General features: G+C 20.4%; 2 protein-coding genes across 2 annotated transcripts; one reads left to right on the top strand and one right to left on the bottom strand.

The window, feature by feature from the left end:
• Positions 1-25630: 25630 nt before the first annotated feature.
• Positions 25631-26966, bottom strand: BCIN_11g03790 (hypothetical protein). Its single transcript, XM_024695985.1, has 2 exons — positions 26307-26966; positions 25631-26252 (listed from the first exon to the last, which is right to left on the bottom strand). The coding sequence occupies exons 1-2, from the start codon at positions 26888-26890 to the stop codon at positions 26072-26074; spliced, it is 765 nt and encodes a 254-aa protein (XP_024551787.1). The 5' UTR covers positions 26891-26966; the 3' UTR covers positions 25631-26071.
• A 1494-nt stretch (positions 26967-28460) lies between these two features.
• BCIN_11g03800 (hypothetical protein) lies at positions 28461-29734 on the top strand. Its single transcript, XM_024695986.1, has 2 exons — positions 28461-28781; positions 28836-29734. The coding sequence occupies exons 1-2, from the start codon at positions 28551-28553 to the stop codon at positions 29586-29588; spliced, it is 984 nt and encodes a 327-aa protein (XP_024551788.1). The 5' UTR covers positions 28461-28550; the 3' UTR covers positions 29589-29734.
• Positions 29735-50503: the final 20769 nt, after the last annotated feature.

Genomic DNA, 50503 nt, shown 5'->3' on the forward strand with positions numbered 1-50503 from the left:
CTATCCCTCCTGTGCCTATCGTAGGGTAGGTGCCAACAAAAGATAGGTATCTATCTTTTAATCATTGCTTATTGATTCGGTTACTGCTATCTTTAGTTACCCTTTAATTCAACTGTTCCTATAGTGCTGATTTCGTAGGTTCCAACACCAAGGCCTTAGGTTTATCTTATAATCCATGTTGCGGTGCGGGTACCTCCGTAACACTATCCCCTTCCTAGACTAGCGCTTGCCCCAAGCGTTTATATAGCGGGGTTCCCCTATATCGATTTCTCACTGATTGACTAATTGCTTCTTTCTTTCAATATGCTAGTTGAGCGTATCAAAAAACGAACAGAACAAATATCCCTTGGTCAGCGGATTGAGAGGTTAGGAATCGAAATGGTTGTATGCTCTTGTTGTGAAAAATCCAACAAACATTATATTGAAATGAAAATTGGTTCTAATGTTGGCTGCTGTGTTGAGTGTTGTAGGCAGGGCAAAATCTGTGATGTGAGAGAGCGAAATCAAATGCTTTCCGTATCCGATTGGGAGTCTATTGATTGTTAGCGCCAGTGTTTTCGCGATGAAGAGGAAGAGGCTATGGCTAAAATTCTTTGTTTGCGCAAACAACAACGATTTCTGGATGAACGGGAAAAGAAAATGATAGCTGTTGGTCTCAGTTTTATGGATGAGTTCGATGCTTTGGAAGAAAAGGAAAAGCTGGAAAAAGAGTGTATGGATAAAGAAACCGCAGATGTCGTTGCGTCCGTTCCTAGTGGTTCCCTCTCCTTCGACTTCTTCGATTCTTCGTTATTTCTGTTGTCTGATGCCAAGCTTGAGACTTTGCTAGCAGATGTGGGTACTTCAGGTGGAATGCCTGTAGTTTCTCAGGGCAGTTGAGATCCTTTTTGAGTTCCTATGTGTTTTCCGAATGTGGATAGTCTAATCATTTGATCAAATACTTGATTTTGCCCCTGACATATTTACAATCTAGTATTGTTTCAACGTTGTATATAGTGTTTGGGTTGACTGGTTCGATTTCTGTAAATGGTGTATTTGGCGCTCCTGGTGATGCTGGTTCGAACAAGAATATATAAAATATTGGGTGGATATTCATTGTGTCTAATAATTTCAATCGATAATTAATCGTTCCTATTATTTTATCAATCTTGAATGGTCCTAGTTTCCTATAATCGAGTTTATTGCTTGGTTTCTTGGTTTCGATGTTTCGTTGTAGCAAATAAACTTTATCTCTTTCTTTAAGTGTAGGTTCTATATTACGTTTCGTATTATAGTACACTGCTGTTCTGGAAGATATAAATCTTAGATCAAGAGCTAGTTGCTTTTGGAGGTCTTTTAGCTGTTCGACTTGTATTATTGCTGATTCGGTATTAACTTTTTGTGGTATCGGGATTTTATATGCTTGTGGATTAAACTCAAAATTAGCTTGTGCTGGTGTGATTTTCGTGGTTTCCGTTTCCGATGTGTTGTATGCGAATTGTGCCATGGGTAATAGTTCTATCCAATTGTCTTGTCGATAATTTATATAGTATCTAAGATATGCTTCCATTGTCTGATTGGTCCTCTCTGTTTGACTATTTGTTTGTGGGTGGAAAGATGTCGATAGCTTTCTCTTGATATCTATAAGTGCTAATAAGGTAGTTCAGAATTTTGAGGTAAGGAGTTTGTCTCGATTTGAGATTATCTCATCTGGTATTCCGTGTATGCTTATTATGATTCTTAGGAATATATATGCTAGTTGTTCAGCATCCTATGTTTTCTTGAATGGTATTATATATGCAAATTTCGTTAGCCTGTTTATTATATTGAGTATTGTGTCGTATTCAATTCCTATAGTAGGTTCTTTTGAGAGTGGTAGTTTGATTACAAAGTCTTATGTGATGGACTTCCATGGCTGAGAAGGCATGTTTGGGGTTTGGAGCTGATTATATGGAGTATGTTGTGATGATTTGTTTTGTATACAGGTGTTACAATTTCCAACAATTTCTTCAATTATTGTTTTTATTCGTGGAAAGTAATTGATTTCCTGTATTCTTGCAAATGTCCTTGCAATTCTTTGGTATCTATGTGCCGGCAATTTGTATTGTTCTGTTATAAATTCCTTGGTCATTTGATTCGGAATGTATACTTTCCTATGAAAGTATATGGTATCATTTTCTATAGTGAATTTTAATTCTATTGTCTTGTGTATGCATTTGGCAGTAGTATTCTTGTTGTAGTGTGATTGGATTTGTTTCCTAAGGTAGTTGTTTTTTAGTAGGTGTGTTGCTGTAAGTTGTGGTGCATTGTAAATCAGTGATTCGCTGTCTTTTTTGAATATAGTGTATAACTCGTATGTTTTGTTTTTTTGATATTCTGGTTTTCGGCTAAGAGTATCGGTTTTAGCGTTTTCTGATCCTTTGATATATGAAATTCTAAAATTGTAGTTGGCTATGGTCTTTGACCATCTGATCTGTCGTTTGTTTAACTGTTTCGTTGTGGTGAAGTAAACCAAGTTCTTATGATCTGTATATATCTGTATTGTGTATTTCGATCCTTTCAAATATACTCGCTATTCTCTAAATGTATCAACTATTGCTAGTAGTTTTTTGTTATATATTTTGTAATTTAATTTAGCTGGTGATAGTTTTCGGGAGTAGAATGCGATTGGCTGGTATTTTCTATTCTGCCCTGGTTGGCTTAGAATTGCTTCTATAGCGAAATCCGAGGAGTCCGTTTCTATTATGATTTCTTTCTCTGGATCAAAAGTCAACAGTATTGGTTCTTCTGCTATTGCTTTCTTGAGTGTATCAAATGATTCCTATGCTTTGGCAGTTCATTCGAAGCTTCTTTAATCTTTTCTGGTTAATGTGGTCAAGGGTGTAGTAATCCCTGAATAACCCTTAATAAATCTTCTATAGAAGTTGACAAATCCTAGAAAGGATTGTACTTCCTTGATTGTAATTGGCTGCTTTTATTCGAGTACTGCCTTAACCTTGTTCTTGCTTATCTTGAGCCTTTGGTTTGATACGGTGAATCCTAAGAATTCTGTTTTTGTGACATAGAATTCGCATTTGCTTGGCTTGTATAGTAGGTCTACTTTGGATAGACTTTCGAGGATATTGCTAACATCCTTAATGTATTGAATCTTATTGTTTGAATATACTAGGATGTCATCCAAATAGCATATACAACAAGTATCCAAGTATTGTGATAACACATTATTCATAAGCCTCATGAAAGTAGCTGGTGCATTGGTTAGCCCGAACAGCATAACTTGATACTCGTATAACCCGTATCTTGTTTTGAAAGCAGTCTTCCATTCTTCGCCTTCCTTCATTCTGATCAAGTGGTAACCATTACATAGATCCATCTTGGTAAATATCGTAGCTCCGCCTAATCGATCTCTTAATTCCGTAGCTAATGGAAGTGGATATCGATCCTTCTTAGTGAGTGCGTTAAGCTTTCTATAGTCTACAACTAGTCTATCGGGTCCATCCTTCTTAGATACCCACATAGTTGGACTGGCCACTTGGGACACGGATTCCCTGATCCATCTCTTAGCTAAATTGTCGTCGATGTATTCTCTGAGCCTCTTTAGCTTATCGGCTGATATTGAATAAATTGGGGTGTACACAGGCATCTTGCCTTCCTTCAATATTATCTTATGATCCTATAGCTTGTGTTTCGGTAAGGCTTTATGGATCCCTGGTTCTTTGAAAACATATTCATATTTCTTGTACTGTTCTGGTATCGTAGGCCTCTCTTTTGCTTCGATTGCGATTTCGTGCTGTATCGTTGGCTTCTGCATTTGTAGAGGAGGTGTATTGGCCTTTGCTTTTAATGGAGGACCCCGGACTGGGTGTCCTACGTCGCTGGTGTTGTTCGCGTTCAATTCTCCTTGGCGTGTGTTACATCTCGCGGATGCCTTTAGCGTGTCCCTGTGATTGTTTTTGCATTGATCAAATGTCACAACTCTTTGTGTCCAATCTATTTTCGGATTATGTGCCTTTAACCATAGCATTCCTAAGATGATCTGTTGTTGGCCCAATAGTACAACGTCAAGCTGTATAACCTTTGTATGTTGGGTTATGTTTATTCGTATTGGGATTGTCTCTTGCGAAATCTTTCTGTCAGACCCTACTAGCTGTTTATCAACTAATTGCAATCGATAGGGGTGTTGTTTTGTTTGGAGTGGTATTTCCAAGTACTTTGTAGCTTCTGGTGTAATAAAATTTCCTGTAGCCTCTGAATCTATTATGGCTGATTGTATGTGTCCATTTATCTAAACCTTGTAGTATATCTGTTTTGTCTGTTCTGTAGCATTCAATTGTTGGGTAACTTTGCGAACTTTTTGCAAAGTTATATTTGGAGTTAAATCCTTGCATGTTATATTATTCTGATGGTTCTTTGCCTTCCTTTTTTTGGGGAATCATCCGGTTGCTTTTTTATCTGATTGATGGATTCCGTAGAATTCATTATAGTAGGCTGTCCAGTTCATTGTGGTGTGGTTTGTTTCTGCCTCGTTCTGGTGACTTTCTTCTGTTATAGAGGGTGTTGGGGTTTTGTAATACTCTTGTTTCTATAAGTCTATTGTATTTATGCCCTTTTGATTTCGTAGTAATTCCTTTAGTAATTGCTGGAATTCTTTAATGGTGAAAGTCTTAGTATTTTCGGATTTAGTTGGGTTTTCTGAGATTGCAAAGGTGGTGTTAAGTTGGCCTTTGCTGAACTTAGGTTTGAAGTTGCCCTTTTTTCCTTCTGTCTTTTTGCTTCGGCAGTCTGTTGCTCGGTGCTTTGCTTTTCCATATTCAAAGTATAAGTTGTTTTTTTGTCTTCGTCTCTTTTCTAAATCATCGTTTCCGTTTGTGTAGTGTGTAGTGTTTAGTTCTATGGGGTCTTTGTATCTTTGTGAATTGTAACATGGTCTACCCTCATTCTTGCGGTAACGCCCTTGTTTCTGATTTCCTTGGGGTTTGTATAATCTCTGGCTTTGTTGATATCTGTAGAGACGATCATCTGATTCGATGGAGTTCTGAATTAGATTGTTCAGATCTATACTCTCGGCAGATCTTTCTAATTCCAGTTTGACTTTTGGTTTGAGTCCCTTGTGGTAGTAACTTATGATAGCGATTTCGTTCCACTTAATTATTCCAGTATATCTTCGAAATTCTGTAACATATTTCAATGCTGATTCTGTCTGCTTAAGGTTGAAGATCTTATCTTCCGCTATTTCTAACTCATTGGAATTTCCGAAGATTCTATGAATCTCTGTTTTAAATCCTTCAAAACTATTGAAGATTGTTTGGGTGGGTTGTATACGATCCTTATTGTTATACTCGAAATAGTTGTGCAAATATGGTTGGATCCATTTGGTTGCTTCACCTCGAAGATATAATGCGGCCTATATATTCTTGGATTCTTTGATAATGAATTTGTCTTTATTGAATCGGAAGTAGATCTCAAGTTGTAAGAGGAAAGTATCGAGTTCTTGTCGATTACTTTGGTATTTGTTTGGTAAGGCGATCTTAAGTGTTTCGTTGATAGTGATCTCCTTTGGGGCATCGGTCATCTCGATATCGTTGGTGTCTTCGGTAGACTGACCTGTGGTGATATCTTTGGATGCTATATTAGCGGTTGATTTATCGAATCGGTATTTGAAGTAGAAATGGTACTCAAAGTGTTACAGGAGCTGCTTCTAGGGTTACATGGAAGTGTTTAGAGATCTCTCGAGGTGGTTTAGATTAGATTTCAAGTAGGAATTCGATAAGGTTGTAACTGGTTGCAATTCTCGTAACTATAGTAATAAAACTAATGATTGTTCTTGAGCACGAAGCTCTACATTGTAATGAAACCCATTCCCTTATATAGACCTTCGTTCTCGTCTGGATAGCTTGGGTAGACTGTCTATCCTGTCTATCCACGGATAGCCTGGATAGCTTGCCTATCCTGTCTATCCATCACGTGACACTTGCCCCGTGACCTACATGATACTACTGCTTATCTAACCTGTGCTTACTAGATAACCTATAACCGCTATCCCTCCTGTGCCTACCGTAGGGTAGGTGCCAACAAAAGATAGGTACCTATCTTTTAATCATTGCTTATTGATTCGGTTACTGCTATCTTTAGTTACCCTTTAATTCAACTGTCCCTACAGTGCTGATTTCGTAGGTTCCAACACCAAGGCCTTAGGTTTATCTTATAATCCATGTTGCGGTGCGGGTACCTCCGTAACATTTATATATAAAGGCAAATCTTAATACTATTTGAACTTTTTAATAAATACTTATATAAAAAAAAGGGTCTTCATTTTTTTGATTCATTTTGTATATTCGGATTTATTGAGTTCTATCAACATAGTATTAATAATAATTTTTATTTAGTTTATCAGATTATTAGAAATCCATTTTAAAATATTTGAGCTACTTTATAATGAAGCAATTGTTAATCATATTTTTCAGCCTATTTCCTAATATCTTTTGATAAATTAATATCTAGTATTTTCCCTTTATATCTTACTATAATCAACAAACTATAATTCATTCATATCTAATAAATTAAAACAAAGCACAACTATTCCTTCCTCCTTTTAATATAAAAATAAAAAAGAAAAGAATCTTATAATATTATTATATATAAGATTATTCATTTATTTATTATCAATCCTATAATAAATAAAATAAGATTAAAAAGATATAAAATCTAATATACTCGAATAAATAAAATAAAATATATCTTCTATAAATAAGATTTATATTATAATATTCTTTATTTTTAAATTTGAAAAGAAATTATATATATAAGAAACAACAAAATATTATTTTTTAAATAAGAACTTTAATTATTATTTTCCCAAATTTCTTTTTTTATATATAATCCCTTTCCAAATGAATTTTTTAAAAATTATTTTTTATAATTATATTCTAATAAAACTATCTAAAAAATATAAATTATAAATTGAAAAGCTAATAAAATATAAAATTCAAATTGAAATTTATAAATTAAATATAAAAATTAATTTCAATTATTTAAAAGATATTGAATATTTGTATTTCAAAAAATATTATTATATTTATTAAAAATGAAGTAGGAAATAATATTCTTAATCTTTAGGTTTTAGAATCTATAAATAAAGATAATATAAGTATAATAATAAATTTTGGATACCCTAAAATTATTAATATATTAAATTTATTATATATATAAAATATAAATATAAATTGATTTATATTAGAATATAATAATCATAATTTCGATATTAATTTCTGTTTTAAGGATCTTGAATCTATTTTTAAAAAATATAATTATTTTAATGAAATACAAAATATAGTGTTTTTGATTATAGCTGAGAATGATAATCTCAATACTTTTTAAGAAATTATAAAAGCTCTCAATTATTTAATAAACCCTGTTATTGGTTTTGTAATAAAAAAGGATTCATTAATAATACTAAAGCTTGCTGAGATTAGTAATTCTATAATTAATGTTATTAATATATTGAAATAAAGATAAAAAGATTAGTATAAATAATCTTTCCTTTTAATTATATAATATAAACTTTAACAAATGATAGATAATCTTTTGAATAGTTTAAGTATATATTATATATAATAAATTAAATAAAAAAATTTAGAATTAATATATTTTTAAAGTTATCTATTTTAATCTAATCCTTTATATAATATAATAATAATTATATAATCTTTTATAATTTTATATAAAATAATAAAAATGATCTAATCAAATATGATAATAGTAAATCTATTTAAATTAATTAAAATATTATTGAAATTATTAATATAAATTATAATAATGAGAATAATATTGAGCTTTATTATTCTTTTATATAATATTATTTTAGATTAAATATAAATAATATTTCTTAAGATTTTAATTATATTATATAAGTTTTGGATATTAATTGTGAATATGAATTTTATAATATTATTGATAAAGAAGATATTGATGGTGAAGTATATTATTTAATAAATTAGATATCGATCTTAATTCAAAATAAAATATTGAAAAAAGTAAAAGCTTAATTATTTATTAATCAATTTAAAATTTAATATCAATTTCAAAAAGCTATTTTAAAATTTGAATATAATCCTTCACCTTATTATTAAGATTTCAATAAAAATTTGTTAAAAAAGTAATAATATAAAAAGATGGCGATAGAAGAGATAAGGGAAGATAATAAGAATAAATATATTCAAAATAGATAGGAATAAAAACAATAATAGCAAGGGAATATTAGTAATATTAATTATTTTAATGATAGCAATTCTAATTTAAATATTAAGGATAACAAATTCCAATTTATAAAATAATAAAAAGTCTCTTTAATATTTATCAATTATAATTTAATATTATCTTATAAATATAATAAAAGGCATTATTTTAGATAGTACTATATTTTTATAATATTTTTAATTAAGCAATTTGATATAGATAAAGTACAATCTCAAAGTCTTAATGAATATTTACTAATATTTATTAATAAATATTATTACTATTTATTTACTTTTTCGAAATCATTTGATATTATTTTTAATAATATAATATATATAGGGATCTCAATTTGTTATAATAATATCATATATTTCAAAATATAAAAAGCAAAACTTTTAAATATTTGTAATATTGTTATATATTCTAAAGTGTAATTACTAATATTGTAAACAAAGAGAAATTCGGCTCAATAAATATTAAACAAAAATAAAATATTTTTTAAAATAAAAAAGAGTAATTACTTTTAGAAAAAGATTTATAATATTCTTTTATATCAAATCTAAAAGGCGATTTAAATATAATATTTTATAAAACTAAAAAAGTAATGAAAAAAGCTTTACTAGATTCTTTTAGTTTTTTTAAATATATAAAAAGAAATAATTCTTTATTTGAATAGAAATATTCTATATATTTATCTTTCATTTTTATAAATGATTTTGAAAATAGAATATAAAATAATTCATTATTATTTCTTTTTTATTATAATTTATAGTATAATCAAGATAATAAATCAAGTTAAGAATATAAAATAAGAATTGTAATAATCTATTAAATATATTTAAATGAAATCTTTAGAATTATAGTTTCTTTATTGATTTGATTATTTAATCAAAAGAGAAAGATATTAAATTAAAAAAAAACCTTTACTATTTTCTTTTTATAATTATTTATATTATTATATAATTATATTTTAATTTCTGAAATTTATTAATAAATAATCAAATCTAGATTTATCAATTTCGGATTTGATATAAAAAGAGTATATTTTATTTTAATTCAATAATTCAAATAATCTTGAAATAATTGATTTATATAATAGTTTAATTTTTATATTGATTTTAAGTTATTATATATATAAAAATCAATTATTGAAACAAATATCAAATAATATAATTTATTATTGAATAGGTCATTTTTATTTTAATTTATATTCTTTATATTTAATATATATTTTATTAATTATTTATTATGAAATTTATAAATAAAGAAGTATATTTATTTTTAGCTATTGAAGTTTTTTAAAAAAATAAAAAATTAAATATTCGAAAGATTACTCGATTATATAATATATTTTATATAATGATTAATTATAAAATAAACGATTTAATTTTATATATAAAAATTTGAATGAATTATTATAAGATTACAAAATTGAAAGAGAAAGTAATTATTAAATATATATTTGATATAAATTAAAAAGGATTTTTATTTAAAATTAAAGATATAAAAAATATAATAAATTATATTTTTGAATCAAGAAATATGAAATGTATTAAAAAGCTTTAAATATATCGATTTGTAAAATATCGAATTGAATTAAAAATATATTTTAATTATATTTATAACTTTCAAAAAGCTTTCTATAAAGATCTTAAGTTTATTAAAAATTGATTTTGATTAATATCAAATATATAAGTAAAATATAATATTCAAAATTACAATTTTTATAATTTTAATAAAATAGATTTTATAATCGGAATTATAAATACAATAATAATTATTATTAATATTAAGAAATATAATAAAAGTAAATCAATATAATTAGATAATCAAGAATAAATTATAATAATAATATATAGAAATAAAAAGAATAAAACTATTTCTTTATTTTTAATGGTTTAAAAATAGATTTATTTTTTTAATTAATATATTAAAATTAATCTTTCTATAAAATAGATTATTAAATCTATAATTAATAAATAGAAAAATAATGAAATAGATTTAAAATAATTAAAATATTTCAATAAATATATTAAAAATCAAAGAAAGGGCAAATATTGAATATTGATATTAAATAAATATGAAAATTATAAATCAATAGTTTTTCAAATATATTATAAAAAGAATAATATTATATATTTATATTTATTAGTATATTTAAATTATTTAATTCAGTTATTTAATATTAGCTGTTTTAATAATCTAAAATATTTATATAATAATCAAATTAATGAATTTATTAAGGTATATATTAATTATATTTCGAAAATTAAATTCTTTATAATTTTTAAAGTTGTATATAAAGAATAGATTATTAATCAGAATATAAAATCAAGATTTCGAAAAATAGATTTAATATTATTTAATTCTAAAGCTATTTTTTTGAAATTAGATATTTAAATTCATGTATTTATTTTATTTCTTTTCAATTTAAATCAATAAATCTTTCAAACCCTTTATAATTCAATTAAAGCTTTTTCTTAATCAATATTAATTAAATCTTGAATAATTTATTATCAATCAAATTTTTTTATATTTATATTTAAAACTATATTAATTTTAACTAAAAATATAAAACAATTAGCTTATAAAAATACTTTCTTGAATATAGAAAATTATATATTTTAAAAGACAAATAAAATATTAAATAAATATCAATATATAAAAAAAACTTAATTATATTAAAAAAGAGTATTTATTAAATAAGAAACTTTAAATATATTATTTTAATAAAAAATTGATATTCAGATTTAATATAATGAATATTAAAAAGAAGGGAATTTTAATAAGAAAGTATTTTCTATTTGATATTATAATAAATATAGGAAAATAGGATATAATATAAGAACTTATTAAAATAATAAAATAAATCCTAAATTATTAGATTCTTAATAATTTTAATTAATTGATTTAATTATTATTAAATAATATAGATTTAAAATAATTAAATAATATAAAAAGTAATAACCCAATAATATTAATAATCTAATAATAAATTATATTATAATATAAATATATATTAAAATAATAGTAATTTTTAGTTATTTAGCTAATAAATATAAATCTATATTGAAATATTGAGAGTCATTAATTAATTTATTAAGGATTATATATAGATATATAATTATAAAATTATTATATTATTTATAAATAGATTTACTTTATAAATTATCAATTTTATTATTAATAAATAATAATATTAATATTGTAAATATAAAATTCAGAATTATAGAATTAAAAAGTATTATAATAATAAGAAGTATAAGAAAAATAGATTATAAATAAAGATTTATTTTGAATAGTAAGATTACAATTATAATTATAATTTGATAATTGAAATATATAATATTGAATAGTAGATAAAGGTAAGAGGTAATAATAAGAATATTAAATATATTAAGATTGAATTTAGAATATAATAAAAGAAATTGATAATAATAAATAAAAAGATAATTTATTTAATAATTAAAAAAGTAATTAAAAAGAGAAAAGAAATTGTAAAGAAGTATATGATATTATTATATAAAAAATAAAAAAAGAGATTGAAAAACAATTACAATATTTTCTTTACAAAATCTTTATTGAATATAATATTCCTTTATTAAAAGTAAGTCTTATATTATATAATTCGAATTAATATTATATCTTATAGATTATTATTTAGAATAATTCAGATAACTTTTTTTATAAATTTCAATTCTATTTTTCAATATTTTATATATATTAATTAAAATAGATCTAGAATCTTTATATTGTTTTTTATTTTATATTATTACTTTCTTTTATAATATCATTTTATATTCTATTTAATATCATTTATAAATTCAATTCTTTTATTCCAGAACTTTATTGTTTTTTATATTTTTGATATCAATAATACAATCTTTTTATTTTTATAACAATTAATCTTTTCAAATCTATTTCTTTAAAATATCCATTTAGTTATATTAAATTCTAAATTAAATATAATCTATATATTTTTGATCAATTTCTTTATTTTTAAAAGATTGAATTCGAAATTTTGATTCAGAACATAAAGGGTTTTGATTTTGTGGTTGTAGTATTGAAATTATATTATTATAATAAATAGAAGATTTATAATAATAATCAAATGTTTTTTAAAATTGTAATTAATAATTTCTATTCTATTTATTAATAATTGTGGGGTTTTAAAAGTATTATATAAAATTCAAATTGTAATTAGGTATAATTTAATATTATAAATTTCAATAGAAGTGAGTTGAATAATGAAAGTATTTAGATTGTAATATTGAATAGTAGGGATATTTATAAAGATAGTTTATACTATTTATATTTCTTTTATAAAGAAAGAAAGATTACTTTATATATTATTATTAAAAATAGTTGTTATTTTCATTTTTGGATTATTCTTTTTCTCTTTTAAATTTATAATCTTTTGAGAAAGAATATTTATCTTCCTTGTATATAATATTTGACTTATCAATTTATCTTATATAAAATGATTTATAATTATAAGTCTGACTTCTTATATATATATATATTATAGCTTGTGAAGATTGTATTTATATAGCTTTATAAAATAAATAAGTCTAGTTTATACATATCAATTAATAATGATTCTTATAAATAATTAGGCTTTATATTAAAATATATTGAAATCATTATAGTCTATTTCCTTAAGCTTAGTATTTATTATATCCTTATATAATATATAAAACTTTAAATAGTTTTTGAATTTGTTATTTAAGAAAGTTATATTGAGTAGGTTTGATTGAATAGATTTGATTAAATAAAGATTATTAAATGGAAGTAAAAAGAATAATATAAAGGAAAGTATAGGTTTTAAAAATGTTAAAGAATTTAAAATTGAAATAGGGTTATTAATGGGTTAACATGTCTTAACTAGTATTACCAATTATTCAGGTTATTGTGAGTTCATTAAATGTGAGACAAGGATCCTATGACGTTATAGCTATCTATCGATAATATAAAGTCTTAAAACATTATAGAATATATTATTTTATATTTATTTAAATAAATTCCAATTTTACTATAAAATTTATAAAATATTTACAATTTCTTATTTAGGAAATTATACTTTTTATTATTATATTTGAATTCATTATTATTATATACTTTTATAAAATCTGAAAGAAGATTTCATTTATATACTATATAAAATATATTCTGCCTTATTATACAATTTAGTATTATAAAATTAAAAGGAATTTGATTTTAATTTTATTACTATTATTTATTTTATTATATTTATTTAAAAAGTTTTAATATAAATATTATTTAATTTCAAATTTGTTTTTTTAATAAAATGAAATCATATATATCCATATATTCTATTTTCAATTATTCTATCTTTTCTTAAATCTCTTTCATTTATTCTGTCGGGATAGGGATCATGTGACCGTGCTAGCGCTTGCGCTAGCGCCTTTCGGCATTACAGCAATACGTTTCGTAATCCTAGCTTTTAGAACCCTAAGCAATATTACAACAATATAAACTATAGTACTATATTGACTTCATTATCCCTATAATGATATCAATATTGATTAATGATATTATAGATTAGGAATTTAATATTTTAATTTCAAATGTAATATATATTTGTAATTAAGATTGATATTTCTTTAAAGAGATATAAGCTTTTATATCAATTTATTATAATTTGATATTTACTTTTATGTAAATAAGAATCGATAATAATATAATAGTAATTCTTATATTAATTTTAATCTATATTCGATTCTTTTTTGTAATATATATTAAAAAAGTAGAAATCAATAATATCAATTCAAATTTAATAATATTATATATAATATAATTTTATAAACTTTTTGTAAAATTATATTCTATTTATATTTATATTATTAATTCCTTTATTATTATTTATTTATTATTTATAAAATAATAGAAATTTTTTTAGAGTTCTTTTAAATAAAAAAAGATATCCTTGAAAATCCTATTTCAAATATTGAATCAAAAATAATATTAGTTATTATAATTAAAAAGTATAAGAAGTTATTATAAAAATGAATAGATTATTTTATTAATATACAAAATATAAATACAAAAGAGATTAGAGATTTTATTAAATATAAAGCTTTTAAATATTAATATTAGAAATATTATAATCAAAAGTTGTAATTAGATTATTATTTTGTATTTAATAGATTTATATTAGTATATTTTTTATAAATTAGTATATGTATTTTATATAAGTTCAAATACAAATTATACTAATATAAAGTATATATTAATAAATTAAAAGAATATATAATTCAATTAATATATAAAGCTTTAATTGATATATATTGATTACTTTATAAAATATAAACATTTAAAAAGATTATTGAAGTGATTTTTGAAAAGGAATTTGTATTTCGATTGAAAAGTATATAATAGAAAATTGTAATTGAAAAACTATATATATTATTTAAAAATCTTGAAATATTTTGAATAAAGAATTTGTATATTGGTTTTTTAGGATTCAATATATATATTTTATTATAATTATTTTTTATATTATAACAATTAGAAAAAATTGATAAAGATAAAAGTATTAATATTGAATATAAGATATTAATAAAATTATAATTAAAAATATCTTTATAATTAAAGACATTTTTATAACTTTTAAAATTTGTATTAGAAAATAAATCAATTATATATGAATATTATAATCCTAAAAAACCATTATCATTTTCGATATTTCAAGAATTTATTAATCCATTATTAGAATCATTTTGAATCAATTTTGAATAACTTTTAAAAGTATTATTTTTTTATTATAATAATCAATTATTATAATAATCACTTTAATAATGGAAATAATATTATAATTAATATAATTTGAATCAATAGTATATATATTAATGTATATATTGAAATGAATATTTAAATAAAGAATTAAATAATAATAATAGTGGTTTTAATAATAATAATAAAGGTAATAGTGATAGAGGAAATGAAAAAGGATATAATAAAGATAATTTCGAATATAATAATAGTATTTAGAATGATTTATTTAAAATATTATAAAGAGTTATTAATATTGAATAGTTATTGGAAAATCTTATAAAGTTTTATAAAAAAGTTAATAAGTATAATAAATAGAATAATAATTTTATTTATAAATATTTGATATTTATTAATAATTATTAATAAATTGATTTATTTGAATATTTATTATTAAAAGTATTCTTTATGATGTTTATTGAGATTGTATTTGATTTCTATTATATAAATTTAAAGAATATATTTAATATAATAAAAAGGATTTATTAAATAATAAAAATCATATTTGAAGATTTAAAGTATAAATGTAATCTTATATAATAATAGAAAGATATTATATTCAAAAATATTATAATAGAATTAAATAATATTAATAAATCGATTAATTATTATTTATAATTGATAATAATAAAGCTTTATTATTTATATAAGGGATTTAATTTGATAATAAGAATTGATAAATTATTTTATCAAAAGATTATTAATATATATATTTCAATATTAATATATTCTATTATTTGCTTTCATTTTATAAAAAATATATCAAATCTTTTTAAAAAAATTTAATTAATTATAATAATATAAAAGTAATTTTATATAAATAAAATTATAATATTCTATATTGATTATAAATATTAATATAATTGAAAAAAATATAATCAAAAAGGTTTTAAATATAATGATTATTATTTATTCAAATTATAAATAAAGAAGAAGTATTTCGTTTATAAAAAAAAGGATTATTAATTAATTTGATATAATAAAAAGGAGTGTAATGAATTAAAGAGTAAATATAAAAAGTAATTTAAAAATAGAAATAATTTTAATAAAAGCTTTAAGTAATTTCTTATTGAATATAAAGAATTTAATTAAAATAATAATAATAATATCGATTTGGATATTAATAACAAAATAATAATCTATTTTATATAATTTGAATTATAAGAATTATTTATATAAGAATTATATTCAAATTTTATTATTTATATTAAATTTATAAATGGTAAAGAAATTATAATAAATTTGAATAATAAAATCTTTAAATATATTTTAATATATCGAATTTATAAAAAAGAAATGATCTATATTAGTAAATATAATATAAAAGAATTTCAAGATATTATTATTAATATAGCTATTACAAAATGATTTATAATTGACTATAAATAATATATAATATATAAAATGATTATTAAAAATATATTATTAAATAAAAGCAAAACGGGAATTACTAATATAATATTTGGAATTGACAAAACTAAATCAATAGACTTATTTCATTTCGATTTATTATTGGGAATTATTGAATTCCATATAATAAATATAAAAATATTATTTTTATTATTATTTAAAGATATAAACAAATTTGATATATATTATAATAATATTATCGATATAATAATAATAAATAAAATAGGAAGAAGCTTTTTATATATTTGTTGAAATAAATATATAATACTTTTGTAGTATATAAATATATAATAATTTGTATAATAAATTATTAGTAATAATGAATATTATTTTATTAATATAGAATTATATTATTTATATTATTGCTTTAATTATTCATTAATCTATAAACTCTTACAAATACTACAAAAAGCTAATTATAGTAGTATTTTACAATAAGAAATCAATAAATTTATTAAATTTTATTAATATTATTAGAAATATAGTAAATCCTCTAATCAATTCAAATTCAATTTAAAAAATAATATCGATTTCAATTATTTCATTATAGTGGATATAATATATATCGATATTAATTCAATTCTATATATTATTGATAAAGGTATATGATTTCAAATAATATAATAATTAATAAATATCAATGTAAAATATATATTTAATATATTTAAAAAATATTGAATAGATATTTATATTAATTTATTGAATTATATTATATATAATATTGAAAAGAATTTTATTAATAAAAAGTTTATTTAATATATAATGATTATATTAATAAAGATAAAAAATATTTCAATTAAAATTTTTTGATTAATTAATATAATTGAATAATATTATATAATTATTAAATATATATATATTATTATTATTAGTGAGTTAAAAAATTTAACAATAAAAAAAATAATATTATAAATAATTATAAAAATAATAAATAATATTATAGAATCAAATGAATTGATTTTAATATTTCTAATTTTTAAAGTATATTCTCGAATAGTCGATTTTGATTTATTAATATTTATAATTTTATAATAACAATTTGCAATTAGAAAAGTAATAAATGAGATTAATAAATTATAAATTATATAATAAGTTTTAAATATTTTAAATCAATATAATAAATTATTTATAATAACTTTATATAATTTATTTATCAATTTGAAGATCTAAATATAAAGAGAATATAAGGATTAAATAGGATTATATTATTTATTAGATATTAGAAATTAAATATATATTATAAAGTTATTAAATAAATCAATAAAGTTTTATATTATTCAGGTTAAATCTTATATCAAAAAAAAGCAGAATCGATTTTAAAGAGAATTTAAATATATCAAATCTATATAATAAAAAGATAAAAGAACTATTTTATAAGAAAATCCTAATAATATAATTTTATAAAAAATTTGTGAAATTATATAGCCTTCTTTTAATATTAAAGAATCCTTTTCAAATAAAACTAATAGTTTATAAGATTATAATCTTTTATAAATTAGAATTCTATCAATATAATTATTATAAACTTATGTAAATATATAAATATTTTTTTCTAATAAAAATAAAGAATACAAAATATTATTGAATTTAATATTCTATCTTTTAGATAAAAATGAAATTGATAATATCGAATATATTGAATGCTATATAGTATTTACTATACTTTTAATATTTACAATTTTTATTGAATTAAAATAAAAGGAGGTTAATAGATTAATAGAGAATAATATATTTCGATTTCTCAAATTTATAAATATATTCGAGAATATAAAAATATTTAATTTATGATTTATTAATAAAATTAAAAATGAAAAAACCAATAAAGTATTCCCAAAATCTCGATTAGTTATACAAATATAAAAGGATTTAAAAAAGAATACTGTTTTAATATAATTATTTATTATATAATATATTAATTAATATATTATATTATTTGTAATAGTAATGCTATTTAAAAACAAAATAATTATAAGTATTTGTGATATTATTTAAGTATATATATAATCAATATTTAATTTAATTTGAAAATTTTATATACAATTATTAATAAAAATGAATATTTTTGAAAACTTTATTTTATAAATTATATAATTATTATATAGTATTCTGGAAGTGGACAATTATTAATTCAATATCTATTATAAGTATTATATTGATATTTTTAAAATGATATAATTAATATATAATTTATATCTTTTATATACAATTAAAGATAATATAGTATTTAATATTATAGAATTTCAAATAAATGATATTTTTATTATTATTAATAAAGAGTTTGCAAATTATAAACAAATTGAATTTAAGAATACAAAATTTATAATAAAAGAATATGAAACACTAATATCAAGTATATTATTCAAATTTAATAAAGATCTAATTATTTAATACAAAAATAAATCAATCTATTTTAATTAATAAAAGCAATATGAGAATTTATGATTTATCAAAACAGAATCTTTTAATATATATAGAATCTATAGAAAACTGAGAAAGTCAGTAATAATAAAGGATTAGTATATTATACAATATATTTGTAAAATATATATTGCAATTATATATTAATCAAAAACAATTTTCGATCTTTTCTTTACTATATAAATAATTAATCTAAAAAAAAAGAATACTAATATCTTTAATAAATATATTCAATAATAAATCGATAATTCAGAAAAAGGATTGCAATTTATATTACTTCATATAGATTCTCTCAAATTGATTGTATTTATTAATATTTATTTTATTAATAATAAAGATTTATTCTCTCAAATAAAATATATCATTATATTAATAAACAAGTATAATAAAGCTAATATCATTTATTAGTTATTAATTAAGTATAAAAGAATTATTAAAAATATATTGACTTTAGAATTCTATAGAATGGTTTTAGGATTTGATATTAATATAATAATCAAAAACATAGTTGATAAGATCTTTTTAATATATAAAATATTATTAGTTATATATATCAATTCTAAATCATTTTATAATTATTTTATAAAGTTTAATATTATTAATAAAAAGAGATTAATGATTAATATTATAGCGATTCGGGAAGTATATAAGAAATAAAAGATTATAAAAATCAAATGGATTAATAAAGAATTTAATTTTGTAAATACAATAATTAAATTAAAATTATATTAAGTATTCAAGAATCTAATTAATAATAATATTATTATAATTAAGATTATAAAATAGATTAATAGAAATTAAAAGATATAACAAAGGAAATATAAAACTAGAAAGAAAGATAGTTATATAAAGGAATTTAAGGAATTAATTAGAAGAATATATTACTAACAATTTTAGAGAATTGTTAATATTGGGATAGGGATTATATAACTGTACTAGTGTTTGTGCTAGTGCCTTTCGATATTATAATAATACATTTCGTAATTCTAGTTTTTAGAATTCTAAGCAATATTACAATAGTGTGAATCATAATACTATATTGACTTCACCATCCCCATGGTGATATCAACATATTCATTCAATTTATCCTTCAAAATAATTTTAATAAAAACTTTAATATAGCTAAAACCTCCTTTTATTTATCAAATCTAAAAATTATAAAAAATAAACTGATTTTATACAAATTTAAAAACTTCTCAATATACAATCTTAAATATAATCTCTATCCAATCTTTATATCATTTTTAAAATTCATTTTACAAATATTATCCTTTATATTATCTATATTACAAATTAATCATTTATATAATAATATTAACATTCATTTGGATTTCTATAAATTCTATACTATTTGATTTCAACTATTTTCTTTAAAATATAGGATCTACCTTATATAAAAGTATTTCAGAGATTGAAAAAACTATATTATATAGTAATATTCAATATCATATTATATCAAATAGATTTGCTATATAATATATACAAGAGCGTAATGAATATAAATAGAATTAATATAAATCAAATTATTTTAAAAAAATCAATTATATTTAGAAATCTCTTTTTAATATATAATTCGAAAAGAATAAATAATTTATATTATTGAAACCTTTTCAATACCTTTTTGATATATTTATAATAATCTTTCTTATTTTTGAAGTATATCAGAATATTATTCAAATCTATTATTACAAAATCATTCAATAATTCAAATAAAATTTAATTAATATATAATTGAAATATAATTAAAGTATTAATTAATTCGAATAGTATTATATAATATTCGAATAATCTATATTATATTTGAATAGCTGTTTTTCATTTATTTTTAGATTTGATTTGAATATAATAATAAATATTTTTAATACTAAATTTAATAAAAACCTTTATATATATTAATTGATTTAATATTGTTACGGAACGTCGATGTAGGATCGACATCGGGCCAACCATTTATCCGATATAGAGTTTTCACATTATATATAGCTTCACTCTAAAAAGGATTGAAGGAATTAATAAAAAGTCTTATATTCTTTTAAATCCTATTATATATTAATCATTATTTTATATTGATTTTAATAATTTTTTTTATTCAATTCTTTTAAAGTAAGTTATTAATTAGTTTTCGAGAATAACTTTAAAAAGCTTTGAAAGCTTTAAAACTCTTTTAAATTGTAATATGCCTATAATACATTATTGGCATATAAGCGATAATATTCAAATCTTAAGATATCTTTTATTTTTATAAGATTGAATTGAAAGAATATTAAGAAAGAAAGTTTTTATAAATCGAATTCTTTAGAAATATTTATAAAATATTTTTATGATATACCTTTGATATCCTCTTGAAATGAAATAGAATAATTGAATAAAAGTTAAAAAAGGAAAAGAAAATATTGAAAAAAAGAATTTCTCTTTTAAAAAGCGAATTTTATTTTAAATAGTGCTTGTGAGATATTAGTAATATATTTAAATTCTATTATCGAAATAATAATGTTTTTATATAATGTTTAAACCTTTTTATATAGGGAAGAGTTTAGCTAGTTATTATATAGTTAATTAGGATTCATTGATAGAAGTTAATTACAAATAGTTAATATTATATCAAATAGTTTGTATTTAGTAAAAGACAAAACAGTGTTTATATTAAAATCGTTTATTCGGGAATACAAATAGATTATTTTATAAGATTCCAAACCTTTCAAGTATTCTTTATATTTTATAGGATTTTATAGGATTTCAAGATTTCTTTTAGATTTCGAAGATTCAATAGAAAGCTAGTGGAGTTTTATATTTTATAGGATTTTATAGGATTTCAGGATTTCTTTTGGATTTCGAGAATTCAATAGAAAACCAATGAAGCTTCACATTTTATAGGATTTTATAAGATTTTCTGGATTTTTGTACCCAATTAATTCTATATTAGTAAAATGCTATCGATTTCTAATTTTTCAGATTTTCAAGTTTTTATAGTTTTCAAAAACAAAAATCTAAAATGGGGAGGTAGTTTTATTGAATACAAATTATTATTTTATTAAAAGTAAATTAATATTAATAGAATAAAAAAAAGGAAATAGTCATTTTTTTCAAATTTTCAAATTTTAAAGATTTTAAAAATTTTAAAAGGTTTAGCTTTTAATATTCTTATATTATAATATAACTTTTAGAATTATAAAGAAATTGAATTTTATAAAATAAAAATATAGATATTGTAATAGACTTATTGTTATAGGATTTAATAAAACTTTGAAAGTATATTGATATAATAAAGAGAATTTATTAAATAAACTTTAAAGCTTTTGAATTCTTTATAGTGTTTATAACTTTCGGAAATGAAAACTTTGAAGGAAAGGGTTTTATTATAAAACGTTGATATAGGATTGATATCGAACCGATCATTTATTCAATATAAAGTTTTCATATTATATATAGCTTTACTTTAAAAAGGATTAAAGGAATCAATGAAAAGTCTTATATTCTCCTGGATCCTATTATACGCTAATCGTCACCTTGCATTGACTCTAACAAATATTTCATTAATTAATAATAATGGATATCGATTTTTTATTATTATTTTGTTCAAATTTTTATAATCTATATATAATTTGAAAAATTCTTTTTTTTAGATATAAACAAGATTGGAGTTTTTATTAGACTAATTGATTATTGAATCTATTCTTTTTCTAATACTGTTTCTAGATATTTTTATAATATTGTTAATTGAAGTTTAAATAATTTATATAATATTAGAATTTATGCTTTCAAAATCTAACCTAAAATAACTAGATTCTATAATTTTAGGCTAAATTCTACAATAGATTCTATTATAGAATTTAAGGGGTATGAGAGTAATTTTTTTTCAAATTTTAGGGTATGAAAGTAATTAAATGACATTTGAGGGGTATGAGAATAGTTTGCCGTAAAACCTAATAAACGTAATAAGACTAATCTTTATAAATGATTTCTCGTTTCCTAAACTTTTGTTTTTATTTGATTTAAAACAAACAAACGGTTTTGGCATATACTCCTAATACTAATAATAGATTGAATTATACAAACCTCATTGAAAACATATAATATAGTTTAACATCGAATAAACTATATCACTGAATGGACTACTTTCACCTTAATCTATACTCTTCATATTCATTATACATTTTATTAATTATTTATTATAGAATCTATAAATAAAGAAGTACATTTACTTTTAACTATTGAAGCTCTTCAGAAAAATAAAAAACTAAGCATTTAATAGATTGTTTGATTATATAATATACCTTATATAATAATCAATTATAAAATGAACAATTTAATTTCGTATATAAAGATTCAAGTGAATTATTATAAGATTATGAAATTAAAAGAGAAAATAATTATTTAATATATTTTTAATATATATTTGAAAGGTTTTCTATTTAGATTTAAGAATATCGAAAATATAACGAATTATGTTTTTAAATTAAGAAGTGTGAAATGTATTAGAAAGCTTTAGGTGTATTGATTTGTAAAATATTGAATCAAATTAAAGATATATTTTAATTGTATTTAGAATTTTAAAAAAATTCTTTATAAATATTTTAAGTTTATTAAAGAATGATTTCGATTAATTATGAATACATAAATAAAATATAATATTTTGAATAGAGATTTCTATAATTTCAATAAAACAGGTTTTATAATAGGGATTATATATATAGTAATAATCGTTATTAGTATTGAGAAATATAATAGAAGTAAATCAATACAATTAGATAATCGAGAATGAATTAAAATAATAATATATGAAAATAAAAAGGGTAAAACTATTTATGTATTTTTAATAATTCAAGAATAAATTCATTTTTCTAATTGATATATTAAAATGAATTTTTATATAAAATAGATTATTAAATTTATATTTAATAAATGAATAAATAATAAAATAGATTTAAAATAATTAAAATATTTTGATAAATATATTAAGAATCAAAAAAAGAGTAAATATTGAATATTAGTATTAAATAAATATGAAAGTTATAAATTAATAGCTTTTCAAATATATTATAAAAAGAATGATATTATATACTTATATTTATTATTATATTTATTATTATATTTAAGTTATTTAATTTAATTAATTGATATTGACTATTTTAATTATTTAAATATTTATATAATAATCAAATCAATGAATTTATCAAAATATATATTAAAAATATTTCAAAGATTAAATTCTTCATAGTTTTTAAAGGTAACGTAACTTATGGTGAACCGGGTCATATGGGGAACCGGGTCAGGTACCTTTACACCAAAATTTGTATGTAAAGGTACTTAGAGCGATTTTTTATAACTCTATAAATATTAGAGATATAGTTTCGATATTTTGAAGTATAATATATTCAATATAAATATTTAATATAACAAAATTCTATAGAGATATAATCTTTTTTAATAGAGATATTAAAGTTTCTTTCAAATTTTCGGTTTTGCCTAACAAAAATTACTATGGGAATTTTTAAAATCATATTAATTCAAGAACAATATTACTAAAAAGTGTTCTGTAACTTTAATATTACATTTTTATTAGATATTAAGCCTAATTATCAAAAAAATTAAAATTATCTTTAATATCCATAGAGATATAAAAAGTCGCTCTAAGTACCTTTACATACAAATTTTGGTGTAAAGGTACCTGACCCGGTTCCCCATATGACCCGGTTCACCATAAGTTACGTTATATATAAAAAATTAATTATCTTTTAAAATATAAAATCAAAATTTCAAAAAATAAATCTAATTCTATTTAATTTTGAAATTATATTTTTAAAATTAGATATTCAAATTTATATATCTATCCCCCCCTTTTTTGATTTAAATTGATAAATTTCTTAAATTCTTTATAATCTAATTGAAGTTCTTTTTCAATTAATATTAATTAAATTTCGAATAACTTATTATTGATCAAATCTTTTTATATTTATATTTGAAATTATATTTATTTTAATTCAAAATATAAAAAGATTAATTTATAAAAATATATTCTTGAATATAAAGAATTGTATATTTCGAATAATAAATGAAATATTAAATAAATATTAATATATATAAAAAACCTAATTATATTATGGAGAAGTATTTATTAAATAAAAGACTTTTAATATATTATTTTAATAAGAGATTGATATTGTAATAAATATAGAAAAACAGATTATAATATAAGAATCTATTAAAACAATATAATAAATCCTAAATTATTAGATTTTTAATAGTTTTAATTAATTGATTTAATAGTTATTGAATAATTTATATTTGGAGATGTAAATTGAGGTGAAAGTAGTCTACTTAGTGATATAGCCCACTCAGTGTTAAACTACGTTATTGTTTAAACATTTTTATATGTAGCTTGAGTGTGGTGATCTCCAAAGCCAAAATAAGAGGTGTACTAGAATCGATTTTAATTAAATGTCCCCATGAGGGCGCTTGCCTTGTCATTCAGTTGTATAAATTCAATCATTGCCAGGTTATCAAAACAACGTCGCTGAGCATTTCGCGGAAACGGATGTGTCCATCTATTACAAGGATTTCTCCATTATTGCTTGGGATCATCCTCACAGCCCTGCATTCCGCTAGCCCCGTACCCTTGCAGCAAACGCCTCACAAATTTCGTGCCTCTCCTTCAAGGGTGTTCAATAATTAGTCAGCATTCGAGAATTATTTTCTATAAGCAGACGTGTAAAACGTGGGGTTCCTAATCTAATATTCTCTTCATGCAATGTTCAATTTAAGAAAAGTCCAATCTAGGTCGGGTCAATTTCCATAATGAGTCAGCAAAAAGCATCGGATTTAAATTCGATTCCGTTTTCCAACTCACGCCCCTGCTCAAGTATTCATAATCAAGATAAGAATCCTTTTAAAGACAACTTCTTTTTGAAAGATCCTGTTAATAAAGTGGACGAATTTGAGAGTATCTCAAATTCAAACACAGTTACACACTTGATACGAGAGAAACAAATCATGTATCGAAATGTTATATATTATCGACGAGAATGGGATGCTTTTATGGCTTTGCTAGACGAGTTGGTGGATTCAATTTTGCTGATCAGAAGCACTTTGAAGGATTGCAATGACAAGATTACAGAAGCCGAAGCTGTTTGGTTGGCATTCTGGGGTATTGTTGAATCATCACATACAAATGATTGGATTTGAAAAATAACAATAGGAGCTTTGTAATTTGAGTTGAGAATAACTAATGTAATCCAGCTCATATAATACCAGTTTGTAGTTGTTGTTTGAGTAATTCGACCTCTGCTATCTTCCTATCCAAAATACTCACTTTATCATCAAAAGCAGCTTTGGCTTCCTTCATCTGCCGTGGGAAAGTCGTCAAGAATTCCCCGCATTTCTCACTAAATGACAGGATGGATGTAATATAAGTGTCCGATCTAATTCCAGGAGTTAGTCTTCGATTTAACAGTTGTGGTGGAAATTGCACTTACTCATACTTGATATTCTCTAATTGACGCTGAATGGCCATCCTCATTCTTTTCTCGGTATCAAACTCTTCCTTCAATTTGCTTATTATTTGCAGGAGCTCGGATTTCAAATCAGAGTATGACTGATTATCATACTGATTCTGGTGCTGCTTATCTTCTACACCGAAAAAGTGTGGTGTGTTCTCGTGATCCTTCTGTTTTTCAACGTCCTTGTTTGGGATATCGAATTGGAAGGAGCTATGCGTACGCTTCTGTTGACGAGAAATTGTCGAAGGATCTGAGATTGGGGGTGGCATTAACGGACGAGAGTTGAATGTGGATGATGCAGAGAGATGGGAATGTGGGTTGAAACTGGTGTCATGGGGATGGAAGGTTGTTCCGTTGAGGTGCTGGAAACTCGACAGGTTTGCTTGTGGCAAATCGCTCGATATTTGATCGAGGCTCAAAGCATGGCTATTCTCATTTCCATTGTTATGTAGCTGATTGAAGTTGTATGATTGAATGGGCCCGTTGTTCTGATTGAATGGGGTCTGCTCTGAAGTAGCAGACGCCGCAATGTTCAGCCAATCCCCATGAAAAGATTCCATGCTTAATGTAATGTTAAGAAGTACTACGATATGCAGTATAATCAACTACTCCTCTTTATATACTTTGGATAATCCCGAGAGTCTGGGGAGACATGGGCATGGATAGAAGCAGGAACATGAACAACAGGAAGAGAAGTTAGGAATACGTGCAAGGACAGGGACAGATACAAAAGGGAAATGGCGATTCTTTTCACCCTTTCAACTCTTTCTACTTTCTAGAGGGATCTTTGCCTGTTTTGGTTTCATAATTGGATTTGCATTATGAAAATTAATATAGAAGCTAGAATCCGTTTGGATGATACAAGCATATGGTTTTTGTACCTTGATCCTGCAATAATAAGTATGAACCACGAAATTGTTTAAAGAGCAAGTGAAAATCATAGATGCCTTAACAAATGTTTGAATTAACCTCCTCTCAGAACGTATACCTTAGCCCCGAAAGTCACTTTGCCCTGTTCAAACATGACGCGGAAATCCACAGATCATACAAAGGGCAACTCGAAGTCGCCAATGAACGAATCAAATACCTTGAGTCGAAGCTTCAAGATCAAGAATCGCATCTTCGTGAATACGATTCGACGCAGAGACACCTATATGAGAGTGAGAGAATTCGGACACTTGAGATATCTGCTCGGCTACATGTACAATGCCATCTCAAAATTGAACAAACGAAACCTTTGGAATCCTCTCAAGAGTTGAGAAATTTGCAAGAGCGTTTGAAGAAGATGGCGGGAGATTATACGTGTTTGCAAGCCCACGTTTTAGATGTCACATCTGCGATAACAACATCTAACGATATATTACGAGGCGAAACCAACAAATTACATCATCAAGTCATGCAAAATCAGGCCGAAATTATTCATAATCAGCATATTATCAATTCTTTGGCTAACAAGATATCTTTGTACAATAAAAATTGAAAAAAAGTTCTCGAATCTTTGCAACTGACACAGTGGAAATTAAACGATTCGAAAAGACTAGCGGAAGAGGTAGACACAAACGATCGAGTTCTGAAGAAGTTAAAGAGAGACCATGTTTGAAAATTGGACGACGATGGATACAGGCTTTGGTGGCTAGTTCTTTAACAATTCTTGATTTCAATTTTAGTCTTTAGTGTTACTGATAATAAAGATCGTGACAAATTAAGATCTTGCTAAAAAAAGAATTCAACACAATCCTTTAGTATCATACGTCCTAGCAATATATGAAAATAAGCCTGAATTTGCTTAGTATTATTGTGATGGTCTATTGGTCGAAGGTTAAAGTAAAACGTATCGTGATGAATTATTGATGCATGCAGGCCATATGCAATTAACTTGTTTCAAGGATAAATCATGTTTCTTGAGTTAGAGTCCGCGTCAGGAGCGGTAAAAAGACTCACTCTTGTATTGTGTTGTATTTATTGATGTATCCCGGCAGTTTGAATGAAATGTATGACTCATTTCGAGAGAATGAATTCCGATAGCCTTATATTCAATAATCACTTTTACGCTTATATGAACTTCAATAGAAAGGCTCTTAAATCGTACTGCTCTTAAAACAGACTATATGACTTACAGATGTCTCTCAAGATTAAACAAGCTCAATTATCAAAAATTCATAAACCATATCTCTTACATTTTAGTCAGTTAACTCTCAAAGTACGATCATTTTTGACGAAATGTCTGATCAGAATATTCTCGAGTTACGAAAATTCGAAGCGTCTCAAGATCGTATAAGAGCTCGAAAGTCATCTGAAATCCGACAAAATGGATTGCTCAAGAAAGCAGAGCAATTGCGAAGGGTGGCAAAGATAGACGTAGCCTTGATTTTGTTCGATCCTATTTCTCAACAATATTGTACCTATAGATCAAGGGATGATGAATTCTGGCCACCTTCAATGATGGAAATAGTGAGTACGCATTCCGTACGTTCATAGATAATTCAGTAGTCTAACTAACCTCAGAATAAATCGAGCAACTCAATCAAGTATTCTCCGGAAGATTTTGAGGTGAAAGAAAGTAGTGCAACTCCAATCAACGAAGATGTATACACTGGGAAAAGGAGACGAAATAAAATTCCTGACATCTCCTTGAAGCGCAAAAAGGCAAAGACCAACAGTTCGGATGCAGAATACAGATTTAAATCGTCACCACAACATCATGAGAAGACCGAACTATCGCATGAAACGTCTCCTCTTGCTCCAGGATTATCAGTCGAGGATTTCAATGAATTGATGAAAGACACAGCCCCTACTTCAATAATGCCGGGGGGGGAGGAATTTGAATGTTCTAGTTTTGGAAAAAAGCTAGATTCACCAAGTCATACAAACATTGAGCAACCGCATGATATATCTCCCCTTGTTCTTGGATCACCTAGTGGAAACTTAGATGACCCATCTAAGCATCTCCCTTCCGCGATGATGATTCCAGAAGATGAATTGGAATATTCTAAACGAGCTTCACCTGATCCTATCCTGGATGTTTCCCTCCTTCGATCCTCTGTTGACGCAAACTCATCTGTATCACATTCCACTATATATGAGCATGAGCTAGAAGATTCAACATCATTATCAACTAAGCCACCACGCATGCCACGATTGCCGGAGTTTTTAAGGGATCGATTCTTGAATGCAACAACATCATTCACGCAATCACCAACTTATGAGTTTCCAAAAAGGTTTAGCCAGACGAGATATTTTGAGGAACGTTCCCCCTAGAAGGCCTATACAATGACAATTGAATGGTTGGATCGAATTTTCGAATTGATATAGAGTTAGATCTGAGAGGGATAGAAGGCCGCTGCAAACAATGACTCTGATAATTTCTCAATCCCTTATAAAAATATAAAGAAGTACCTGTACCAAAAAAGTCTTTTCCGACATCCTCGATGTCATGTAGTAAGGCCAATAATTTCCTATCATTGACATATCATAGATATGGCAGGCCAAATCACGATGGTTCCAATGCGAGGTGAGAAATTTCTTTGTCAAGGACGACTACTATTTGGTAGAAAAGGACATTACACGTCAGTATCAAGAACATGGTATATTTAGGCACACAAATATCATATAAAGTGCTGTATACTTAACTAGAGCATCAATATCAATCTCAAGACTCAAACTTGCTTACGTTGATTAATACAATTATATTATCTACCTTAATACCTGTTAGTTACTAACAACCTGAAAGAATCCATTGATCAAGGCCATAAGTATGAAGTAAGTGTTATCTTTATAAAAAATCTAAATACTAAGTACAGACAAGCTCATAATGATTCGTCTCTTGAAGAAGTTCATATTCTGCATCTGTGTATCGCAAATTCCCTGATGTGGCGCGTCACACATCGCTTGGGCTTCGTCGAATCCTTCGAATCAACCATTAATTAGTTTGTCTTGTGTTGAAATTTTACCACAGGCCGTACGGGATGCAACTTTAAAATATCACGTACCATGAGACTAACTCTCCTTATCGATTAACTCCCTTGATCGACAACCCTTATTTGTGTACCTTTTATTTTGGCCTCTCTTATTTATTACTTTGGCGCCTCTTACGTTATTACGATGAACATGGGTAAGGGTGAAGATGGATGAGGCCAGAAGAGAAAGCATAGAATATAGATCCGGAATGTGATGGAGTAAAGCGTATGTGATCCGTGCCGCGCCGTGCTGGTGCATGATTCTAGTGTCATCACATTATCATCTGCTACTTAATTGACGTACGTTTATTGTCGTTCCTCGCTCATTAGCCTCCTCAATAAGCCCTCGTGCTCAACCTAGTCTTTTCTCCCCTTTTAAATGATCGACGCCTTGTTGCGATCAGATGAGATGCGGCCCGAGCTTCAAGTTAGTGTATACTATGAGGCTAGCTTTCGCGGGGTATACCCTTGCTGCCTGCTAGCCACCTTCCTTGATTGACAACTTTTCTTCTGATACCTCTTACTTTGGCATTTCTTACTCAAACATTTCTTATCTAAACACCTCTTACTTAGACACCTCTTACTTGGTCATTTCTTTCGGCTGTGAGCATACAGCCATAGATTAATTTCACCAACGCTAGAACTCACCTAAACATGATAAGATGGGATGACTATTTAGGAAACCCACGCAACGAGAAGGTTCTAAAACAAGGCGTCAGATCGCCGATCACCTAGAACTAAAAGAGCTTATTCTAAAATCAACTATTCTTTGTCTCGACATTTCCAATATTGGCATTGCGACATTTTAGAGTCTCACATATGCATACTACCTAAAACGCTCAATCATTCAAGGATGCATCTTTTCCCTTATTTTCCTTATCTTGTCTCTAATCTAGTATTGTAGTTTAATGGACCCAAGTCTGGCCAAATGAGTCTTTGTGCTAGCTCCGGACAAGCCGATTTCAGGGTTATAGGTTGTTCAGAAGAAAATATAACTTCTTCCGGGGCCCCGCCGCTGTTTCCGCGTTCGATTAAAGTATCCTTTTAGTCTGCTTCCTTAATCGATCGTCTGGTGGAGTTTTCAAAAAGTGGAGGTTATACGTAGTGCATTTAATAAGTCGTGTTTATAAATCTGTCTCGGTATTAGAATGCCGGGATATTTGATTTCCAATTTGGATAGCGTTTTTGAGCGGAACATCAATGCCTCAAAAATATCTCGACTGCGCCTTGTTTTGAGAGTAAGATCAAACAACGCACAGATATGTGATCTAAAAATCTTGGCTGCAGAGCTGTCAAACTTTGCCGATCTTGTAAGCTCATTTAATCTATGAAGGCACATCCACTTTAAGCTTGAATGTCAGTGGGCCAGAAAGATGTGATAAGCTATGGTCAAAAGTGCCCCTCATCTTTCTAACTGTTAGTGCCTCTAAGTTGCCGGAAGCTATAGTATACATTGCGGATGCAAGGATTGCTCTACAAGAAGCTACCATAGTATTGAGATATGTTGAAGCTATCGGATCGGAGTCATACAGTTATCGGTCCCCAATATCTCAATCTTGTCAAACCATTTTCATATCATGATAAAATGATTATAATTACAGAAATATTAGTACCATGTTACCTTTAACTATATTGAACGCCGCGAATACTTTCGAGATAGAGTAATGGTTGTACTATGGTGGAGCCAGGGAATCCGAAGATGTCCGTAAATGATGTGTTCCAACGCCTGGATCTTCTGCCGTATCTCCGACTTGGTTCGTTGAATTTGCAACATCTCAACCTTCTGGGATTTCCAAGTTCATATGGAACTCGGCACAGAATCATATCAACACAAGGGACCAGTCCCATATGATGGCAGAATCCGCGATCGACGAAGTGGACGCTTCGTTAGTGTAATAAAATCTTTAATACTTTTATTATTTATTGAAAAAAGCGTTTTTATAGTATTGATCTGATTAATTTAAATCTTTATATCTTATAAAGCCTGTTCTAATCAATAGGGTCTTAATGGATTTCTTGAATCCGAAAAGTTAATTCCAATCTTTAGTTTAAGAAGTTTATTTGTATTAAATCCGATTATTAATCGAATTATATAAATATATAGATTAGATTTATTCGATTTTCCTATCATATAATATATTCTATATCATATGATGTAGCGGTAAAGTATTACAACGGCATTTAGTATACCACGTCATATAATATAAACACATATAATAGAATATTAAGGAGTATTAGTACTTCAGAAACGCATTATAATTCTTAGTAATTCAATATATTAGAAAGATCCTAGAAATTAGAATAAATAATAAAAATTTAAATAAGAAATGGGATTTATTATAATTGTTACGGAACATCGATACAGTATGACGATATGCCTTGAAGAGCTGAATAAACAAGGTTCATTTCATTCTTAGAATTTAAAACTATAGAACTATAATTTTCTGAAAGGTTCTTTATATATAGATTCTTATATATTAATAAAGCAGCTTTGATTACATTCTTATTCAATTTTATTATTATTATTTTGTTATAATAAATCATTTAAATCTAATTATGTATAAACAGATTATTAGCTTATTTATTATTCTATAAGATTTATTCTAAATATAAATAAACTTATAATATTACCTCTCTTTAAAAAAGCTTATCTTTAAACTTTTTTATTTATATTATCTAAATTGAAAAGATCACTTTTACTAATTCTATATTGATTTATTAATTCAAATTTAATAAATTAAGTTATAGTAATTGATTTAAGCAATTTATTAGAAATCAATCCAATCGGCTACTTCAATTAATCAAATATGTTAAATCAATTAGATTAATTGTTTAATTGACTAAATTGATTGAATTAACTATTTGAAATAGTGGGATTGATATAATTGATTATATTCAATTGATTCTAATTGATTTAAAATGATTGGAATATATTGAATCGATTTGAAAAAAGATTTTTTCAGATTTTCTTTTTTATTTAATAAATTTAAAATGGATTTGAAATTAGAAGCGTTTTTTTATCTCTTTATTTTATAAGCGAATTATCGTTTATATAATTATAATCGTTTTTCTTACTTTTATAAAGCTTTATTCAATTAAATAATTGAGTATAAGGACTAGATTTTATGGGGCTTTCTAAATGAAAATCTTACAGGAGATATAATAATATTTTTAAAATCCGAAGTAGAATATTAGATGAGATCAATATCGTTATTAAACTATAAGATTTTACATAATAGGGTTTTTTGTGTTTTTATTATTATTAAAATCTTTTCCATTTTCTATTTTGAATTACTAATTATATTAATAAAAAATAATACTTTAAGTATTTGATTTAGAAAGGGACTGTTATATGCTTTATATAATTTACTTAAATCTTTTTTGAATAGAAAAATCGAGTTTTTTAAATAATCTTTATATAAGGTATTTCTTTATATTAAATTATATATAATCTTTTACATTGAAGTTAATTTTATAATAATATATATTTATAGATTTCGATATCTTTGTTTGAATATATAATAAGCCTTCTTTTGCTTATATAAAAGCTAGCTTATTATATTCGATATATATATATATACATCTTATATATTGATATTATCTATAGAATTGTTAATATTCTCTTTTTATTTTTATGTGTATTTGGGTGTATGTCTATAGAGTATCTTGTATAGAGTAAATCCTTTAAACAAATCATACGGGAGGGTAAATTGAATGTAATTCAATATTAATAAGAATTTGAATTAATCATTCTGATAATAATTAATAAATAATCTCAATCTCTATTAAAGATATTGATTATAAATCTCAATTTGATTATTGATTTAGAGGTAATGAGTAATAGAATATTTAAGATTAGTATTTAGAATTTGATTAAATTCTTTTCAAAATTGAGATATAAATTGAAGATTTTAATTTGATATTATAATATTAGAGTAATTGTAGTAGTGGTATATATTATAAAGATATAATTGAATTTGAATTCGAGTATTAATTATCTTATAGTATAATATAGAAATTGCTTGTTTAATAAATTGATTTATAATAACAAGTATATTATTGTATTTATACTTATCTTTATTGAAATTATAATAGTCTATAATAATATATTATTATATTCTAATAGGAATTGAAAGAGAATATAGTAAACCAGGGATTCGATTGTATGATATAATATTATACTTATAAATATAATAGTTTTGTATATATTGAATAATGATTCCTTACGTTTTCGATTAATAGAATTGTTTGAATATTAAGAGGTAAATCTTATTTATTCTAAAGTGAATTATTAATATGGAATTATAAATCTCTTAAATTAAATAAATCTATAGTATTATAGATCTCAATAATTTAGCTATAGTATACTAAAGAACATTAGATACCTAAGAAAAGCTTTAAATATATATATAATATTAGTTATAGAATATTCTAGAAATAAAAAGTATAATTCCTAGAATGATAGATTTTAGAAAATATCGAATATAATTTTACAAACTTTTTGTAAAGTTATATTAATAATATTCTAGAAGGTTAGTTTTAAGATAAAAAAATAAATTAAAATATTAAAAGTTATAGAATTAATATCCTATAATGAATAATTTAGAAACAATAGTATTTTAGAAATAATTAATTATTTCAATTATTTAAATGAAATAAAGATTTATATAAAAGAATAGATTTCATTATAATATAAAGTTTTATATTTAAAAATAATTATTAATTTTATTATTATAATTATAAGAATTGTAATCAATCATAACCTTATTGAATTTCTATCTGAAATTTAATTTAAATTATTTTGAAAGATTTTTAGATATTTCTATATAATCCTAAAAATAGTTTCTATAATATTTTGAATATTATTTTTATTTTAAATATCGATTTAATAATCAATTGTTAATATAACATTTAAAGATATTATTATACATTAGTTTATTAAAGATATTAATAATATTAAAATGATTAATATTTTAAAGAAAATTATTATTAATAAAACCTTTAAGATTACTTTATTGAATAAATATCAAAATAGTTAATAAGAGTTTAATACTTTCCTTTTATAATTTGAAATCTATTTTCGATTTAATAAAAATAAGTTCATTATTAAGGAATTCAAAAGTATATAGATTGTATTATATTTTTGAAGTAAAATAATGAAATGGATTCAATTATATTTATATGATTATTTTAGATATAATGATAAGAATTGTATAAAATTTATTCGAATAATTTTTAATAGTTTTAAAGAATTCAAAATAAAGATTTATAAAATCTTTGAAAATTCCAATAAATTAAAAATAATAAAAAATAAAATCTTTAATTTTAAATAAATAGAATTGATATTAAAATATATTATAGAATTTCAAAAATTTATTGGAATAATCAAATAGAATGAAATTGCTATTATAAATCATTATTATGAGAAATTCAAATTGAAAATCAAATTAAAATTAAAAAGATTTATCAAAAATATAAATCTAAATAATTTAATTTAGGATTTTATTGAATTAGATAATCATTTTTATAGATATTGATAAAGTTAAAAATTATATAAATTCTAAGAAAATCAGAAATAAAAGTGTTATTATAAAAATGAAAATAGATTACATTACAATCTATAAAGATATAAAGATTTTATAAAATTAAATATTATATATTATATAAATAAAAACAATAATTCAAAAGAGAAATAAAAATAAAAAAAAACTTATATTTTGGATATAGAAAAATAGAATATTGAATAATAAATTATTAAAGCAAAAAGATAAAAGGAAAAAGAAGCAATTTCAAATCTAAATTTAATAAAGAATAATTTAATATTATTTTTGTGATTCTAAAAAATTCAATTGAATTTGAAAATATTGAGATTTTTATTATTAAAGAATTCCAATAATTATCAAAGAAATTATTATAAAATCAAAAGAATATAAATATAATAGATTTATAAAAACAAAAGTATTATAGAACTTAATATTCTTTATAATAATAAAAAGTTATTAAAATAAAATAGAAATCGATTATATTATAATAAATTAAACAATTTGTTATAATGAATTTTATAGAATCTATTGATTAAATAAAAAAGTAATTAAATAATTTTTTAAAAAAAGGAAAAAAAAGAATTATTAGAATAATGTAATATATAAGGATTTAATTTTAAATATAATTTTATAAAAAGTTTGTAAAATTATATAGCAATTAAACATTATAGAATAAATAAAATAGATATATTATAAGATTTAAATAAATAGATATATATAATTAACTATAATAGATTCAAAAATTATAGGAAATTTTATTATATTAGAAACTATAGAGTATTTGGAAATATTATTTCAAATAAAACAATATCTTTATTAATTATAATTAATTTAATAAACAATTAATAGGGTTTAATAAAAAAATTTGTAAAAAATAATTTTAATTTAAATAAATATAGTTCAATATATAAAGATTATATAGTTTAATATTGTATTATTGAATTAATAATAGATTATTTTAAGAATATTATAATTAAAGATATATAATTCGAGAATAAATTGGATATAAGAAATTATAATATTTGATTAATATAAAAGCAATTATAAAAATATATTAAAAATATTTACAAAATATAATATATATTAAGAAAAGTTGAATATAAATAATATTAATAATATAGAATATTTAATTTAAAGATTTCTATTAAAAACAAAGGTTGATATATCTCTTTAATAAATATAAAAATTAATAATATAATATAAAATTATAATCGAAGTAAAAGAAAGATTTACAATATTAAAACAATATAAAAAATATAAATATATTTTTAAAGAATTAGGAATTTATAAGACTTTATTAAAATACAAATTATAAGATTATAAAATAATATTGAAAAAAGACAAAATGCTTATATATATTCCAATTTATTTAATATCAATTAATAATTTAAAAAGGGTTATAGAATATATTAATAATAATATAATTAAAAAATAGATTAAGGAATTCATATCTCAAATAGCTAATTCAATTATACAAGTATTCAAAAAGAATAGATCTAATAAATTAATTATAAATTATAAAAAGCTTGATATATTTATTAAAAAGAATCGATATTTATCTTTATTAATTATAAGATTAAAAGATTGATTAAATAGAATTATAATATTTATTAAAATGAATTTATATAATGATTATTATTTAATTAAAATAAAGAAAGATGAAAAATAGAAAATCATTTTCAAAATAAGATATAGGTTATACGAATATCAAATTATATTATTCAAATTAATTAATATATTAGTTATTTTTATAAAACTTATAAACAATATATTGTTATAATATTTGAATATTTATTGTATATATTATTTAAATGATATTCTAATATATTCTAATATATTTAAATAATAAGATTCAATATATTAAAAATATTAATAATATTTTTGAAAATCTTTTCAAAACAGATTTATTATATAAATTAAGCAAATACAAATTTTATATAATAGAAATAGAATTTTTAGAATTTATTATATTAAATTAAAGATTTAATATAAGTAAAGATAAGATTAAGATAGTATTTGAATAGAAATAATTGATTATAATTAAAAAAGTATAATTCTTTTTAGAATTTATTTATTTTTATAAAAGATTTATTGAAAATTATTTAAAGATTATTATATTTTTAATTGCATTAATTAAAAAAGATTAAAAAAGTTTTGAATAGATTATTAAAATATAAAAATTATTCAATATATTTAAATAAATAATAATAGAAAAGTTAATATTATTGACTTTTGATTTAGAAAAAGAAATCATAATAAAAACAGATTCTTCAAATTTTATTATAAAAGTAATTCTAAATTAATCAAATTAGAATGAAAAATACTAATCAATTACATTCTATTCCCAAAAATTATTATTAATTAAATTGAATTACAAAATATATAATAAAGAATTATGAATAATAATCAATACATTTAGAAAATAGCAAATATATCTATTAAAAAACAATTATCTTAAAAAACAAATCCAATTATATTACAACAAGAATACTATTATTATATATATATATACAAAATGATAGAATTAGGATTTATTATAGAAAATAATATTATATACTTTTATAAAAAAGTATATATTCCAAATCAAATAATTAAGAAATTTGTAATAGAATAATATAGATTACTGATATATAGATATTAAGGAATTACAAGAATATTTATAAGAATATAGGAAATTAATTATTTCCTATAAATAAAAACAATAATTGAAAAAGTTATTAGAAATATAATATTTATATATATAACAAATCATTATAATATACTTTGTATAATTAATTTTAAATCTTAAATATGCTTTTTCAATTATAAAAGTTTATTATATAAAATTTTGTAATCAAACTATTATTTTCAAAAGATTTTATTATAGGAATTGAATATAATATAATATTTAATATAATAGATAAACTAATGAAATTTATATATATAATATTATTTAAGGAAATTTAGGATATTGAATAATCAGTATATATATTTTTAAAGATTATAGTAAATATATACAGAATATCAAATAAAATAATCTTAAATTGAAATAAACTTTTTATTTTGAAATTCTGAATTACTTTATTAGTATTTATAAATATTAAAAGAAAGTTATTAATATCTTTCTATTCACAAATAGATAATCAAATAGAAAGGATTAATCAAATAATAAAAATATATTTTAAATATTATATAAATTATTAATAAAATAATTGAATAGAATTATTAATTATAATATAATTTACATATAATATATCGAAAATGGAAATTACAAAAATCATTTCAATATAAGTTAATTTTAGATTTAATTTATAAGTATATAAAATCTCGATATTATAAAAGGTTAATATTGAATTAGTAATAATATAAATCAAATAGTTGAAAGATTTTCAAAAAGAATTAATTTTTAATTTAAGATTTATATTTTTTAAAATAATAGTCTACTACAATATAAAATATAATATAGAATCTATATTTAAAAAAAGGAATAAAATTTATTTACTATAACAAAATATCGAAATCAAAAAACCAAAAAATAAACTCAATTACGAAAAACTAAATTATTTAAAATTGACAAAATAATAAAAACAATTAATTATTAATTGAAATTATCAAATATAATAAATATTCATTCAATATTCTATATATTCTTATTCGAATTAATATTATTAGAAGTATTAAATATGTTATTTATAAAAATTGAATTAATCAATTCAAATACTATATACAATATTGAAACAATATTAGATTATAAATATATTAGAAATAAGATTAAGTATTTAATCAAACAGTTAGATTATTTATATTTGAAAAATATATGGAAATTCAAAAAGGATTTCAATTACTTTGAAAAGCTATAGATATTCTATTTGAAATATTTATATTTATTAATAAAACTTTAAGATTTATTTCGAATAATTTAAATAAAAAAGAATTAAAGAAATCAAAGAAAGAAGAATTAATAAAAGTAAATATAATATTAATATTTATTGTTTTTTTTAATATACTTTTTTTCAATCTTTTCCTTTTCTAATCTTTTCTTTTCCTTTACTTTATTAATTTATCAAAAATTTATAAGCTATAACAAAGTATTTCAGATTTATATTTTAATAAGAAATGTTTTTGCTTTTGTAATTATAGGATTTTAATTATAGTCTTTTCTTCTTTTTAATTCAATTTATTTTTTTGTTGAAATAAACTTTTCTAATTATTATAAGACTGAAAACACATGACTTCAGGGTTACGTATTACTAATATTTAGTATTTATAACTTCTCTTCTATAAACTAAAATAATCACCGATTTTCCTATCTTTCAAAATTGTTTCTTAAATATCTAGTTCTAATTATTTCTTTTATTTTATTATTGCAATATAATAATTCATTTTGTTTTATTATATATAATTATTTACTTTATATTTAATATATATAGAAGCTTTTTTTATATAATTATTATTGTTTTCTATTTCTTTATATTAATAATCTACATAAAAAAGAAAGTATTGAAAAATTAAATAGTTATATATAGATCTAAGTTTTTGAATTGTTTTTAAAAAGCAAATGATTATTAAATAATATGTTTTATCACCGAGTGAATCATATTACTAAATGAATTACTTTCATTTTAATTTTTGATTTTTTATTTCAATATATATTTTATTAATTAATTGAAATATAATTAAATAATAAAAAAGTTTGAATACTTTTAATTATTAAAGTTATTTAAAAAACCAAAATATTTAATATTTGAAAAGCTATTAAATTATACAATTTATTATATATAATATTTAATTATAAAATGAATGATTTTATTCTTTATATTGAAATTTAAATAAATTATTATAATTTTATAGAATTAAAAGAGGAAATAATTATTCAATATATATTTAATATAAATTCAAAAGGATTTTTATTTAAATTTAAAATGATGAAAGATATAATAAATTATATTTTTGAATTGAGAAATATAAAATATATTGAAAAGTTTTGGATATATTGATTTGTAAAATATTGAATCGAATTAAAGATGTATTTTAATTGTATTTATAATTTTCGAAAAGCTTTTTGTAAAAATCTTAAGTTTATTGAGAAATGATTTCGATTAATTTTGAATATGTAAATGAAATATAATATTTTTGATTGTGATTTTTATAATTTCAATGAAATAGGTTTTATAATGAATATAATATATTTTGAGATAGTAATAATTAGTATTAAATGAAATAGTAGAAGTAAGGTAATATAATTAGATAATAGGGAATAAACTATAGCAATTATATATGATAATAAGAAGGATAAAATTATATTTCTATTTTTAATGATTTAAAAATAAATTCATTTTTTTAATTGATATATTGAAATTGATTTTCTTATAGATTGAATTGTTAAATTTATATTTAATAAATAAATAAATAATAAAATGGATTTAGAATAATTGAAATATTTTGATAAATATATTAAGAATTAAAGAAAAAATAAATATCGAATATTAATATTAAATAAATATGAAAGTTATAAATCAAAAGTTTTTCAAATATATTATAAAGAGAATAATATTAAATATGTATATTTATTATTATATTCAAATTATTTAATTCAATTATTTAATATAAGTTATTTTAATAATCTAAAATATTTATATAGTATTTAAATTGATAAACTTATTAAGATATATATTAATTATATTTTGAAAATTGAATTTTTTATAGTTTTCAAAATTGTATATAAAAAATCAATTATCTTTTAAAATATGAAATCAGAGTTTCGAAAAACAAGTTTAATTTTATTTAATTCTAAAGTTATATTTTCGAAATTAGATATTCGAATTTATATATTTATCCCTTTTTCTTTTAATTTAAATTAATAGATCTTTTAAACCCTTTATAATTTAATTAAAACTCTTTCTTAATTACTATTAATTAAGTCTTGAATAACTTATTATTAATCAAGCTTTTTTATATTTATATTTGAGATTGTATTAGTTTTAATTAAAGATATAGAGAAATTAGTTTATAAGAATATATTTTTAAATATAGAGATTTATATATTTCGAATAGTAAACGAAGTATTAAATAAATATTGATATATGAAAAAAACTTAGTTATATTAAGGAGGAGTGTTTATTAAATAATAAACTTTTAATATATTATTTTAATAAGAGGTTGATATTCAAATTTGATGTGATGAATATTAAAATAAAGGAAATCCTATTAGGGAAGTATTTTTTAATAGGTATTATAGTAAGTATGGAAAATCGAATTATAATTCAAGAATTTATTAAAATAATGTAATAGATTTTAGATTATTAGATTTTTAATAGTTTTAATCAATTGATTCAATTATTATTGAATAATATAAATTTAAAGTGATAAATTGAAATGAAAGTGATTCATTTGGTGATATGATCCATTCGGTGATAAAATATGTTATAAGCAATTATAGAATTATATTGTCACGGGGGCACGCTTACTAAGCCGGGACGAGGGCTAAGGATCTACAGCTTAAGTAAGTATAGAATTCTTATCTAAAAGAGTTATAGACTTGAATCGAAAAGTTAAATATCAATAATATAATATAAAGGAATCAAAGTATTATTGAATTAATTAATAAAAAGGAATTAGTGTAAATAGGCGATTATATAAAGTTTAATATATGCCCAAATTTGATTAGAATATATAGTTAGTTTTAATTAAATTGAAATATATTTAATTATTTAAGGCTTTTATTCCTTATTGAAAACCTATTCAATATATTCTCTACTATAGAATCCTAATAAACTAATTATATTATTTATCTTGAAAAAGAAGATAACTAATATATTAAATAGAAACAATATTTCAAATATATTATTATTATTATTAAAAAGTCCCCAGATATTTTAAATAATGGAGCTTGAAAGATTAAAATCAAATAAAAAAGAAAATGAATTTCAAAAGTTGAAGAAATAAGAGAAAGAATTAGAATAGATTATATATATTCTAAATGAAAAAAAAAGATAAATTGAAAACAGATTGTTTGTAACCTATCTTTGGTTTATAATTTAAATCTAAATTAGAAAAAAGATAAAAAGAAGAAAAAGGAAATAATAAATCAGAAAAGAAATAGAAAGTTTATAATACTCAAAAAGTATTACAAAGAATCAATAAAGATGTTCTATAAATTTATAAAGAAATATAAAAACATTTTCGAGATTATATTATTAATATATAAAAAAGAATTATATCAAATACTTTGAACTATTATATTTTTAAGGAAAACCTTAATCAAGTACTAGGCAAATATAAAGATATTATTATAAAAATTGATTTAAGGAAAATTTATTGCATTTTTATATAATTTGATATAAACCTTTCAAACAAGGTATTGGGAAATCTTCTTCAAATAATTTAAATTATAATAAAGGATTAGAAATATTTAATAATATATAATCACCTTAATTAAATATAAAAGCAAATTGAAAAATATATTGAAGAAAATTTATATAAATAAATTTATATAAAAATTAAAAATATCTTTAAGAAATGAACTTATTAAAGTTATTATAATTTCTATTATAATAGAAAAAGCAATCATTATAATAAACTAATTCAAATATAATTGGAAAAACCATTATAATAATATAGAATAAAATAATATAATAGAAAACTAAAAGAATTGAATAATATCAATTAATATTAATATTCAATTTAGACAAAATATATATTAAGAATACAATTAACCTTAAAAATATTTAATCTAATTTCAAAGAAAATCTAATTTATTTTTTATATAAAAAGAAGGGATATATTATTATAAATAATATATATTCAAATAAAAAACGAATCAATATTATAAGAATAATAGATTATAATCGAATTATAAAGAGATCAAAAAATGAATCGGATTAATAAATAATATTAATATTATTGATTCAAATATACAACAAATAATAATTAGATATCAAATTTATAATAATAATTATATAATATAATATAGAAAATAGAAAGCAATAAATTCTTTAATCGATTTAAATATAATCGATAAATCGATAATCAGATAATATAGTTTATAAGATATAAGAAATAGATTATACAAAATAAAAGAAATTATTAAAAAAGAAGTATTTATTTTAAAAGAATATTTAATATTTATAAAAGTTTTTAATTTATTAAAAACAATAAAAGAGTTTTAAATAATTCTTTATAAATATTATTATAATAAATAAAGACTTATTCTAGAATTATCTTTTTTATAATAAATAAAAAAGAAAGTACATAATTAAAAAAGGAGTCAATAAAATTATAAAAAAGATCTGGAAGTATTTAATATTGAAATTTTAATTATAAAAGAATTCAATAGAATAGTAATTAAAAAGTCAGATAGTAAACTAGTAATAATAATAATAAAATTATTGAAAGATAATTAGATATATATTCGATTCATTTTCGAATACAATTACTTATAAAATTGAATATAATATCAATATAATTAAAAGATTCGAACTTGCTTAACTGAAAATATAATTACAAAGATCCCAGAAAAGTATCAGAAATTTACAAATATATTTAATATTAGAAAAGAAATAAATTCAATATTCAACTAATTCAATAAGAGTTTCGATTTTATTTGTATTTAAAAAGAATAGGTTTTTCAAATTATATATAAATTATAAAGATTTGAATAAGATAATAATAAAAGATTGATATTTGTTATTATTAATTAATAAAATATTAAATTAATTAATATATATAAAGATCTTTATTAAATTTAATATTAAAAATATATATTACTATGTCCAAATCAAACCTAAAAATAAATGAAAAATAGTTTTTAAAATACAATATAAATTATTCAAATATTATATAATATTATTCAAATTAATTAATATTTTAATTATATTTCAATTATATATTAATTAAATCTTATTTAGATTATTGAATGACTTTGTAATAATATATTTGAATAATATTTTGATATATTTTAAAAATAAGAAAGATTATTATAAATATATTAAAAAAGTAATGAAAAGATTTTAGCAATATAAATTATTTATTAAATTAAATAAATATAAATTCAATATAATAGAAATAAAGTTTTTAGAATTTATTATTATATTAAATAAAGTAATAGTAGATTCAAAATAGATATAGATTATTTCTAAATAATTAGAATTCAAATCATTTCAAAAAATCCAAATATTTTTAAAGTTTATTAATTTCTATCAAAGATTTATATATTAATATTTCTAAATAGTTTTTAAATTTATTAATATATTAATAAGAATAAAATAAAAAAAGAAATCTGGATTTTTTAATATAATAATATAGGGATTAATTAGTTATTTAATATTAAAAAAGAGATTTCAGAAAGTATTAATATTTTAATATTTTGATTTTAATTTAATTTATAAAATAAAAATTAACATTTTTTAAAAGGTTTTGAAAAAAATATTATTTTAATAATTTGATTTCAAAAAGAATAGAAAACAAAAATATTAATATTTAATAATATTTTAATCAAAGAAAATATAATTAATAAAATATTGGTATATTATTTATAATTAAGAATTTCTAATAATTATAAAATACTTTAAAAAATAGAAAAGGTATTTAAAAGAAATATAATTCAATATTAAAGTTATAATCAATTATAATAATTTGAAATATTTTATTTTAATTTAATAATTAGATTAAAAATAAATAAAATATATAATATATCTATTTCAATATAATTTCAATATTTATTATTAAAAGAGATTTACTAATCTTATAAATAGATTTAGTAAAAGACTAAACTATATAGGTAATAATAAAAATAAAGATATTATTTAACTTTTTATATTTCAAAAGAAAATGAAAGGAAAAGTATATATTAAAATAATAAAAACCTATAAAAGAAGTTTTGATAAGGAACTGGAATTTATTAAATTTATTAAAGCTATTTTTAATAATATTTTAAAAAGATTAATTATTAATTATATAATAAATTATATTAAGAGTTTAGGATTTAAAAGGTTTTTAAATGATGATATATTATTCGAATAGATGTAGATTAATATTATAACTAATCTCAATATTCAAGGAGGGAAAGAGAATAAGAAGAGTTGGGATTTTATTAGTTATAATCTATAATTACTAATAGAAAGTATACTAGCTATTTTAAAGATTCGAATTAGAATGATTATTATAATTACAATTGTTTATAAGATTAAAATAAAACTATTATTAGAAATCATTTGGATTATATAGAGAATGAATTTGAAATATATAAAGTTTAAAATAAATATTAATTTAAAAAAGAAATAGAATTTAAAAAATGGAATATTATATATAGATAATTAAATTTTAATATTAAACAATTTTATATTAAAAATAGAATTTTTTTAATTATATTATAATAATATATTTGTAAAGTATTTTGATAAAGAAAAAACAGTAGAATTATTGAAATGAAATTATATATGATAGGGAATATAAAAAGAATTTAGAAAATATATAAAGGAATATAATTTTTATTAATATAATAAAATATAATATTATAAGTTATATAAATAGTTAGAAAGTTTATTATATTTAATTTAGTTTCAATTTAAAATATTAATAGATTTTGTAATAGATTTATTATTTATTAAAAACGAAAAAGATAAGAATCGATTTTTCAATAATATCTTAATAATTATAAATAGGTTTATAAAAATGATAAAATATATTTTATATTATAAAATAATAGATATTATAGAATTAGTATTCCAATTATAATTTAAGATATTTTCAAAACTTGAAATATTTAAGAATATTGTATTTAATAAAGGAATGATTTTTATTAATACTTTTTAATTAATTTTTTATTTTTATATAAAAATAAAAAGGTGTTTTAATATAACTTTTCATTTTTAAATAAATAAATAAATAAAAAGACAAAACTAAATATTAGAATATTATTTATAAATATATATTGAAAAGGAATAGAAAAAATAAAATCTGAAATTAATTATAATAAAATTTATATATAATAATTTGATATATTCAAATCTAGAGTATTTACTTTTTTTTATATATTATAATTGTAATTCAAAAGTATTATAAAGTTATAAAATTATAGATTTTATGAAGAAAAAATATTAAATATAAAAGAACGAATATAATAATTATAAAAGCTTTAAAATGATTTTAAGGATTTATAAAATAAAATATAATAAAATTAAAAGAAATATTATGATAAAAAATATAAATAAATATATTTTGTAATAAGTAATTAAATATTATTTTTAATAAAAAATATTCGAATTAAAAGTAAAGAAATATAGAAAGAGAAAAATATAAAATGAAAATTAGAATTTTAAATAATATGATTATTTAAGATAAAGGATATCAAAAAAGAATAATTCTTTTCCTTTCAATATTAATAATAACAAAAATAAATAACATTTATAATATTTAAAAAAAATATTAAAAAACTTCATACAAATTTTGATATTATTGAAAAGAATTACTAAAATAATTTTATTCATTAATTCTTTTTTTAAAAAATTATTTAATAAAAATAATATAAAAAGCTATAATATTATTATATAAATTAATATAATTTTTAATATATTGAATTAGTTTTTAAGAATTTTAATATATTATAACTGAATTAATATTAACAAAGTTTAAAGGAAATATAAAGAGAATAATATCAATAGTAATTCAATTATTGAATAAATCTATAATCGTTATAATATTTTGAATTATAATTATAAAAGAAAAGGGAATTTGTATTATAAAAGGATTTAAAGATTAATAAATAAAATAATGAAATTAAAAAAGATTAATACCTCTTATATTTTGTTATAAATATTATTCTATATAATATAATATATATATATTTAATCTATATTTAAGATATATAAATATTCTAAATTAAAAAATAAATATTTGATATAACAAAAACAATAATTTTATATTAAAAAATCAATAAAAAAAAAGTATTATAATATAATAAGTAAATTTAATAAAATAATTATTATAAAATAGAAAAAAGTATTAAAAAATAAAAGGAAATAAAAAAAACAAAAAAGCTTAATAAAGAAATTATTTTATAAATTCTTATAATTACAAAAATTATTAATAAAAAAAACAAATAAAAATAAATTAGGATTTCAAATCACATTTAAAAAACTATTATAACAATATAATATTATAATCTAATAATTAAATATAAAAATAATAAATTAATAAAAAATAAAACAAGTTTATATTTCAAAAAGAATTTAATAATAATAAATTGAAAATCAAAAAAATAAAACAAAAGGATTATAAAATCAAACAAAAAGGTTTTCCAAAATAAAAATATAAAAAAAAATATTATATTATAAAAATACATTTATTAAATCAAAACAAATTTAAATCAATCTAAAATAAGAACCAAAAATCTATAGCTTAGATAAATATAAAACTTTTATTCAAAAAAACTATAAATTTGATTTGAAAAATTAAATATTAATAATACAATATAAAAGAATCAAAATATTATTAAACTAATTAATAAAAAGGAATCAATATAAATAAATAATTATATAAAATCTAATATATATCCGAATTTAATTAAGATATATAATTAATTTTGATTAAATTGAAATATATTTGATTATTTAAAACCTTTATCCATATATTCCTTATTACAAAGTTCTAATATATATATTATTAATAAAATCATTTATGAATTCGAAAAATTGAATTATATATAAAAATTAAAAAAATCAAAGTTCTTCTTTTTTAATAAATTTAATAATATATATCTCTATTTAATAATTAATAATATTCCAAACTTTTTATATTTTATTTTATATTTATTATATCTTTTATTATTGTAAATTAAAAATATATAAAGAATAATTATATATATATAATATAAAAACATACTCAAATAAATAATTAAAAAACTATATAAACAATATCATTTATAATTTTGATTGAAAAATTATGTAAGATTTTTTTTTTTTTTATAATTTAAAGAATTAAATCTTTTTTTATATTTATTCATTCAAAATCAACTTTCTTTATTCAAAATCCCTTTTCTAATCCAATCATTCTTTAAATAAAAAATCTATTTTTTCTTTTATTTTTTCAGAATAATAATTAAATAATAAACTATTATTTTATCGATTTTATTTAATCAATCTATATAACTTTCAATCTTTTATTATTAAATTATAATTCAAATTTATAATAATAATTATTTATTTTTATTTAAATATATATATATAAATTAAAAAATATCAATATTATATTATGTTATCATTTTTATTTATAAAAATAATATTATAAATAATAACTATTAAATATTTTTATAAAATCTAAAAAAAGATTTCATCCATATATTATATAAAATATATTCTATCTTATACAATTTAATATTATAAAATCAAAAAGGAATTAGCTTTAATTTCACTATCATTATTTATTTTATTATAATTATTTAAAAAACTCTAATATAAATATTAATTGAATTTGAACTTATTTCTTTAATAAAATGAAATTTTATATATTTATATATTCTATTTTCAATCATTTTATTTCTTTTTAAATTTCTTTCATTTATTCATTCAACTTATCTTTTAAAATAATCTCAATAAAAATTCTAATATAATTAAAATTTCCTTTTATTTATCAAATCTAAAAACTATAAAGAATAAACTAATTTCATATAAATTTAAAAGCTTTTTAATATACAATCTTAAATATAATCTCTATTTAATCTTTATATTATTTCTAAAATTCATTCTATAAATATTATTCCTTATATTATCGATATTACAAATTAATTATTTATATAATATTATCAATATTCACTTAAACTTCTATAAATTCTATATTACTTGATTTCAATTATCTTTTCCAAAATACAAAATCTATTTTATATAAAAGCGTTTTAGAAATTGAAAAAGCTATATTGAATAATAATATTTGATATTATATTATATGAAATAAATTTATTATATAATATATATAAAAATATAATAAATTCAAATAGAATCAATATAAAATCAAATTATTTTAAAGAAATCAATTATAATTAGAAATCTTTTTTTAATATATAATTCGAAAAGAATAATATAGAAAATCTAATATTCTACTCCTTCTGTATAAATTATATATAAATTTAATCTAATATAATTTTATTTGTCTTTTCAAAAAACGTCTTTTTTTATTAGATTTGATTTTGCTATTTTATAGTTGAATTTTATTAATTACTAATCAATATTGAATAGATTTTATAAAAAAATATATATACAAAATATATATAAAAATGAGAGAGATTCTTATATTCTATTTAATCTTTTTATATAAATGGGTTTTACTAATCTATATAAACACTACCGTTTTATTTATAATATAAAAGAAATATATAATAATATCATATATTTCATCAATTATATATTTCAATAGATATCTTATTACTAAAAAAATATAGAATATTAAAGGAAATAAATCTAAATTATTATTTAATTAAGGAATATCCAGAATTAAAAGAAAAAATAAAAAAAATAAAAAATAAAAGTTCTTTTATTATATATAAAATAAAAAAATAGAAAAAGGAATATTTAATTTATTGATAAAAATGATTAGAAAATTACAATATTTAATTACTAGTATTTTTGAATTTGAAAAATTCATAAAAGATATTCAAATAATATAATCAAAAATAAAAATGAAAAGAATCTGAAATAATCAAATA

Source organism: Botrytis cinerea, chromosome 11 (assembly GCF_000143535.2).
Source record: "Botrytis cinerea B05.10 chromosome 11, complete sequence".
In the NCBI taxonomy this organism is placed as follows: Eukaryota; Fungi; Ascomycota; class Leotiomycetes; order Helotiales; family Sclerotiniaceae; genus Botrytis; species Botrytis cinerea.

What these genes read in the sequence shown, in the direction of transcription:
- BCIN_11g03790 (XM_024695985.1), bottom strand. Translation starts at nt 26,890, where the DNA reads ATGGAATCTTTTCATGGGGATTGGCTGAACATTGCGGCGTCTGCTACT. An exon ending in TTAGAGAATATCAAGTATGA is followed by an intron (nt 26,253 to 26,306) that starts GTAAGTGCAATT and finishes TCCTGGAATTAG; the next exon opens with ATCGGACACTTATATTACAT.
- BCIN_11g03800 (XM_024695986.1), top strand. Translation starts at nt 28,551, where the DNA reads ATGTCTGATCAGAATATTCTCGAGTTACGAAAATTCGAAGCGTCTCAA. An exon ending in CACCTTCAATGATGGAAATA is followed by an intron (nt 28,782 to 28,835) that starts GTGAGTACGCAT and finishes AACTAACCTCAG; the next exon opens with AATAAATCGAGCAACTCAAT.